Source organism: Odocoileus virginianus, chromosome 2, assembly GCF_023699985.2.
Source record: "Odocoileus virginianus isolate 20LAN1187 ecotype Illinois chromosome 2, Ovbor_1.2, whole genome shotgun sequence".
NCBI lineage: Eukaryota > Metazoa > Chordata > Mammalia > Artiodactyla > Cervidae > Odocoileus > Odocoileus virginianus.
In genome coordinates, this window is record NC_069675.1 from 2,347,836 (window position 1) to 2,405,355 (window position 57,520).

A 57,520-nucleotide genomic window follows, 5' to 3' on the forward strand; every position below is an offset into this window, starting at 1 on the left:
CCAAGGCCACAGGGGCAAGGCCTTGCACCAAGGCCACAGACGGGAGCTCAGAGTCAAGGTCATCTCTGAAATTGTCTGAGCCCCTTTGTAACCATCGCTAAAAGCCCCCCTGATTGTCACTAAAAGCTAGCTTCCTCACCCTGAATTAGGCAAAAATGCCCACCCCGGTACATCCTATAGTGTCCCAACCAATCGCTTAATACTAGCATTCCATAGGAATTTTCTTTCCCTTGAGGCTATAGAAATTGGCTACTAGCCCACGAAAAACATCTGCTCTCCCTTCAGCCTGCCCGCTGCTCTAACAGCGTCTCATCTGCTCTCCCGGGTCTGTCAGGAGGTCGGCACGCTGAGCTCGCAGCACCCACATTTTCTCTGCTCTTTGTTTTTAATAAACTCACTCCCTTCTGAAATGCTTTGGGTCTGGAAATTCTTTCCCAGCCCGCGCTCGGACTACCTCGTCAGCGTTGGCTCTCTCCGTAGCCCTTTGAACGGGTCACAGAGCTTGGCATGCTCAAAGGGGGGGCAGGGGGGACCCAGGTGTCCAGGAAGCTTCGGCACAGGGGCCTCCAAACTGCTCATCCCGGACCAGCCAGCCATCCCAAGACGGTAGCCAAGATGGGCGTGGGGGCAGCAGGCTTCACTGGGGGCCACCACTGCCCATCTCCATCATCCCAGCCATTCCCTTCCACCCCAAACTTGCACGCTCCACTCTGCCAAGCTAAAGCTGTGCAGTGGGGGGTGGGGGGGACTCACAGCCCACCCTCTGGGCTCCGCAAAGATGATTTGGCCAACAGCCCACATCTGCCTGCTATTCCTCCCTCCCTGGGAGGAGTTCAAATCACTGGGACTTTCTCCACCTCACCACATCCCCAGGGACACATTAGTGCCCTGGGGACTGGTGTTGGGGCAGCTGACTGCAATCCCTTATGTTTTCACTCTTTGCCAGGCACTGTCAGTCCTGGGACGCACAGGGAACAAGGCAGATGAATATCCCAGCCCTCTCGGAGCTGACAGTCCAGGAGAGAACAATGGTAAGGAGCAGATAGGTAGGTGGAATAGGTAGTGTGATAGCTGGAGACAAGTGGTGAGGAAAAAGCTTACAGCAGGGAAGGGAGGAGAGTGCTTGGTTGGGGAAGAGACGGGATAGGTGCAGTGAGTATTAATGCTCACGGATGGATGGGGACTGCTGGACTGGCCCCGTTGCTGTGGAGCACAGTACAAGTGAAGGGAAACGAAACTCACATTCCTCTCTTGAAGCACAGGGAGCCACAAGTCTGCTCAAACCGGGTGATCAAACTCACAAGCAGCATAACAGACCATTCAGCTGTGGGGACTGGGTGGCTCTTGAACCGGACAGTTGCCTCGCTTTGCACCCTCCTGAGAGAATAAGACCTCCAAGGCGCCCCAGCATCCCTTTCCCACTATTACTGCTCTGCTCCAGCCCAGGTCAAAGTGTGAAGCCCAGAGAATTCCCTGGAAGCCCAGTGCTTAGGACTCCAAGCTTTCATTGCTGAGGGCCCCAGTTCAATCCCTGGTCAGGGAACTACGATCCCACAAGCCACATGGTGCAGCAAAAAAGAAAGGTGTGAAAGCCCAGGAAAACCCCCATTCTCACCCAGTTCCCGCCATGATGTGTGGCCTCAATCCTGGAAATCTGCTTCCAGACCTCCCCTCTGCTGGAAACTGTGTTTCCATATGCAGTTTTCTCGGGATCTCTGGGGTCCTCCTGGGATCTGACATCTGATCTCTGGGTGCCCCGATTGCAGCAGTAGTGCCAGGATCCTAGACGTCTCCAAAGATGGCTCCCTTCTCATTCCAGTGGCTCCCCTCACATCAGCCCTTTCCCCATGCCTACAGAGGACAGGCTAGGACTCCCCTTAAACCTGAGACGCAAATAGGTTTCCTCTTGTACATTAGCTGCAATCGTTTGATTATGCCTTCCTGGCACCCCCTGTAGCCTCAGCTCATAGAGTGCTGGCCTCTGTTACTAATGTCTGTCACAGGCATTAGTAAGGCTGCAGGCACAGGTGTGGTGTGGTGTGTTTGATATTTGCCTGAGAACATTTCCCTCTCAGCTACACACTAGAGAAAGCCTGGCAGAAGCTCACCGAAGCATGGGGTGAGGGAAGGCGGGTAGAAGAGACTCCATGAGCAGGATAAGGCCATCTTCCAGGGCAGAGTCCACCCTCTTCTGTCCGGCCACTGAACAGTGGTCAGGGCACACTTGGGGTCAGCAGCTTCAGCAGGCTCACCTTGGAGAAGACCTGGGCTTCCAGAGGGGTCATTAAATGACTCTGCCCTTCTCGTGCCCACTCTGCACTCCTGCTGTCTACTAGGACATTTTATGTATCCTCTCTTGCTCTCAACACACCTTCCCAGTCTTAAGGAAGTTAACCTTATCCCATTTTTAAACATGAGGCAATTGACGCTCAGAGATTTTGCACTTTGTCTGAGGCCACATAGCCAGTAGATGATGGAGCCAGGTTTATCTGCAAATCCAAGTGCTGCTTTCATGCTGCCCTGGGGCCACCCGGGAGGCCCCCTCCCTTACTGCGCCCCCTCTGCCCTGCTCCGTCTGCTTGTCCCCACTCCAGGACAGGGCCCTGCCACCACCTCCCAGGATGACCCGGTGCTTCCCCAGCTCCACAGGACGATTCTCTGCCTGTAACTCAGCCAGGCCCAGGATGGAATCTTCCAAGAGAATTTCTCTAGGAAACTATGGGAAAAACATAACAAATCAAAGCAGAAAAATTAAACATCCAATCAGAGATGCATTCCCGGGGCGCAGGGTTCCCAGCCTTAGGTGACCAAGGCCAAGGCTGTCCCGAATTACTGGGAAAACAAATGTTGCTGTGCGCTGCCTCCGTGCTGCACTGTGCTGTTAGGCGAGGAATGGGCATCAAGGAAGATGAGTCCCTGCCCTCACCTGGGAGGCCTGCAGGCCTGTGCCCATGGCAGGGGTTCCTTAGGAACCACATCTGGTCCTGTATCATTCTAGGCCATGACCCCATGGGGGCCTGTTTTCCCCGGGAGACCCCTCCCTGGCCTACCCGTCCTGGAGGACCTGGGCTCACCTCCTCCTCCGTGACCCCCAACCCCCAACTCAAGTCCCCTTCCAGCCTTACTTCAGACACGATGTCAAGCGCAGGCTTGCTGCCGCCACCCCCAGGCACATGCCTACCCCCTCCCTCGTCCCACCAGCCCCCAGCCTGCCTTGGGGGAGCGTCTTTCAATATGGCCCTTCTGAGGTTCATGCCACCTAGATTCCCCTGGGACACAGGTGTCACAAGCAGGCCAAGGAAGTGATGAGGGTCATCACTTGAGCCTCAGCCAGGGAGGAGATGGTGGCCCTAAAAGCCGGCAGAGGAGGAAGCCTGGTGGGCAGGGAAGGGAGCTGCTTCCTGAACAATAGACAGGGGTGAGGTGGGGGCAGGAGACCACAGACTCAGTTCCCTCTGCTCTCCACGCCCCGTGCCCCAGGACATCATCTGAATCATGCTCTAGTCTGACTCCACCAGACAATGAGGCATCTGAAGCCCAGAGAGGTGAAGGGATTTGCCCAACATCACACAGCAATTTGGCAGCCTGGCTGGGGGCGTGACCCAAACCTCTGGACCCTGGTCAGTGTCTCTGAACCAGCTGAGGAAGTCCTTCCGAGGGCTGCCAGCGCTGTGCCCACCTTAACTCCAGCAAGGGGTGGAGAGGCCACAGTCGGGATTTGCGGCTCGGACAGCTATGTCCCAGGACACCTGACAACCAGGGAGCCTGCTGTCTGCGACCACCCGGCCCACCCTCCTCATACCCTGGGACAGGGAGGGCCAGGTTTAACCCTCCCAGTGGCAGGCTCAGCCAGCCTCCCACGCTCCCTCCCTCCCAGCTGCAGCTGGGCTGGGGTAGGAACAGGGACGACTCAGGGACAGCCGGGCTCCCCACTGCCTGTGTGGCCCAGCCCTTTTCCCTCTTGAAGCAGCCCAGGTCCCCTGCCGTTTGGAGGTGCTGGCATTCCATCTGAGCCCTGCTGCGCTAAGATCGGAGAGCTCCCCACCCCCCACTCCCCCACCCCGCCTGACTCCAAAAGGGGCATGCCCCCTCCCCAGGGAACTCAAGGGGTCAGGACCTTTGCACACTTGGTTGGGGCCCAGCACCTCCCCTGCCTGCGGGGGAGCCCAGGGGCCCCAGAGGGCTGCAGAAATAGCCAGAAATAGCTCCGACTCGGCAGGGAGGGAGACTCTGTTTTTGGTCCCCAGTGCATTCTGGCCCCCTTGCCATCATGATGGTCCACGGAGCCTGCCAGCCCCAGGAAGAGCCAGGCCCATCCGCAAAGGGAAGGCAGGAGTCAGAAGGTTGGCAGCAGACAGAGGGGAGGCTGAGAGAAGGTGGAGAAAACCCCTAAGCGCCCAGAAGTGGGGAGAGCCAGAGAAGGGAAAAGAGGGGAGAGAGAGGATGGAGCAGGGTAGATCCCCAGGGGTAGTGGGTGGGTATCACCAGGGGGGTGCCTCTCCCTTTGAGATCAGTTATCAATAAATGGTCACAAGGTCAAGACAAGAGCAAGAGCCTTTGGCCAAAGGCCAGGCAAGAGTGTGAGAAGATCAGAGGCAGTGAGCCCTGGGGAGGGTGCAAGCTGACAACCAAGACTCCTCAAGCCCTGGCTTTCTGACAACCACCATCCCCAAACGCCACTGCCGGACGGAAGAAGGAGCGGATGCGGATGCGGGAGCATGAAGAATCTAATTTTAGCTGAGTGCTCCCTGCGCCCTGCCAACAGCCAGCAGAGCCTGGAAGGGTGGGGGCCTCCCACTCCCTGCCCAGTGCCAACAGCAGGGAGGCTCCCCCCAAAGCCATGGGGGTCTCTGCAGGTGAGACCCCCCCAACTTACACAAGACAGGGGATTTGCTGGGCCCCAGGGGGCCCCAGGGTCTGCTCCCTGGTCTTGAGGAGGTGGACACTGAGGCCAGTGAGTGCCACAGTTGAGATGAGATTCAGTGGATTTGTGTCCACTTCCCTGGTGGCTCAGAGGTTAAAGTGCCTGCCTGCCATGCAGGAGACCTGGGTTCGATCCCTGGGTTGGGAAGATCCCCTGGAGAAGGAAATGGCAACCCACTCCAGTTTTCTTGCCTGGAGAATCCTATGGATGGAGGAGCCTGGTGGGCTACAGTCCATGGGGTCGCAAAGAGTCGGACACAACTGAGCGACTTAACTTTCTGGGTGATCTCAAAGAAGGTCTTCAACCTCCCTCGGCCTCAGTTTCCTCGGCTGTAAAATGGGTACATCAATCTCCAATCTCAGATGACATATGTCGGGCACTGGCCCTAATGACTCACAGCATCACTACTCCTCTTACCTGCCCAACTCAGAGGGCCCTAAACTGATTCCAGATCTGAGGTCCAAAGATGAGGAAAACAGTCCTAATCTGCCCATGATGTCGACTCTAAGAGCAACTGATTAACTCCAGGAATCTCTATATCTGGACTTTCCTGGGAGCTGGCATGGGAGTGGGGTAGAGGTGAATCCTCAAGCTGGGGGTGATCCCTCATAGGCCAAACAGGTTCATCAAGGCCCCGAGAGGGACCCAGCCCTGCCCAGGAACAGAAGGAGAGATGACCCCAGAAGCAGGGTGTGACCCTGGCCTCTGTCCCACCTCCTCCCTGTGATTTTCGCTGGCATGGAAATCCCACGCCAGTCCTGCCGCCCACAGCAACCAGGCCCTCTGTGAAGAACTCCCAGCCTGCGTAGGGGCCATGAAAGGGCCTGGTACCCCAGCTGGGCAGATGTCTCCTCCCGAGGCAGCAGAAACCTCATTAGCAGGTCGTGTGTCCCCTTCCCAGAAGACCCGCCCCCTCCACCAAAACACACAAGATGGAGATCAGATGGAGGATGGGGAGGCGCAAGGGCCTGATGAGCCCATGAGCCTCCCTCCACCTATATTCTTGCTGGCAAGGCCATGCCCTCCTGCCATGGGTACCTTCTAAGCTGGTGGATCGTAAGTGCCTCCTGCAACAATGCTCCAACGAGGAATTCCCAGCACCCTGACTTTCTCAGCAGCTGGCCTGAGGCAGGCAGGGGCTGTGTCTAAACTCTGTTTCAAGGTTATTCCTTGTGACCTAAGGACTCAGATTCCCACAGAGTGGATGCAGATGAGGGGAGAGGTCTTCCTAAGCCCTCCCCCCGCTGTGTCTTCTCTGTCTTCTCTATTGGTGCCTTCCTTTGGTCAGAGAAATTTTTTTTTAATTTATTTATTTGGCTGCACTAAGTCTTGGTTGCAGTGGGATCTTTGATCTTTGTCGAGGCATGCAGGGTCTTTGGTTGCAGCATGCAAACTCTTAGTTGCAGCATGTGGGTCCCTATCCAGGGCTGGAACCTGGACCCCTGCACTGGGAGTGAGGAGTCTTAGCCACTGCACCACCAAGGGAGGAGTCCCAGGGCATCTTAAGGAAAGGGGCTTCCAGAAGGTGGAAGTGCCTGGCCAAAATGGCTCACCCACTTGCCTCCTGTCCCCTCCCTCACCTCCACGGTGTTCACCAAGAGTACTCCTAGGAGAAGGGCTGCACCCCACGCCCATATCTCTGCTCGTCTGAGCTCAGCTCATTGAGCCACTCACCCTCAGATGAAATATGAGGGCTTGAAGGAGGAAACAGGAGAGCTGGGCCCCGTCTTCGCCCAGGCTGCGAACATTAGGCCACACACACACACACACACACACACACACACACACACACACACACGGTCGCCCTCACACACACACACACACACACACACACACACACACGGTCGCCCTCCCAGCGGACTCTGAACTCTGTGCCCGGTGTCTAAGGAAGTGGCACACCAATGGGAAACCAGACCCCCGGATCAAAGAGCCTCAGGACTTGGACTTGGACCCTCCGTTGCCTAAAAGAATATGCTAATTATCTCTGTAACAGAACAAACTGGTAAATTCCATTATGTTTATCGGGATATGGCCACAGGCCTATTGATAAATATCCACTGTTTACCTAGTCTTGTGACACATGAATCATGGGTTAACTTTGATCTTTTCTCTCTTTTACCCTGTCCAGACTAGTTTCAAGGAATCTGGGGAGGTGGGTTTGAGCAAGTACACTTAGGGTATATAAAGTTTTCACAAAAGCTGGTTGGGGTCCTTGGCTAAGAAGAGACTATGCCTTGGGCCCGCCGGTGTAATAAACTGCACTCCACTATCTGCTTTGTCCTTCTGTGTGAGTTTGTTTCCCAGAACACGTGGCTACAACATTTGGTGCGTTGGCCGGGAAACTCCTCACTTTGAGGAGACAAGTCCCATTTGGGGCTACTCAGAGGCCTTGCGGCTCAAATCTTCTAGTGGGGGAAAGCGCCTCGCCCTTCTGGAAGGATTCTGCTTCTCAACACCCAGACCTTTCACGTTAGCAGGTGGTAGACGGCAGCAGGGGAACTGAGTGCTCAGGTGAGGAGGAACCCCCACCCCCACCTGGCAGGGTGGAAGAGGGGGCCTGATCACCCCCCTGGAAGGGACTAGAAGGAGCGGGGACCCACAGGAGCCTGGAATAGGCAGGTGGCAATTGCTTGGTACACAGGTCGACAAGCATGCTAGGGCTTAGGAAGGGAATTTGTGAAGGGCATTTAGGAGGTGTATCCACGCAGTCTAGGGGAAAATTATTAGCAGCGATCACCAGGGGATTTTTAGGATAGGAAACTGGTCCTTGTATGCTCGTATTCTGCCCTCCCCAAGGAGGTGTCCCGTCTGCTGTGAAATTCTTGACCCCCTCGGAATTGTCAGGCTAGAAGGAGGGGGACACATAAGGGAGTATGAATTGGCTTTTCCGGAAATGGCCTGGGACATAGGATATTTAACCCATCTGTGTTTTCATCAGCACCTGATCAAGCCCACCAAGGCAGAACAGGGAGAAACAGTCTTGGACCACGTGGTGTTCTGGTTCGGCCATGCTGACCGGCAGGTGAAGACACGCCGATTCCCCTTCTCCCTCTGGGACCTGGCATGATTTGGACGAGGATGACCTGCCCCTCCCCCATGATGGATGATGACACGCCCACTGGCCCAGTGCTCCGCCAGGACCGGAGACCGCCTAAACGCCCAATCCAGGGCCAGGTGAAGTTCCTGCAGCAGCCGCTGCTCCTGGGCCAGCTCTCCCGGAGGTCATAGGGCCGCCACCTCGGCAGGCTCCGATCCCAGTGGCAGAAGCCTCTGGCCATCACTTCCAGGATCCAGCTCCAGCCGAACTGCCTAAGCTATAGCCGGCTCTCCCAGTGAGTGCTGACAGGAAGAGCAGGGAGACATTGGAATTAAGCAAAGACTTCACTTTGCCAGAGAGCCGGAGGGAACGAAAGAGAATAGACAAGAGATTTGCAGTGCAAGCTGCTGCTCTGGGAAAGTCTATCTCGGGCCCTCCAGAAAACCTCATCTGCCCCAGGGACAGGACAGCCCTTCAACCAGTCCCAACGGAGGCCCCGGGCCCCGTTGCAGCCAAACTAGTGTGCCCGGTGCGGAGGTTTTGGCCACTGGAAGGATGAATGCCCTGAGGCAAGGAAGGAAGAGGAAGCTCCCGCAGTTGTGGGGCTTGCTGACTTGGAAATTAACTAGGGCTGCGGAAATTAACTAGGACCTGAAACTAACTCAGGTCCCCGAGAGCCCATGGTAACTGTAAAAGTGGGGGACCAAAACATTGACTTCATGGTGGATACAGGAGCAGAACTGTCAGTAGTAACAAAACCTGTGGCACCACTGTCCAGAAAGACTACCGCTGTAACTGGGGTATCGGGAGAATAGATGATTAAATCGTTTTGCCAGCCCAGGAAGTGTCAGATGGGGGGAGGGGCACCAAGTGATTCATGAATTCCTCTACATTCCTGAGTGCCCAGTACCCCTGCTGGGAAGAGACTTGCCCTCCAAGCTAGGAGCACCAGTGACTTTCTTCCCTGAGGAGAGGCCCACCTTCTGGACAGACTCAAGACTTATTTGCCCTCTCTCTCAATACCATCCCGAGATGAGTGGAAGTTGCATGAGCCTCCGAAGGAAAAACCGGTGGGCCGGAAAAGTATAAGAGAGAGCTAACTCAATTATTCCCTGAGGTCTGGGCGGAAGACAACCCCCCTCCACCCAGGCCGGCTAAACATCAAGCCCCAGTGATAATAGAACTCAAACCAGGCACCATCCCGGTTAGAAAGTGCCAGTACCCACTACCAATAAACGCCTGGGCCAGCATACTGCCCCACATCAATAGATTGAAACAAGTGGGCATTCTAGTAGAGGGCCAGTCGGCTTGGAATACGCCAATCCCGCCAGTCAAAAAGGAAGGAGAAAAAGAAAAAAAAAAAGGAAGGAGGACAGGACTATAGGCCTGTACAAGACCTCAGGCTAGTCAACCAGGCTACTGTGACTTTACACCCCACTGTTGCAAACCCCTACACCTTACTTAGCCTCCTCCCGCTGAGGACTAAAGTTTACACTTGCCTAGATCTCAAGGATGCCTTCTTCTGCATACGCCTCGCCCCAGGGTCACAGCCCATCTTTGCCTTTGAATGGGAAGATCCAGTCGGGAGCACCAAACACAGCTTATCTGGACCCCCCCAACAAGGGTTTAAGAACTCCCCAGCCATCTTTGGGGAAGCCTTGGCTTCTGACCTGGACTCATTCCATCCAGAAGAGTATGGATGTTGGCTCCTACAATACGGGGAAGACCTGCTGCTGGCTGCCAAGACCAAGGAAAAATGTTGGGAAGGGACAAAAGCACTGCTGATGGAAGCAGGTTACTGGGTGTCGAAGAAGAAGGCACAGATCTACAAAGAGGAGGTAAGGTATCTGGGGTTTGTTTTAAAGAAAGACACAAGGTTCCAGACCCTAACTGGGTCCTATACACTGATGGCACTAGCCTGATAAAACAAGGGCAATGGCTGTCAGGTTAGCCAAAGCAGAAGGGGCCATCAAGACTGAAAAAGGATGGTGGGAACTGCCAAGTGGCAAATCACTGGTACCGGAGGAGCTGGCACACACTCTGGTAAGCCAAACACACAAAGCAACCCACCTAGGCCATGCTGCCTGCTCACAGGTTAATGCTGCCTCTCGGGTATTCAGACAAAAACCTCCGGGTATTCAGCTGAAAGGCACGCTACCCCTTGAACACCTGGGAGTGGACTTCACTAAAATGGAACCTCACTGACACTACCATTACCTGCTGGTCATGGTATGTACGTTCTCAGGATGGGTAGAAGCTTTTCCTACCTGGACTGAAAGAGCATCAGAAGTAGCCCGGTGCCTGCTTAGGGAAATAGTTTCCAGATTTGGATTTCCTACCAGCATTGGATCAAACAATGGCCTGGCTTTTGTAGCTGATTCAGTACAACAAGTAAGCAAAACTTTAAACATCAAATGGAAACTGCACACTGCCTATAGGCCCAGAGTTCTGAGATGGTGGAATGAACCAACCGGACACTTAAAGAGACTCTCCAAGTGAATCGTAGAGACTGACTGCTCCTAGGTGGACTTGCTTCCGACAGCTCTGCTCAGACTCAGGATGACCCCTCAGTCCCAAGGCTATTCTCCATATGAAATTGTGTATGGGAGGCCCCCTCCCATAATAAAACAGGTGTCAACAAATTTGCCTCAGATAAGGGGGGGATAGGATTTCGCAGCAGATGGAACTGGGTAAGGTAAATTGGGTAACTAAGTTTGTACAAGAAAGGGTGCCATTCCCCCTTGGGGAACAGATTCAAGAGTTTACGCTTGGTGACCAAGTATGGGTCAAAGATTGGAAACTTGATTTACTAGCCCCTTGGTGGAAGGGCCCTTATACTGTTATTCTAACTACCCCTACTGCAGTTAAAGCTGCAGGTATTGCCCCTTGGATCCATCATACGAGGGTGGAGAGAGCATACCATGCAGACCCAGAAAACGCTGAGTGGACTGCACAGAGGGACCCCATTGACCCTCAAGAGACTAAGACCATCCTTAAGAAGAAGGAAAAGAAGATCCCGGACGAGCCCCTTAAGGCTGAAGCCGCATAATCAACTCCTGCTTCTTGGTCTCATCAATGTGCACATTCCTACGCCAACTTCCACAATACCTCCACCTGTTGGGTATGTGGGGCTATGCCTTTGTTTGTGATGGATGGACTTCCCTGGTGGCTGTCACCGCTCGGCCAAGGAGATTTTAAACCACTCTGCTCTTTCCTGGGACACTACCATAATCCCTACCTGCTCTCTGGGTGTAAGCCAGACCTACATCAACAGACTCAGGTCATAGGGTTACATTTGATATAAATGCCAGTGTAACGAGAGCCTAACCTACAACAAGCCCCGGTAAATCTACCTTATTTACATGCTAGGTGGACAAGATCTGTGTTTCAAGGGTATGAATATATTGCTGCCTTATTCATACCCTCTATAGGGACAACAGATATTATGATTAAAGTAGAGGCCTTGACTAATTTCACAAAACAGGCCCTTCTAGATAGAACAAAAGCCATGCAAGCTTTAAATGAAGAACAAATCCAAATAAGAAAAGTGGTAATTCAAAATAGAATGGCTTTGGACATACAGTGGCTCAAGGAGGGACCTGTGGTATAATTAAGGTTGGATGTTGTGTATGCATTCCTGACTTATCTGGCAGTGTATCAAATGCTTTAGATGACTTGAAAAACCAGGTAAAAGCAATGTCAAAGGAAAACATTCCTTTCTGGACTTTGGTCCTATCTTAGGGTGAAGGGTGACTGGTGGAAAACTACATTTACCATTGTTATAGTCACCTTGATAGTTCTGCTTTGTGGACCCTGAATTTTACAATGTATTATGAACTTTGCATCCCAAAGGTTGATGTCATTCTCCCAAATTGGTGGTCGGAGAGCCAGGGTGCAATATATCCCTATGAATGATGCTCATAATACGAGTTAAGAGCATCACGAGGGGGGAATGAAGGAGGAAGCAGACAGAGCTGGACTCCGTCTTCGCCCAGGCTATGAACATTAGGCTACATGCATGGTCACCCTCCCCCTGGACTCTGAACTCCATGCCCCGTGTCTATGGAAGTGGCACACCAATGGGAAACCAGACCCCCAGATCAAAGAGCCTCAGGACTTGGTCTTGGACACTCCATTGCCTAAAAGAACATGCTAATTATCTCTGTAACAGAACAAACTGGTAAATTCCATTATGTTTATCGGGATATGGCCACAGGCCTATTGATAAATATCCACTGTTTACCTAGTCTTGTGACACATGAATCATGGGTTAACTTTGATTGTATCTCTCTTTTACCTCGTCCAGACTAGTTTCAAGGAATCTGGGGAGGTGGGTTTGAGCAAGTACACTTAGGGTATATAAGGTTTTCACAAAAACTGGTTGGGGTCCTTGGCTAAGAGGAAACTCTGGCTTGGGCCTGCCGGTGTAATAAACTACACTCCACTATCTGCATTGTCCTTCTGAGTGAGTTTGTTTCCTGGGATGCATGGCTACAACAGGCTCAGGGTGAAATCAAAAGCAGGTGCTGCTCACACAGAACAGAAGGAATGGTGTGAGAGGAGAAGAGGGCCAGGGTGGGAGCCGGGGGTCCTGGGATCCAGCTCCAGCTGCACCCCCTATTCCCCTGGGCAGGTCCCCAGGCCAATACCTCAGTTTCTTCATCTGAGAACTGAATATGGTAGCAAAATTGGGACAATTCTAGCACAGGACCTGTTGCACAGAGGACAGTCAGCAGATATGTCTGAATGTGGGGCTTTTTTCCCTTGTGTCTGGACGCAGTCCCTTCAGTATGAAGCTGTGGTGTGGTGGGCACAGAGCCAGACAGCCTGGGTTCAAAAGCTGGCTCTCCATGGTGTGACTGCGGTGCTGGGGGATGAGGGTGAAGGGCCCAACCCCTCATCTCTCGCTCTGGGCGTCTATCTCTTCTTTAACAAAATCCAGGGATTGGACTGAGCTGTCAGGAAGGGAAAACCTGTGACACACAACACACACTATCACTCATTCATTCCCTGGCCGTGACAGACATGAGCAGCTGATCACAGCACCACCACTAACTGAACTGAGCCAGATGCAGCTTCAGCATCCCCTGACGCCCAGCAGCAGCTGGGTGACCTTGAGTCCCAGTTTCCTCTTCTGTAAAATGGCCACACCCAGCTACCTTATGAGGATTAAACAAGATAATATATTCAAATTGGACTACCAACAGTCGGGCTCTAGCAGGGGCTTTTTCTGCTATCATCTCCAGAGACTAGGCTGGGAGATCATCTTCCAGATCAGCAAGGAACAGTGTGGTGCAGTAGAAAGAGCTTGGGCCTGGATGACCTCAGGCAACCCATCTTACCTTTCTAAGACTCAGTTTCCCCAGAATAAAATGGGCTGATACTTACCTTATAGGATGAGCATAAGGATGAAATGAGTTGATCAGAAAAAGACACCAGAAAAGCCATGAGCTCAGTAAATGGGAAGAGGTGAGCTACTTGTGGCACTAGTGGTAAAGAACCCGCCTTCCAATCCAGGAGACGTAAGAGACGCAGGTTTGATCCCTGGGTTGGGAAGATCCCCTGGAGGAGGGCCTGGCAACCCACTTCAGTATTCTTGCCTGGAGAACTCCATGGACAGAGGAGCCTGGTGGACTACAGTCCATAGCATCACACAGAGTCAGACACAATTAAAGCAACTTAGCATGCACACAAACGTGAGCTATCTCGATCTGCCCTCATCTGGCTGAGGCTTTTAGGGGTGGGTATACAGGCTGGTGTGAGGTGATGAAAGCTCCTCAAGGCAGGGTGTGGCTTCCTTGTAAATTCTCCCTTGAAGCCCTCTATTCCCAAACCCACCAATGATGATGAATGTATTAGTCTTGGGTTGTTGCCCCTCCTCCACTGGAAGAAGCCAAGGTCCCACTAAAGTGTGAAAGCTTGGCTGCGGTGGGCGTGGCCTCCCCCCCACCAGATCTGGGCCCTCCCCTCCCAGGCCTCATCCTTCCCTGGGGTCTGTCATTGGTATCAGTCTTACCCCTGCCCTCTGCCAACTGCTACTATGAATACAACCAGCCTGCTTCCTGGCCTCCCCTGCCAGCAGAACCTGGCCAACCTAGTTCGGACCCCAGAGATTGCCTTCTCTGAGGTGATAGGAAGCCTGTTGAACTCAACTCCTGACCCAACTCATGGAGTAACTTGGGGCCTCAGATGCTTCACCTGGAAAGTGGGGAGACTGACAGGAACCATCCACAGGCCTTCCAGCTCTGAATCCTCATGCTGGAGATCCTGACGTAAAGCAGATCCATCCCAATCTTCTGCCCCTCACTGAAGTCGTTGCTATTGTTCAGTGTCTATGTCCAACTCTCTGTGACCCCATGGACTGCAGCAGGCCATGCTTCCCTGTCTTTCACCGTCTCCCAGAGTTTGCTCAAATTCACGTCCACTGAGTCGGTGATGCCATCCAACCATCTCATCCTCTGCCACCCTCTTCTCCTTTTGCCTTCAGTCTTTCCTTAGGCATCAGGGCGAAGGCAGCAGCTTAAAACACTCCTCTGAGTGACCCGCTTCCCCTCCCTCCCTCCCGTCTTCCTCCCATTCTGTGTGGGTGATGTCTAACCACCTCTGTCGGCCCCCATGTGCTGGTCCCCTGCCCAAAACACCTTCCTGTCTTCCCTCTTGTGTACTCCTGCTCTTTACCCAAGGCCCTGCCCAAAGGCCACCTCCTCTGGGAAGCCTTCCCTCCCTTCCTTCCCAGGCAGCCAGTCTCAAACTCCCCTGGCCACTCTCACCCCCACTGACTTGTGCTGATGAACAAGGGAAGCTGAGTGGACAAACTCAGGCGGGCGGGTGGGGACTAGCCAGCCACACCCAGAGGTGGAAAAGGCAACTGGCCCTGGGAGGGCGCCTGTGTCGGAATCTGCTACACAAGTAGCTGAGAAATAACTACTACCGGTTGTCTTTGGGCAATGAGGACACAGCTTGCTTATTACAAAATATTCTTTATTGATAAAATAGCTCGGACTTTAAAAAAAAATAAAAACCTGCATATCACAAGGAGACACCAGCAACAACAGCAGGGGTCCCGTGGGGGCACACGTGAGACTAGTCAGCAGATGACACAAGTCAGCCCCGCCCCGGGCCCAGTCTCACACTGAGACCAGGGAATGAGCTGGATGGCCTCCTGCCCCAGGAGCGACGCTGGTCCCCTCCGTTCTCTCCAGCCCAGAAAACTCCCCCGGCATCCCTCCAGATCCAGCCAGGCCCATCGGCATGCCACCAGTGCCTGCGCTGCTCAGCCCAGCCCCCAAGATGAGATGCTCACCGGCCTAATGGCAAAGCCAGGCATACCCGTGGGGAAGGCTGCGAAACATCCTCCCAGAGCTCCCAGTTGTTCCGGGAGGGAAGGGAGAGGGGACCAAGAGGAAGAGGCCCCTGGAGTCCCCTCAGTGGGTCTGAGACGGGCAGACGGCGCCCACCAGGGGCAGCATCAGCTATGCATCACACGGGTCCACATGGGGCTTCAGTCCAGCCTGGGGACTCCAGTGGGAGGCCCCCCAGGAGTCCACGGGGCCCCTACCCACCTGCTCCAGCCCCAGCACTCCACCACACACTCTCGTCTCACACCATTCCCTCTCGCAGTGGGTATCTTTAGCGATCTTGGGGAAACAGTCGCCAGCTTGATGACAAAAGATTTCTCCCCCACTGTGGGGGAGGGGGGCCCAAGCCAATGAAAACCCTCTTGGTGTTGCAAGTGAAATGTTAAGACATTGTCATGCAGCATAATAACTCAAATCTTTGCAGGCTTAAAAACACATTCTCAAAGAGATCTTTGAGCTGAAACTGTGGTTCTGTCTGCCACTCCCCACTTCCAGTTTAGGGTAGGAATTCACACCCCAGGCATAGAACAAAAGTCTACAGGAAGACAGGCGGTGGTAAACACAGAAAAGGGGGTTTTTTACATTACTGAAAATCACATTTTCTGGTTCTCTAGTGTGTTACCCCATGGAGCACAACACTTTCAGCCATGCCTTTCATCTCCCGGCGGCAAGTAGGCAGCAAGCTATTGTCACCCCAGTTTTTGCAGGCGGTGAACGCTAGTGATCAGGGCTCTCCCGTCGAGGAGGAGGCCAGGCCTCCAGACCACCCCACTGAGGCATCCACACACCCACCTGCCTTCCAGAGGGGCGCCGAGTGAGGGAAATGATACAAGATTCTGGTTACAAACCCAAAAGCAGGACGAAGGCGAAGAAGGGCCCAAAGACAGTTCCAGCCCATAAACCCCCACCCAGTGCCTCATCAGGATCTGGGCACCCAACACAGATGCCTGTTGTCATTTCTGCCTCTTCCTCAGCAGCAGGCCCTCCTGGAAAAAGTGGCAGGCTGGCTTCCTGCTATTTTCCAGGGGAAGAAGAGAAAGGAATAAAACACCGAGAGCAAGTAGTCAACCAGAAGACATGAGGTTCTCAGGGAAGGGAAGCCCACCACTGGTTGGCAGGGGTCTGCAGTTCTGGGAGGGGAGCCCAGAACATTCAGCTACATTCAGGATGGGCCAAGCCTCGTCCATCTGCCCTTGCACAGGCAGTGGGTGGAGAGATGGCTCCCCACAGCCAAGCCAGCAAGTGTGTGTGTGTGTGTATGGGTTAGTCGCTCAGTCATGTCCGACTCCTCGCAACCCCATGGATTGTAGCCCCCAAGGGGAGCCTTCAAATAGACCTCCTGAACCTCCTAGGGGGTCCCCAGGATGAGGCTTCAGGAACAGGAAGGGACCAGAAAGCCCCAGGGAGGTGGCCACCTAAAACAGGCTGGCGGGCTCACCAGGCCGTCTGGGTCCACTGGCGGCACAGGATCCTCCGGAAGGCACGGCGAAAGTCCTGGTTGAAGATGGTGTAGATGACGGGGTTCAGCGAGCTATTGCAGTAGCCGATCCAGAAGAAGAACTGGAAGAGGCCGTGGGGCACCTTGCAGTGCTGCGGGCAGATGGCACCCAGGCTGTAGCTGAAGAAGAAAGGGAACCAGCAGAGCACGAAGACGCCGATGACCACAGCCAGCACGAAGGTGAACCTCTTCTCCCGGCTCAGCTGTGTCCGCCGCCGCCACCACTGCACCCCCGCAGGGCCTGTGCCCCTGCCCAGGAGCACCTGGCCACGCAGGGTTGCCAGCACCCGGGAACCCTGTGGCTTCTGCAGAGGCGGGCTGCAAGCTGAGGCAGGAGACGCTGGCAAGGCCTGGGGCTCACAACCCTCCTCTTCCTCCTCCTCGACCTCCTCCTCCAGAGATGAACCACAAACCCCTTCCTTCTGACCCTGGCCTGAGTTGGGGATGACAGGCCAGCTGGGTGGCAAGGCAGGAGTGCCAGGGTCTTCAGGGGTCTCCCCCTCACCCTTCTCCCCTGGGCGAGGTTGGGAGCATCCGCTGGCCTCTCCAGGAGTGGCCAGTTGAGAGGCCAAGGTTGGCAGTCTGGCTGAGTCTGAAACTTCCCCCGGGACAGGGTGTGGCTGCTTAGACGCCCTCTCCCCAGGCCCCCCTTTGGCCCTGGGGCTTCTGCAGTGGCTGCGCTTGGCGATCAGGTAGATGCGCAGGTAGACCAGAATCATGATAAGGCAGGGTGCAAAGAAGGACCCAACGCTGGAGGCCAGAATGTACCAGGCCTCTTGGTTGAGCTTGCACTGAGGGCGGGCTAGGGGCTGGGGGCCCTGGTCGCCCTTGTAGATGAGGGGCGGCAGCGAGATGGCAGCTGCGATGAGCCACACGATGAGGATGATGAACTTGATGCGGCGCGGGGTGCGCTTGGAGTTGTACTCCAGGGCCCGGCTCACGGCCCAGTAGCGGTCGAGGCTGATGGCACACAGGTGCACGATGGAGGAAGTGCAGAAGAGCACGTCGAGTGCCAGGTACACCTCGCACCAGGTGCGCCAGAAGTACCAGTAGCCCAGCAGCTCGTTGGCCAGCGAGAAAGGGATGATGAGGGTGGCTACCAGGATGTCGGCGGCGGCCAGCGACACTAGGAACAGGTTCTGCGGGGCGCGCAGCGAGCGGCTGGTCAGCACAGCCAAGATGACCAGCGCGTTGCCGAAGATGGTGAAGAGGATGAGGAAGGTGATGACCGCCGCGATGGCCGCAGTGGCCTGCACCGAGTAGGGTTCCTGGTGGTCCATGGCGGGGCCAGACGCCTCCAGGGCGGGCGCTGCTCGCCCCAGCGCGCGCACAGCCGGCGACGGCGCTGTCCCACCCAGGTCGGCTAGACGAGGGGGTCGCCCCCCTAGTGGTGCTAAAGGCGCTGAAGCCCCATGGCCAGGCCGAAAGGGGTCGGGGGACGCCCCGGGGCCGGTCACGGCCCTACTACATCCTGGTGTGCCGGCGCCCGGCGCCCCTGCCGTCCGCCCCAGAGAAGTTTACCAAGTTGTCCCTCTGAGGTCTCCGCCCCGCCGGGAATCAGGGGAAAGTTGCGCCCTGACGCGGGGAGGCTGCTGGACTCACGCTGGGGCGCGGGGCCCGGCCGGCCGGGCAGGGGGTGCGCAGCCGGTTCTCGGAGGAGGCGCGGAGGCCGACCCGCTCCCGGAGCTCCTGTATCCCGGAGCCGCGCCTGCAGGCAGCACGCCGCGGCCGGGGAGTGGGGAGGAGAGCAAGCGCGGCTGGAGGAGGGAGGAGACTGGAGGCGGGAGCGGGAGGAGGAAGGGAGGCGGGTCGGGCGGGGCGGGGGGGCACCCAGGGTGGGTGGAAGGTGCGCCTCGCTGGGGGGCGCGCGGGCCGCTGCCTGCCCGCGCCCCCGGCCTCCGCTCTGCCTCCCCTACCCTTTTCCTCCCGGCCTCCACCCTGCGGCAGGTCAGAGAGGCCCGGCGTCTGGGGTCTTCGGGACCGAGGGAAGGATGCTGGCAGAAGTGGAAGGGTCGGTGCACGAAAGGAGCCGGGACGCGGCGCTGGCAGGTCCGCGGGCACAGAGGCGGGATGTCTCTCCTGCGGATTGCGCGGCTCGGGCCGAGCCCTCGGGTCTAGAGGGGTGGGCGCAAGCAGATCTTCCCTCCCCGCCGCCCAAGAGCTCCAGGGAGAGGGTGGGTGGGTGTGTCGGGGCTCTGGCGCATCATAAACCACACGCGCTCCCCGGAGCCCGGGAGGCCAGAAGCCGAACGGAGTGCGTGAGGCGAGCGGGGAGACCCTTCCCCAAATGCTTTTCCGCCCCGACTGGACTCCGTCGGGCCTGCGGACCCCGAGGAGGCGCGCGTAGCAAGGTAGCGAGCGCCCCCTGCCGCCGCCCGCCTGCGAGCTCGTTCTCTGCCACCGGGGACCCGCATCCTCACTGCGTCCTGGGGTCGCTGAGAAGGCTCCCAAGCCCAGAGGGTCAAGCAAGTGGTCAAAGCCTGGGATTGCCGACTTCAGCTTTCCTGTGTCTCCTGCAGATGCCTCAATTTCCCTTATTAAGGGCAAAGAGGTAAGAAAAAATTGGCTTGGACTCAAGTCTCAGCAACACCTGAGACTCAGGCGGGGGAAGGGGGTTGGGGGCGGGGGCGATGTCGGGCAGGTGCAAACTCCCTACCTCGTGACCAGGAGGAAGAGGATGTCCTCTGGTGCAGAGCGAGGAGATCTAGTCAAAGGCGGGGTCTTTTGACACAGTTTCTCAGACAGTAGAGAATCTGCCTGCAATGCAGGAGACCCAGTGTTCCATCTCCGGGTCAGGAAGATGCCCTGGAGGAGGGCATGGCAACCCACTCCAGTGTTCTTGCCTGGAGAATTCCATGGACAGAGGAACTGTTGGGCTACAGTCCATGAGGTTGCAAAGAGTCAGACATAACTGAGCAAGTAACTTTCATTTCAGAGAAAATGTAGGTTTCGGGGGCAGCTTGCAAGGGAAGAGCTGTGCAGTGACCCCCTCCCTGCTCCAATCTTGCTGACTCCTTGCCCCATGCATGCTGCACACCCCTCTTGAAGTGGGAAAGTACAGCTGGGGTAAGAAGAAACTTCCGATTAAGCACATATTCAGTCCTGTCTGACTCTGCGACCCCATGGGCTGTAGCCTGCCAGGCACCTCTGCCCATGGGATTTCCCAGGCAAGACTGGAGTGGATTGCCATTCCCTTCCCCAGATGATCTTCCCCACCCAGGGATCAAACACAGGTCTCCTCAATTGCAGGCAGATTCTTTACCATCTGAGCTACTAGGGAAGCCCAATTAAGCGCATACCCCACCCTGCCTGCCTTCTGGCCTCAAAGTGCTTCAAAGGACAAGGGCTCCCCACGCACCCTCCTCCTACCCACGCTCCCTGTGGCCACTGCCAGCAGTGCCAGCCTGGAGAGCTTCAAGGGCATTTTTTCACTGTTTCCAGAGCCTTTAATGCTATAACCCCGGCCTAGACCCAGCCCTCATATTTCTAGCCCACAGCTGTACAAGGCATCCTCCCTATAAATAAGCATCAATCCACTTCTGAAAGTAGGGCTCCTCCGACGGACATGGCCTTGATCCAGCATGCCTGCTCCATCTTCATGGGAGCAGAGAGTGTGGCCTCAAGGTGCCCACGGTGTCTCACCCCAGCCAGGCTCAGGAAAGGTGGTATCCGCCCCCACCCCCAACACGGGGCAGGACTGAGGGGCATCTCCCTTGATCCTGGGCTCTCCCTGCCTCCTGCCAGCCGCTCTGTTAGACGCGAGTGCCCACAGGCTGGTGGGGAAGGTGCTGCCTAGGCTCGATTGGAGAGGCAGCCAGCCTCCCTGGTCCCCTCCAAAGACAGGTGTCATATACGCATCCTTCCACTTGCTGGGCTTCCACCCCAGGGTCACCAGGGATGGGGAGGAGTCATCAGACCCTTTGCTGAGGAAGGACCGATGGATGGCCATTAGCGCCTGGGAATCAGACACTTGAGCAAATTCCTGCCTATCCCTGTGGTTCCCTGCCCCATGTTCTCTGTCCCACGGCAGGGAATCTGAGCACTCTGGTGGCCCAAATAGGCTTTGAGAAGGACTACTTCTCATCCTCTCCAACCACTGTCAGGCTGGGGGGCCAGTGGGTATATCCCCGGACACTGCAACTCACAGCAGCTTTTTGTCTGCTGTCCTGTTTTCCTTGAAAGGCCAGGCCTCCAGGGCTCTGCAGAACTGCGGCCAGGGCTCCTCAATCCCACCCCGCCCCACTCTCCCCATGCTGATTCTCACCTGGGCCTTCCCCGTAGGGGTAGCTCCACATCCACCCACCCTGGGCCCTGCTGGGTACCACCCTTGGTTGAGGACAGCCAGAAAGAACCCACAGGAACCCACGAGGCTCAACCAACAGCCAGGCTCTGTGTCACCTGCTGCCATCCCCCAGCCCCACCCAGCCCCAAGACCAGCGGCTGGCTCTCCGGGCAGTGGGGGCTGTTACATAACTCAACTCCCCACTGCTGTCTGCCATCACCTTCTCCCACACACACACCCCTTCCCCAGCTGCCTGCTCCCCCGAGCCCTTTGTGAGTCAGAGCCTCAGGCTGCAGCAGGGCTTCCTCCAGCCCTTCCCAAACCAGCTCTGACCCACCAGTATCATCCTGCTCCACCAGGGCTGGCAGAGCTCAGCCCCAGTCCTGCAACCAGCCAGCAGCAGCTGCTACTGTTACTGCCAGCTGCGTGTGAGGGGGAGGGGGAGGCGGTGACAGGCTCTGGTCTACCTCCCGTCCCGTACCAGGCTACGTGCTGGTGCCTGGATGTGCCCTGAGCGCCCACATCTCCAGTCCTTTCCAGGGACTGTTTGCTCTGCCAGAAACACTCTCCTCACCCTTCTTTCTGTGCTTGGCGGAGCCCTATTTTCTTTTCAAGGACCGTTCACCCATCACCATGTCTCAAGCAGAGGGAGATACCCTGTCCTCCCTTGGTGCCACTTTCACGCCCAGAACACTATACCACAGTGGGGTCTGATGGCCTGTGGTACCACCTGTTTCATCAGAGCAGACGTCCCTTCTCTGTCCGCAGTTCCTGGCCAAAATTGTTGAAAAGTGAAGAGCAATGGCAGTAGACATCAGCAGATGAAATACACATAAGCTTTTTTCAGACAGGTGGTGCCCAGATGAAGGAACCCCCAGGGATGTCCTTGAAAAGAGGGCCATGGTGGAAAGGTGACCTAGTAGCATCTTTTCCAAAGAAAGGGGAGACAGTTGTCCCATCCTGGCCATGAGAGCACAGCAGGAGATGCACCATGTTAGCTGGAAGCCCAGGAGCTTCTTCAGGTCCAAAAGGCAAGACTGGCCCCACTGACTCCTGGGCCAGGACACCAGCAGCTCAAGCTGCTGCACTTCCTGCCCTGAGAGCCCATGGGGGCGATCCCCAACCAGGCTGCACCCACCCCCAGCCTTCCCCAGAAGCCCCAGCCTTCTGAATCCCCAGGGACCTTACCCCTAGACCACCCTGTACCACCCAGCCTCCCCACCTCCCCAGACCCCTGAGCCATGCCCTCTGTGATGTCAGTCGGTCATCCTCTCTCCCTGCACCATACCCCGCCCGACAAAACCCCAACCCTGCTCAAACCTAAAATCATCCATCCTGCCTTTGACCAAGCGGCTGCTTTTTCCAGAGCAAAACGCTCACTTCATCGACTGGCTTCACTTTAAATTCGTGACCACAGATCTCCAGACGTTGCTAGTGTGGTCACTTCCCCACGCCTCAGAATCGGCATTCGTCTCCTGCTCCTCTTCCTGCCTGCGCCCTCCTCGCAAGCTGTGGCTTTGCCTTCTATTTAAGAGAAAAGGGAAGCCAACCCACAGGCACACATTCCCTACACACCTCCCTCCGAGCCGTGTCTCGGCTCTTGGGGCAGGTCCTCTGCACACACCCTGGACCTCGAGTCCTCTTGTGTCCCCCAGGAGTCTGCTCTGTTGGTTATCCCTTCACCAGCTGTCACTCCCTCCAGTCTACGGGCCAGCCCCCTTTTTAGGAAGCCTCCACACCCTGTGTGTACATGTGTGTGTGTGCTAAGTCACTTTGGTTGTGTGCGACTCTTTTGCGACCCTATGGGCTGTAGCCCACCAGGCCCCTCTGTCCATGGGATGGATTCTCCAGGCAAGGATACTGGAGTGGGTTGCCACGCCCTCCTCCAGGGGATCTTCCTGACCCAGGGATCGAACCTGCATCTCTTACATCTCCTGCATTGGCGCTGGGTCACCTGGGAAGCCCCTGCAGCCTCCAGCGTCTTGTGTGCCTGGTCACTGCCTCTAGCCCCTCACATTCTCCCCTTCACCCTGTGCTCAGTCTGCTCCTGGGCGTCGCTCATGGCTCCACATCACCAAGTGCCAGGCTGGCTTGTGCGTCCTGCTCCTGCTCAGTTTCTCAGCCGCATTTTTACGATGGACCCTTCCCCAGGGGACACTCCACAGGCCCTGCTCCCTCCTAACAGGCCACTCCTCCGCAGCTACCTTTTCCTCTCCCAAGCCCCGAATCAGAGAGTCTCACTAAGACTGGTTCCCTTCCCAAGGACGCTGGGCGATGTCTGGAGACACTTTTGACTCTCACCACAGGAGGCAGGAGGTTGGTACTGGCATCTAGTGGGGAGAGGCCAAAGATGCTATCAGAGCACCTTACAAGGTCCAGCACAGCCCCTCTCCCCAGCGAAGACTCATCAGTCAGAAAATGCTGCTAGGGCCAAGACTGAGAAACTGCACCGGTTCTGTCCTGGGATCCTTTCCTTGTGCACCTGAACTCTTCTTGGGGAAGCTCATCCAGCCCCTGGTACCCACCTGGATGCTAATCAGTCTCCAAAGCACATCCCCTGCCCTGAACTGCAGACTCACTCAGCCCACACACTTCCTGACCCACCCATTTGACATCCAGTAGCCCCCGACTTACCTGGTGGCTCAGCTGGTAAAGAATCCACCTGCGATGCAGGAGACCCAGGTTCGATCCCTGGGTTGGGAAGATCCCCAGGAGGAGGGCACGGCAACCCACTCCAGTATTCTTGCCTGAAGAATTTCACGGACACAGGGGCCTGGCCGACTACAGTCCACAGGGTTGCAAAGACACGACTGAATGACTAAGCACAGCGCAGCCCCCGACTTAAAACACCTATTTCCCCTGAACTCTCTCCCTTCAGTTCTTAAGGCTGAGATGCCTTCATCCCCTGCTCATCCAAAACACACTCCCAGAGCACCCACTTTCGCCCTTTCCCATCATCCCGTCACACTCACTGGCAAAGCGCAGGGGCTGCCAGCTGTTCTTCCCAATTCCAACTCGCTTTTCAAGGCGCATCCGGAATCACTTTTTAATATGATTTCACTTTTGGCTGCCGAGTCTCTGCTGTGCTCGGGCTTCTCACTGCAGTGGCTTCTCTTTTGCAGAGCACGGGCTCAATTCTTGCGGCGCACACGCTTAGTTGCTCCACAGCTAGTGGGATCTTCCCAGACCAGGGATCGAACCTGTCTCTCCTGTGTTGGCAGGTGGATTCTTTACCACCGAGACACCAGAGAAGCCCCTGAATGAGTTAAAAATTTAGGTCGGATCTTGTCACCTCTCTCCTTAGAAACTTCCAGCAGGTACCCCCTGCTGCTCTTGGAACAAACCATCCCTCCACAGCTGACCAGGCCCTTGCCTGCCCCCTCCTTACCGCCCACACACACACCTCTCCACACACGCTGGCCTGACACAGCTTGCTCTTTCCTGCCTTGGGGCCTTTGTACTGGCTGTTCTTTTCCCAGATGGCCCTAGGATAGCAGCCTCCTGCCATTCAGGTGAAATGCCATCAACAAACGCTCCCCTCTTCCATCACTTATCAGTCCCAGATGCTGCATTTGCCTGTTTCCTGTCCATTCCTCTCCCCGTGAGCATAGAAAACCTGCCATGTCCCCTATGTTATTCCCAGTGCCTATAACGGAGCCTGCCCGGCCCCCAAATATAACAGATGTGTGTTGCACGAGTTAACAAACTGACGGATGAGCCCACAGAGCCGTGTGGTGGGGGACTGGCAAACAAGTCGCAGGCTGTGAGAGGACGTGGCTAGGCCCCCGGGGCTCTGGTTGACACCCCAGGGTCCCACACATATCACACCCTCCATGCTGGGGCTCCGGGGACCAGACCATGACTGGATCATCAGGACAGTGTGGGGCTCAGGGGACAGGCCTGGGCCCAGAGCTGGCCTGGGGCCTGGACTCTAGTGACAGGCATCTTCTTGGGGGGGACAGGACAAGGACAGCCTTGTCCCTGATCACTGCCAAAAGAGAGTAAGCAGTCTCCCCGTGCAGCGTCAGGATCAACCAGCCCCTCCACCCTGTGCAGAGAACCCAGCATCCAAGATCAAAGGCCACATGTTAACGGAGGCTCAAGACAGCAGCCTCTGCGAGCTGGGCGGGCCTCACATCACCTCCTCTGACCCAGAGTGGCCATCACCCCAGCCTGGTGTCAGCAGCCTGGCTCGGCACTCAGAGACCCACAGGTCGTGAGGCAGCCATGCTGATGAACAGGCACACATACCATCTCTAGCATAGGGTTGGCCCAAAGTCTTTTCTTGGGAACCTTCCAGGGGAGCTGTCACCCTGCTAGGAGCAGGGCCAGATCCTACTTCTCTACTGTAAACTGTGGCACCCCACCTCCCAGGCCTGGGAGCAAGTCAAAGGACGGCATCCCCACACCACAGTCCTTCCCTGACATGCACAGCTGAGCTCAGGCCCTTGCGCAAACTCAGAAAATCCTTGACTCAAGACTGAAAGCCCAGATAGACTGAGGGCAGAGGCCCCAGGCCCCCTGACACAGTGAGGAGGACGGCAGAGGGCGCATCTCAGCCCTGCTGCACAGCCCTGTTCCCTTGGGCACACCAGTTTGCTTCCCCGAGTCTGTTCCTGCCTCTAAATGTGGGTCTCAGTGCCTAGAGGGCCCCTCCCAGAGCAGTCAGGAGAGGTCAAGGCACCCGGGTATGAGGTAGTCAGCACAGCCCAGCACCAGACTCCTGGAGCAAGTTCCCAACTTTATTTCTACTTTTCCCGAGGCATCAGGGGGACCTGGCCCCACTGGGACGGGCAGGGGCTCCTGCTGCCCTCCCACCCAAAGCAGGTCCCAGACTGGCACGGGGTGGGGGTGCGGGGATCCAGCTCGCTCACTGCCGTCCCCAGAGACTTTCTTGACCCTGAACAGCCTTCACCAGCGAGGCCAGGAGCTGAAGGAGAGGAGTGGGGATTGGCTGAAGGAAGACAATCAGGGCGACCCCACAGCCCCTTCCCACCTCCCGGGGCCTCCTCTGGCCACGTCTGGGGAGGGGCGGGGTCTTGGTAGAGGCAAAGTTCCTGGAAAGAGCTATGTGGGTGACAGCAGCTTTGAGTCCTGACTCCAGGGTCCTCCTGTTCTTGCTGAGTTTCCCGCAGCAAATTTCCCTGCACTTAGGGCCCCCACCTCTTCATCTCCCCAGGAGGCAAGGGAGGAAGTGGGGCTCTGGAAGCCTCCTGGAGCGCAGGGCCACATTCCCAGGTTCCCAGCACTCAGACAACCAGGAGAGGGGCTGCTCCCAGGGTCCTGAGCCCAGGGCAGCCTGAGGGAGCGGTGAAGGTACTGTTAGTCCCTGCAGGGGGCTGCACCTCAACCCCAGGGGGCTCCCGGGGCCCTCAGGGAGGCCCATCCCTCCAAGTCCCTGTCCTTGGAGCCTCTGAGAAGTCACCTCCCATCCCAGATTCCCCGGGGCTGAGGCAGGAGATGAGAACCGGCAGAGTCAGGCACCTGCCCCACAGGCCTGCCTCCCCCTGACTGACCTAGAGGGTCTCTCTGTCCTAGGAGCCCCTGGAGAAACATGACCGGGAAGGAAGGAGCAGAGAGGGGCCCAAGCCGCAGACAGGGGAGCCAGAGAAGCTGGAAGGCAGGGGTGCAGTGCAGAGGGGCCACGGGGATGGAAGCCACAGGCTTGACCTCTGGGTGTCCTCATAAAGTGATTTCTGGGTGCACGGGCCCCTGGCAGAGCAGGATTCCCCAGAAGAGCCTAGATGGACGCGGATCGGTCTTCTAGAGAAGGGGCACTTGGTGCTGCCGGCTTGGTGCCAGGGAAATGTCAGAAAAGACCACCCCAGGCTTTGGCCTCAGGGAGGAAGCCGGGGGCTGACGGGGCGGGGTCGGCAGAGGCCTTCACATCAGAATTCCTCATGGCGGGGGGCTTCTGTGCACGAAGGCTCTCTTCAGACCCGGCGGCAGCAGCGCCATGCTGGTCTTCCGCCCCGAAGCCTCTGGGGTCAGATCTCCTGGATTCCTCCAACAATGCCTGCAGAAGCTGCTGCAGCTGTGACCTAGAGCCAGGAGTGGGGCTCCTACCACTCCCAGGGGTCTGGAGCCCTAGAGCAGGAAAGACGGGTTATGTCCGAGAGTCACAGAGGGCCGTGTGAGAGCCAGAGCGCCCTTCAGCCTTGTTCAGAGACCTCGAACCCACCATGTTCCTGCCATGCCACTGCCCAACACCTTTGAAACCCTGATTCCCAGCTCCCCAGAGACAAGAAGCTCGGAGCCATGCCGCTCCCTCCGCACTTGGCCCCAGAGGTCACTGTCAGAAGCCCAGGCCGCTGGGACCTTCAGTGACCTCCCACCACACCCTGGCTTTGCTGATGGCCAACCCCCTGACCGAGCACTGCAGCCTTCAGCACAAAGCCCCCGGGGCCTACACAGCAACACCTCATCCCTTACCTGTATCCGAAGCCTTTTCCAGAACTTTCCTTACACTTGCAGCTACGCCCAAACCCAGGGAGTCAGCAGGACACGTGTGACTGTCAGGCCCACGAGCTCAGTGGGGTGGGTCCTGTTGGCCCTTCACCGCCACTCCCAGACCACAGCTGGCAGCCACTGGCTACTTCATACGCTCTTCATTTTGGGCCCACGTTATCTGGCTGGCCAGCCACACCGGCTAAGCACCACCTGCATCCTTGCCCGCCCTCCAGCTGCTTCCTGATGAGGCCTTCCATCCGTGAACACCGGCCCGTGTGAGCTGACACGCTTCAACTAGTGACTTCGCAGGCCGCTCCTGCCGGACCTGCGGGAAGCACGCCCCCTGCAGTCCGGGCCCGGCAGCGCACCCGCTGACCTCTGCCTCGTCTGCTTACAGCCCGCGTGCCCCAGTACCATGACCCTCCAGCCCCGCTGAGCCCCCAGACCCCGTCTTCTTGCTCCATCGCCTCCTCACTTCCCGAACACCCTCCACATCTGGCATGGGTCCCATAAACCTTGCTGCAGTCACCCCCGAGACATCCTCTGGACCCCACTCTGGCAGAACTGCCCACAGCACCCCAGTTCTAGAGGAGGAGGTGACTACCCGAGGCCACCTCCGTCAGCTGCCCAGCAGCCCAGCACACCGCGACCCCACCAGCGTCTCTCAGAGGTTTCCTCTCCTGGGCCCCAGTCAGCCACTCCACACCTTTCCCTCCCCACACATCCTCCTCTCCCCAGCCTCTCACCTCACTCTTCTGCCATCAAAGCCTGGGACTGGAGCCCCTCATAGCGCATCAAGACCACACACCAACTGGAACCTGCTCGCATCTTCCTCCTTGCCACTAGGTCCAAGAAAGGGCCTCAGCTCCCAAGGAGAGCAGCTCCTTCTTGAATATTCTAGATATTCTTCTGCCCCAGGAATCTATTCCCCCTTATCCACGGGGTCATTATTTCCATACCCAAACTTGCTTGTATACCCACTATCTTGATGCACTTTCCGTTGACTCATGACCACTTCTAGCCACCTCTCAATTCTGTTCTTAAAGCGAGTCAAACCTCTCAAATAGTTACCCACAACACTCTTGCCATTGTCTCCTATTGTTTAATTTTTTTAATCTTTCTAATATTTGATATCATAGGAAATAAATCTGCAAAATGGTACTGGAGCTGCATAATCACATGCAAAATGACTGAACTATTAAGCACAGCACGTGTCCAACTCTTTGAGACCCCATGGACTGTAGCCCACCAGGCTCATCTGTTCATGGAATTTTCCAGCAAGAGTACTGGAGTGGGTTGCCGTGCCCTTCTCCAGGAGATCTTTCCAAACCAGGGGTTGAACCCAGGTCTCCCACATCACAGGCAGATTCTTTACCATCTGAGTCACCACGGAAGCCCTGGCATACATGCAAAATACATTGGAATAAATCTACATGACCTTGAGTTAGGCAAATCATTCTTAGCTATGACACCAAAAGCACAGTGATAAAGAAAATATAAGTTGGACTTTGCATCAAAATTTTAAATGTTTATAATCAAAGAACACCATCTAGAAAGTTAAACAACCCATAAAATCTGAGAAAATATTTCCAAATGATATATCCTATAAGGGACACGTATTCAGAATATATAAAGAACTCCCACATTTACCAGTAAAAGACAACCCAACCAAAAAACAGGCAAAAGATTTGAACATTTTTCCAAACATATACAAAACACCTATAAGCACATAAAGAGGTATTCACAGCCATTCAGGAAATGCAAATCAAAGCTACAACAAAATACCACTTCACACCCACTTGGGCATGGTTATAACCAGAAGTGGTAACAGGGGCTTCTACCAGCATGCTGGTAGAAATGAAAAATAGTGCAGCCCATTTGGAAAACAATTTAGCAGTGAAGTATGGAGTTACCAAAGAATCTAGAAATTTCACTCCTAAGTATATATCCAAAAGAAAAGAAAATATATGTCCACATAAAATCTTGTACACGAATGTTTATTGTCCCACTAGAACTAGAAATGGCCCAAAAATCCTTTGATAAATGGATAAACAAAATGTGGCATATCACTCAATAAAAATGAAGTATAGTTGACCCTTGAACCACACAGGTTTGAACTGCATGAGTGCACTTATACGTGGTTTTTCTCAGCAAACGTTCTACAGTACCACACAGTCAGTTGAATCCTTGGATGTGGAGGACTGACTGTGAAGCTGTAGGCAGTCAGAGGGTCTATTGCACAGGGGGTCAGCGCCACTAACCCTCAGACTGTTCAAGGGTCAGCTGTACTGATATGCTATACCATGGATGAACCTTGAAAACATAATACTATGTGAAAGAAGCCAATCACAAAAGATCATCTTGTATGATTCTGTTTATATGATGTGCCCGGAGTAGGCAAACCTATAGAGACAGAATGTAGAGTGGAGATTGCCTACAACTGGAGTTGGGAGTACACATGTGCAAAAACACTAAGGAGTAGATTCTGAGTCACGGGGTATACACACTTCAGCTTTACAAGCTGTCAAATTGTTTTCCAAAACGCTGCAGCAGTTTATACTCCTATCAGCAGAGTATGAGTGTCATCATTGCTTCATCATCTTATTTGTATTTGGCAGTATCTGACTCCTAAATTTCTGCCAATTTAAGGGATAAAAAAGGGTACTGTGGTCTTTATTTGCATTTCCCCAATTACTAATGAGGTATTGGTGATGAGGAAAGGTCACCAAGGCAACCAACTTCAGAAAACTGGTTCCTCACAAGACAAAATAACGGTTGCCAGCTGATGGCTATCTCAGAAGCTAGGAGGCAGTCTCCTGGTCATGCCTGAATGAAAGGGAAACTGACAAATGTAGGCTTTATCCCAGCCAGCCGTGTGCTCAGCTAAAAATCAGAGGGCCTGGTCTATAGCAGAGGGAGCTATAGTCAACTTGTTACAATAACCTGTAAAGGAAAAGAATACTCGAAGCCATCTAGGTTCTCTTTCCCGATCCTCATCACGCCTCCTGCTTCTCCCTTCCACAGCCACTGCCTGATTCTGCACTCTCATCCCTGCCTGGACCAGCTGCATCTTTTTAAAGGCTTAAAATGTATCTTAATAAACTGATACTGCATTACAATACAACTGACTTTTGTATATTGATTATATTCACCTTTGAAAATTCTTATTAGTTCTAGTAACTTTTTTGTAGATTCCTTTCAATGCAGATTGTCGTCTATGAATAGTGATATTTTTTCTTCCTTCCCAAACCTCAAGACTTCCTTTTTTGTTGTACCACAAGGGCTAAGACTTACTACACTGCTGAATAGATGAGAGAAGAGTGGAAAAACTTGTCTTAATGTTTTGACATTTAAAATGATTTTTGGTCTGGTTTTTCTGTAGGTATGTTAAGGTTAGGAAAGTGACCTCTATTCCTATTTAGTAACAGTTTTTAATCATAGCTGAGTGTTAATTTTTTTCAAGTGCTTTTTCTGCATCTGAATGGTGAGCCCCTGGTCTGCCCCTGCTCACTTCTACAGACTCACCTCCTAGCACTTGACCCTCACTAATGCCACCTCAACATAGGAGCCTTCTTCCAGCTCCTCAGATCGCTCTGCTCCCTGTCACTCACCTTTCCCACTTCCCACTTGGGCTGCAGTCATAAAACCTGAGGACCCGTGCGATGTCCGAGTTGCTGAGGTTCCAGCGCTGGCCAATGTGGACACTGGGGGCCCAGAGCGGGGTGATGGTGGGCAGCCCACGCCGGCTGAAGGCAAGCCTGAAACCCGGAGGAGGGCCTGAGTCCAGACGGCTGGGCTGGCAGGACCGCGCAGAGGGGAGGAAGCCAGAAGGGGTCCTCACCTCCCATAGTGCATCACTGAAGAGTAATCATAGGGCACCAGCATGTTGCTGCTCCGAGATTTGATGAAGTTCATTTCAAAACCTGAAAACATACTTGGCGATGGGGAAGAGGGCCAGGGGAGGAAGGGAAGGTGGTAGGGGGTTCCTGGAAGTGTCTAGACTACCTGTGGGGGTCCAAAACGACACCCAGAGTGCATCTCCTCACCCCACCCCCATTTCTGATCTCCGTCTCCTTGGTGCCCTGGGAGGGTTCCAGACCTGCGCCAGCTGATGGATTAGTACAGGCACAGGGACTGGTGGCTGGCCCGCCGTCACCTCCTAAGACTTCTCTCCCCCATCTTTCCTCCTCTCAGGCTCACCCTGTGTGAAATATCTTTATACTAATACAGTCTACAGCTTTCAAGAAGTCCCACACTGCTCAGAGCCTGGATGCCCACTACAGTGAGATCAAGCACCTACTCCTCACCCCGCTCCTACCCGCCGCCCCAGGCTTGGAGGCCTGTGAGTCCCCCATCTCCCATGGGCACACCCCCCCCAGCAGCAAAGCCTCCTGCCCTCCCTGCCTCCCCATCTCCCATAGGCACCCCCCCCCCCAGCAGCAAAGCCTCCTGCCCTCCCTGCCTCCCGCCAACAGCACCTGCCCCACCCCCAACCCCAGGTGTGAGTTCAGCCTTTTCCCATTGACCAGAGCACTTGCTTCTTCCTGTCCCTTGGCCCCTCCAGGCCTGGGAGCAACAAGCTTCCCTCCCTCAGCTCCTCTCCTGCGCTTCAGTGAGCCTCTGAAAGAACGGCTGGACCCCCCACCTTTGCTCCCCCAAAGACCCCGGGCCCAGCCAGCTGCCTTCACATTCACCCATGGTCACCAGCAGCCTCCCTACCACTAAAATGATAATCTAACACCCTTTTATATCCCATCCCTGCCTGGAAATATCTACCCAGTAGAGTACTTACTTTTTCCTTTGAAAAGCCTTTAAGTTATTAAACATAATTTTGATTAGGCAATATATTCATCTGAGTCAAAAATCAGAAAATATGAAGATACATAATGCTTCCCATTCCATCCCCCTCTGAGTTCCCATCTCCACAGTTAATTGATGTTACTAGTTTGTATATTTTAGCAGTTTGTTCTGTACATATTAACTAAGTACAAACATTCTCATTTTTCTTCATTCTTAAGCAATTTTTTCCATTAGGGTAGCTGATGTTTAATTTTATTGTTAAAAGAAAAAAACAGCTTTTTCATTTATTGGTGCTGTTTTGTTTTCTAACTCATTAATTTCTGCTTTTTCCTTCAATAATTCCCTCTTGCTTTTTTTTTTTTCCTTAACTTGAATTGAAATGCAGAATTTGTCCTCTGTTTTTCTTGATCTAAGTATTTCAGTCCACATATTTTCCCTGTGCGTTGCTTTAGTTATGAACCCTTGGTTCTAATTTTCATGCTCTAAGAATTCCCACAATTTCTTTAACTCCATAGCTTAAAAAAAGGTTTGTTGTTGTCTAAATTTTAATTTTCAACTGGATAACATTTTTCACTTTGATTTGTTACTAGCTTCTACTTTTTACATCATGATCAAAATGTTTGTATTAACTCTACTTTTTCAAATTTTAAGGCTTTGTGGCTCTCATAAGCCTTTACAAGGATTCCATGGGCACTTGAGCTTTTTTTTTGTTTTCATTGTGCAACGACATGCTCCCTAGAATGGAAGCATGAAATCCTAACCACTGGACCTCCTGGGAAGTCCCTCCATAAGCACTGAAAGGATTGTAGTCTATTTTTATAGCATGATGTCACTATGGCCTCCCCACTTCTAGACTAATCTCTGATCTCAATCTCTATCCCCCATCCCACTAAGAGGTGCTGCCCATTTTATCATCCCACTCTTGGCATGGGGAGCATCCATGTATGATGGCTGCTGTCTTGGGCCTCCTCCTCTAACTATAAAAACCCACAGCGGCAGCAAAGGCACTCATACCAGAAGCCCTCCTCTTACAGGAAGCCTTTCAAGCTTTCATTTGCTTCCATACCCCCAAACCCAAATCACTCACCTCCTCTGCTCTCCTCCCTCATGAATCAATTGTCATGACTCCTCTCACCTCCTGTATCAGGCTATCCCCCTCTGCCGAAGGACAGGGCCTCACCGTTGCTGGAGTCAGATCCTTGGCACCATGCCCAGCACACAGCTGCAGCTCCCTGGCATCCAGTGCAGTGACCCACTCCCCAGACCAGCCTCAGCTTTCCCACTGCCACTTTTCAGGACCTGGGCTCCCTATGCTTTATCCCAGAGGCCCATCAGCATCCATCTCACAGCCTATGCAGGGTTGACCTCTACCTCCTGCATTGGGCACTTGGCACACACACGCAGCCCACTACCTCTAAGATATGTCTTGGCTCAGCTCTTCAACCTGGACCACAGCCCCTGCCCTGAGCCTCAGAAGCACTGTCTAAGGCATGCAGGGCTGCTGGTTGAGTATAAGTGAGCAAGAGTCACAAGACCATCAACTCCATCCTTAGGTAACCGCCAGTGTCAGTGAAGAGAGACGAGAGAGGGGAAATTGATGCCCTAGTTCCGGGTAACTGTGGGTGGCACTGAAGCCTTGGGGCCCAGAGCAGCAGCATCTGGGTTATTCTCCATGTCTTGGAGGAAAGCAGGAATCCCACCTTCCCCATGGGAGACAGGCAGGTAGTGGGGAAGATGGACAATCTTTCCCAAATGGCCAGGCAAATTCCTTGGGCACAGGCCATGCCTGCCACCTTCCTCTGGCAGGACCACCTCTCCTCCACCTCCCCCACCATGCATGACCTGGCTTACCTGGGAGGATCTCATTCCAGTTCACACGGATGTAGCGGTCCCGGTCGGCCCGCGAGTGCTCATGCCAGAAGCCCAGCACGTGCATGAGTTCGTGCAGGATGATGCCCGGGCCCCTCTGGAGACAGCTGGGTCCTAGAGACACCACCTGCATCCCTCCACTGCGGCCAATGCTCGAGAAGCACCTGCATGGCCACGAAAGTGCTGGGTGGGCACCGGCCAGGAGAATCAGCAAACCCAGGCCCCTCGCCCCTCCTCCCACGACCTGGAATAAGGGAGCATCCAGAGCGAGTCCTGGTCCCGGGCTGTAGTCCCGAGCTTGCTGTTCCCAAGGGCCCCAACTGCCTGGCCCTCTGTGAACGGGGTGTGCTGGAGCCCTGTTTCCAGACTGCACTGTAAGGCGTTGGTGAGGACTGATGTTAACATGGATGATGGAAGCAGCTGATTATGTGACTGTCTCCACACGGGGAGCCCCGAGTCAAAGCTCTCATGCACATTCTCTTGGGGCCCTAGCAAGCTAGGAAAGCAGTATTACCATCACCGGCATTTCAGAGAGAAGACAGAAGGGGCTCGGAAGTTAAGGGACTTGCCAGCATCACCTGGCTCCTGCACCATGGAACCTGAGCCCAAGGCCAGGTCTGCCCCATGACACCTGCACTCACTCCCCAGGTCACGTAGTCTCTTGGGATATGCAGTGGAAGGCTCTTTAAAGGAGGACTGTGCACCTCCTTGCCCACCTCTCCTGAGTATTTGCTCTGAGTATTTGTAGGTCTAGCTCATGCTGAGCAGACCACTGAGATGGGCAGGGGGACTCTAGACCCGGGAGGACAGGCCCAGACACAGGTTTCAGACAACAGTTTTGTTCATTTCAGGCTGAACTCAAGACAGCTGAGGCTCTCACCTTGCACACACACCAAGAAGCACTTACCCAGACATGGGAATGATGGAAATGAAGTCCCTCTGGCCATTGTAGGCAACAAATCTGATGCATGTGGAGCGCTCAAACTCAGCGAATGCCTCCAGGATGACTTGGCGGCTAGGCTTATCTGGGGAGGAGACATGCAGGCTAAAGCCCCAGCCAGGCTCCCTCCACTGCTCTCCCCAGACGTCTGCACTCGGGGAAGGGACTGAACTTTAGATCATTCTCCAATGTGGAATGTCAAGAAATATCAGCGTGGGGCTTCCCTGGTGGCCCAGTGGAAAAGAATCCGCCTGCTAATGCAGGAGACGTGGTTCGATCCCTGTTCTGGAGAGATCCCACATGCCGCAGAGCAACAAAGCCCATGAGCCACAGCTACTGAGCCTGGGGTCTAGAGCCCGCAAGCTGCAGCTGCTGGAGCCGGCCCGCCCTAGAGCCCGAGCTCTGCAACGGGAGAAGGCCCCGCAATGAGAAGCCTGCGCACCCAGCTGAAGAGGAGCCCCTGCTCACTGCCGTCAGAAGAAAGCCCATGCGGCAGTGAAGACCCAGCAAATAAAAATGAAAAACAAAGTCTGCTGTGTGTCATTAAAAAAAAAAAAACAGAGTGAAGAGGAGCCGGGCTGCATAGGGAGGAGGGCCTGCGGCTGGGCCTGGGCCGACTCACCGTACTTGCCCGAGAGCAGGAAGGGGACCTCCACGACTCCGCCATTCTTGGGCCACTTGCTGCTGGCCGCCGAGAACAGCCGGAAGGGACTCTGAGGAGAGAGGGCAGCTCAGGGAGCGCCGGCCAAGCTTCCCGCCCCGGGGCTGCCACCGCTCAGACCCCAGGAGCCCTCAAGATGTGCGCAGTGAGGGTGGTGATCATCAGAGAGTGGACAGAAATGGAGGGGGGGGTGGCCAGTGGCCAGCTGTGCAATGCACAGCACAACCCTCTGTTCTAGAGAAAGAAGTTGCCACTTACCCTATCAGGGAGAGAAACCCATGAAATTCAGTCATGTTTATCTTTTTGCCAGTTTTTCTAGATGTCCTGTGGACATCTAACAACAACATATGAGATACGAAGTTTTAAATAACTTGTGTAGGATATGATTAATGAAATTGAATATAAATGTATTGTATTTAAATTATTAATGATATCATTCAAGATCCTAATTTTTTCTACACTTGATAAAATACTCTCAGAAATGTTAATATGTCTCACTATGATCATAGATTTTTCCTTTTCCCTCATATTTCTTCTGATTTTTGCTTTATTTATCTTTATTTCTTTGTTTGTTAAGGTATCCAATGGTTTATGAAGTCTATCTTTTTTGTGAATTGTACCTTTTATCATTAAAAATATTCATCTTTGTTTCATTTAAAAGTAAATTAATTTTTTTAAAAAAAGAGAAACCCAGACAAAATATTTCCTGCAGAGGCTACCAAAGGTTTCACTGGATCTTGCTTTCACCCTGTGCGTTCACTAGGTAACTGGGAACAGGGGCCCTGCCCCGGCCTGGGCTCTTCCACCGAGCTCAAGCTGAGCCATCAGTGGACAGCCTCGGACCAGCACCATGGTCTTGCTCTCGCCAGGTCACTGTCCTTTTCAAGAGGCTTCTGCCATCCCCAGCCTCCTAGAAGAAGGCCCCGATTCCCATCCAGCCTTCCCCCTTTCTGACCCCGCCCCTCAACCCTAGGCAGGACGGTGTGTGTTATTCCTCATTCTGTCTTCCTCAGACCATCACTGCCGCCCCCGATGTTCACCAGAGACCTCCCCACAACCCCACCAGCCACTCTGCCAACTGTGCTCGTCTCTTCCTTCGTCCCAGCGCTCCATGAGGACCTCCCTGGGGCAGGGTAGAAAGCTGGGGCTTGAAGTTCCAAAACCCCTCCTGCAGGAAGCCCTCCATTCCAGACATCACACCCTCCGCCAGGCTGGCTTATTCCTAACAACATTCACGCTGACTTTGGCAAGAAGAGCTATGAGTAGCAAAGACGGATGGCTCACAAGTCACACCCCCATGACACCTAGGGATGGGCTCACAGGTCTCTGACACTGCCCATGAGGTTATTTTACGTGTGTGTGTGTGTGTGCGCGCGCTCACACTCACCGGCCGGAGGATGTCCCCTTCCAGGAGGAAGCTGCTCTCTGGGGACTCCTCTGGAATCAGCCCTGAGAAGGAAGGGACACATGTGTGTGGGTCCATGCCCCCACCCCCACAACAGACTCTAGGACATGCCCAGCAGAGACCTCCAGCCAAGCAACTCCAGGGTTCACCCTCGCCTGGGCACTGAGTCCCCATCTACAAGCACGTGCAGCACTTCTCAGCCTGATCACACCCTTCCCAGTACGTTCCTCCTGGGACCCACACACGCACAGTATCCAGTCCCAGGGAATTTGGCGGTTTAGTGGTTGGACTCCACACCTCCACATCAGGGGACACAGGTTCAATCCCTGGTTAGGGAACTAAGACTCTGAATGCCATGCAGCACAGCCAAGAGAAAAAAAAACAAAACAAAACCCTGTCCCAGCCCCTGCCTCCTGCATCAGACACCCTTTGCTCCCAGGAAGTTGCCGTTTCTTCCAGCTATCTCCACCCTCCGCTCCAGCCCAAGCCACGCTTCCAGCACACCCTGGCCCTCCTGCTCCACTCAGCCCCGACCCATCCGTGTGGCACTCCGGACCCTCACGGTGGCAAGTCACAGAAACTCCAGCCCCTTGCCATCAGGGGAGGGGGGCTACGGCTGTGCCCTCCCGTCCCACCGCCCCCTCCCCGCACAGGGGGCAGCCCTTCTCCTGCACAGCCTCCCTTCTGGAACACCAGCCCCAACAGGAGTCTTAGAAGAGTGCCTGGTGTCCTAAAGGTTAGGTTGCCTTGGTCACTCAGTCATGTCCGACTGTGCAACCCCACGGACTGCAGCACGCCAGGTTTCCTTGTCCTTCACCGTCTCCCTGGGTTTGCTCACACTCCTGTGCACCCTAGAAGCAGAGCCTGAGCCAGGGAGCCATCTGCAGGTGACTGATAGCTGGAGCACCCCGGGGAAGGACTGAGTTCAGCAGGAGGGCGGCCCCAGGCTGACCTCACAAGAGCTTCGGACCCTAAGACTTATCCCGCCTTGAGGCAGGGGGCCAGACACAGGCCTGTGGGAGGGCCACCCCAGGCAAAGGAGGAAGCACTTTCCCCACCATCCCTGGACGAGGGCAGCAGCAGCATCCCCAGCAGCTGGGGAGGGGGTGTGCCTCCCGGCAAAGGGCCTCCGGACTATCACTAGGCTAGGCTCACACAGAGTCCTCGGGCCACCAGCAGCTGCTGAGAAACAGTGCCAGCGCAGCCTCAGGCTGATCTGGAGTTGGCCAGCTCCAATTAGTGACCCAAAGGCAGTGAGCCACCCTGCTCCAGCTTCTCACAGAGCAGGAGGCAGGCAAGCCACATCCAGCAGGCTCACATCTCCCAGGACAGGTTCTCCCGCCGGCCCCCTCCTGCCATGCTCTGAAATCCCCGTCTTTATTTCTGTGGGCTTTGCCCAGGTTTTCTGTGTTCTCATTCTTCACTGGAAATCCCCAGGCAGGGAGGCCCGAGACTCACTCTTCCTGAGACCCACGGCATCTCCCACCTGCAGGTCACCCCACACCAGGTGGAAGGCACGTTTCCTAACAGCTGTGAGTAATTCCACTCACACCGGTCTTGGCCTGATAAAAGTCAAGAGTGTGTGTAGTCCATTGCTCAGTCACACTCGACTGCAACTCCGTGGACTGCAGCCTGCCAGGCTCTTCTGTATTCAGGCAAGAATACTGGAGTGGGTTGCCCTTCTCCAGGGGATCTTCCTGACCCAGGGATCGAACCAGGGTCTCCTGCACAGCAGGCAGATTCTTTACCATCTGAGCCACCAGGGAAGGGGCTTGTCATATTTTAAAACCTCTACTTTTCCCCCCTTCTCATAAAAGTAACACCCCAGTAGAGAGGACACAGAAAAATAGACTTAAGAAGTTACCCATGAACTACTGCTCACCACGACCCACTTAGCAAGCTGGCACATCTCCTTGCAGCTTTTTCTGCTCGTCTGAGTGTTCAGCATGGTTTTCATAGGCTACATGGACAACTTCATACTCCTCACCCCACGAGAAGACACAGTGTCCTCACCTTGGTTTATTGCAGGGATGTCCTTGTCCCAGGATGTCTGGGTCTCCTCAGGGGTGAGGTCTTCTGAGAATCTGGTCCCACAGGCCCCAGCGCAGTGAGAGGCTGAGGGTGCTCCTAGGATGAAGCCTGGGCCAGACACAGGTACATATGCACAATGGTTACGCAGGATAACAGGACACGGGGTGAGGGGAGCGGGGTGTCAGACCTCAGGACCCAGGCCCTTCATAAAGGCAGGCCTCCAGAGGAGTCCTGGGAGCCCACCTGGCCCTGAGGCCTGGACAACCTTGTGGAAGGAGCTTCCTTAGGGGAACAAGTGTTAAATGCTCAGGTGTGTCCGACTCTTTGTGACCCCATGGACTGTATGTAGCCCACCAGGCTCCTCTGTCCATGGGATTCTCCAGGCAAGAATACTGGAGTGGGTTGCCATTCCCTTCTCCAAAGGATCTTCCTGGCCCAGGGATCAAACCTGGGTCTCCCACATTGTGGGCAGATTCTTTAGTGCCTGAGCCCACTAGAGAAGCCCAGACAGTAAAGAATCGGCCTGCAATGGGGGAGACTTGAGCTCCATCCCTGGGCCAAGAAGATCCCCTGGAGGAGAAAATGGCAACCCAGTAGGAGGACCAAGACTGGGCTTCAAAAGGCAGTCCTGGGCTCCCAGTGTCTGGGCAAGTATGGGCAGGGAAGGGAGGGAACAGGAGGGATGGGGGAGACCTCAGGCTTCAACACTGAGGGCATAGGTTGTGTTAGCTTCAGACCCTGCCCCCGGCCCCCTCCTCAGCCCAGGCCTCTGGAAATGGGCTGGGCAAGCCTGGCACAGAGGGCAGAGCACGAATGCCTGGAGGTGTCACTCCTGCTATCTCCTGCCAGGCAGGCCCTCTGCCCCCCAGCATCCTCGGGAGATCCCCCTGGGTTCCCTGGGAGCTGGCTTCTAGGAGCATCCCCGGAAGCCCATTCTCTGAGCCATGCTGGTCAACTTACATGCCTGAAAGCTGCAACTACGCACTCTGGTCACACAAGCTCCACAGGCTGGAGCCAAAGTGAACGGGGTAGGAGAGTGAGGCAACCCACTTACCAGGCAGACAGACCAGAATCAGGACCCATGGCCAGAGACCTTCCATACTCATGCTGCCTGCAGCAGACCCCCGTGGCCCCTCAGCTAGCAAGGGCACCGGTTCCTGGGAGATGAAGCAGCCTAATCGCAGACTTAGGACCACCGCCTCCCTTAAATAACATCTTCGCCAGCCCCCACCTGCAGGCCCTCCCCAGCCAGTTCCACCTGGAGCCCCGCCCAACAACTCCCAGCTGCGGCCCTGTCCTATCCTACTTGGACTCCCCCTCCCAGGCCAGGCCTGAGCCTTCTGGACCCTGGCCTGGCTACATGGGCTAGCAGGGGTCCCCAGCCTCTGGGCTCTGATGCCTGATGATCTGAGGAGGAGCTGATGGGGTAATAATAGAAATAAAGTGCACAAGAAATATAACGTGTTGAATCATCCCGAAACTGCTCCCCCACCCCCATCCACGGGAAAGTTGTCTTCCACAAAACGGGTCTCTGATGCCAGAAAGGTTGGGGACCACTGGAAGAAGCCGGGCACAGGCACCCTGCCGGTGTCCCACTGGGGGGTGTACCTCCTCTCAGGTCCCCTCCCACCACCAGGGGGCAGAGAAGCATTGCAGAAAGGTGAGAGGCAGCCAGCACAGGGTGGAGCTTCACCCCTTTCCTGCCCCTGCCCTGTGCTCAGATGGCGGGGCACTACCTGAGATCCTGAGGCACCCCCAGTCTGACTGTGGAAGGAGGAAAAATCACAGCATTTTTATAAGCTTTTATTATGGTATATGGGCTTTTCTGGTGACTCAGACTGTAAAGAATCTGCCTGCCAATTCAAGAGACCCAGGTTTGATCCCTGAGTTGGGAAGATCCCCTGCAGAAGGAAACAGCAACCCTCTCCAGTATTCTCACCTGGGAAATCCCATAGACGTGAAGAATGGTAAACAATCACAAAAGCAGGGAGAAATGAAGCTCATAAACTGAACACTGGGGTCAACAGCACCCCAGAATAGCCGAATTTGTGGAAAAGTATAACTTCTGGAAAGCTAGGCCCTCGCAAGGACACTGCCTCTGTCACCCTCACAATAGCCTTGCAAAATCAGCGTTTGTCCCCATTTCAGGGGTTCGAGAACTAAAGCCCCTTCCCCATATTCCCCTCCTCCATACCCCTCCTGGCCTCTCAGAAGGCCCATCCTCAGAGCTTGCTCACCAAGGGAAGACCTGGATTTAAATCCTGGAGGTGAAGGGTTTGGGGACATCATCCCCACCAATGCCCAGTAAACGGAACTGACAGGGCCAAGGTGGCTCGGCATCCTGCCCTGCCTGGAATCCAGTGCTTCTCAAAAGGTGGGAGTCAGAATTACGGGCAGAGGGACTTCTGTGGCAGTCCAGTGGTTAAGACTTCATCTTCCAATGCAGCGGTTATGGGTTCAAGCCCTGGTCAAGGAACTACGATCTCACATGTCCTCCCCCTAGTGTAACAGATGCAGTAAAGGCTTTAAAAATGGTCCACACCAAAAAGCTCTTTAACAAGCAATCATGGGGAGAACATGATGAAGACAGGCGCCCCAACTGCCCAGGCAGGGCGTTCACATTGTGTGTCCATGGTACGTCGCTTCAGTCATGTCTGACTCCGTGCGACCCTGTGGACTGCAGCGCACCAGGCTCCTCTGTCCCTGGTTAACAGTGTAGGGATGGAGCTGACCGCTTCGGATGCGTGCTCGGTAAAATAACCATAACCATAAGAGAAACAGATTCGTAGTTTAAGAAAATACAGCTTGCCTTGAGGGCATTGTGCTAAGTGAAATAAGCCAATCTCAACAGGACAAACGTGTGTGGTCCCACGTATAGGGTATTTCTGGAGGAGTCAGACTCAGAGGCAGATGGTAGGACGGTGGTCGCCAGGAGCTGAAGGAGCAGGGAATGGGGAATCGTTTAATGGGTACAGCGTTTCAGTTTTGCAAGACGAAAAAGTTCTGGAGATCTGTTTCATAATAATGTGAATGAACACTCTTAACACAATTAAAGTGCACACTTAAAAATAGTAAAGATGGTACATTTTGTTGCATATTTTTACCACAATTGAAATTTTTTCACAAATTAAAGGAAGGAAGGAAGGGAGGAAAGAAGGGAGAGGCTTCTCTGATGGCTCAGTGGTAAAGAATCCACCTGCCAATGCAGGAGACACAGGTTCGATCCCTGGTCCGGGAAGATCCCACTTGCTGCTGAGCAACTAAACCTGTGCTCGAGAGCCCCCGGCTCCGCGTGCTGCAGCTCCTGAAGCCGGCTCACCCTGGAGCCTGTGCCCCTCAGCAAGAGAAGCCTGCACACTGCAAGTGGGGAGGAGCCCCCGCTGGCTGCAGCTGAAGAGAAGCCTCACAGTGATGAAGACTTAGTCCCATCAAAAAAAAGAAAAGAAGGGAAAGAAATGTAGTTTGCTTGAAAGGCAGACTTAAGAACAGGGAGGGGAGGGTGGAGGGGGGTGGGATGGAGCTGGGTGATGGCAGGGTAAGCAGGGGCCTCAGCCCTCTGTCCCGCTGTGCGTGGGAAGGCCCAGATGACTCAGGGCCCCAGATGCCCCCCTTTCCACCCCGAGCTGGGTATGCGGGTTATGTAGACAGACCCAAACGACCCACTCGGGGCCTGCAAAATCCCTGAGAACAACCCCTAGCTCTGCTGAGTCCTCACTGGGGAGCACATCCCCCACCCCTAGAGCAGAGGGCACAGTGCGGGGCGCCCCCCACCCCCCGCCCCCGGCTCAGAGCATCAGCACGGGGCCATGTTCCTTCGGTCTGAGCTGAACACCTTCCCTTCTCGGGTCTTCAGAAGCTAACATTTCCTGATCACCTACTGTGTGTGGGTGCTGAGCTAAGCCTTTACTTGAATTGACTCACTAATTCTCAGCGCCACGCTACTCGGTGGGGGCCAATGACAAAACCCCATTTTACAGACTAGGAAACTAAACTACAGAGAGGTAAGCCCAATCGGGCCCCTAACTGTCAGACCACACTGCCCTCCTCAGGTGTATCCTGCCGGACAGTCAGGACGCCCGGAGAAAGACCCAGCGTGCTGCAGAGATGACCCTGTGCTGAGTTGGAAGGACAAAATAGAGCTAGCCAGATGACACTATGAAGCCTAGGAGGATCGGCGTGGAGGCTGACGCAGGACCGCTGCTCACTGCGCTGTCCCCAGGGCCCCAGTACCCCTGCTCTCCGGAAAATCACAGCACCTCCTTTCCAGCACCCGCTGCTGCTGGCTGGGCCCAGGTCTCACGTCTCCCCAGACATGCCGTCCACTCTGGGCACATAACTCATGCTCAGTGAAGACAGGCTAGTTGGCCGGGGTGAAGAGCAGCGAAGCCCACCCCGGGCCACCTGCCCTCCCCCCCAGACATCAGGCCACATGCTTTCCGGGGACAGGAATGAGCCCTGGTCACTACAGGCATCCTGAGGCCGGGGGCCCAGCCCAGGGCTGCAGAACAAGATCTGAGGGACTCCCCTGATGGCCCAGAGCCTAAGACCCCGCGATCCCAGTGCAGGAGGCCCGGGTTCCATCATGCCACAACTGTGAGTTCACATGCTACAACTAAAGATCTCACACGTCACAACCGGGGCTCCCCAGGTGGCACCAGCAGTAAAAGGAGCCACGTCCCAGTGCAGGAGAGGCGAGAGACATGGGTTCCATCCCTGGGTCAGGAAGACCCCCTGGAAGAGGAAACAGCAACCCACGCCAGTGTTCTTGCCTGAAGAATCCCACGGGCAGAGGAGCCTGGTGGGCTACAGTCCATGGGGTCAGACACAACTGAAGTGACTTACCACGCACGCACACACGCATGCCACAACTGGGGATCCCACATACCGCAGTGAGGATCCATGGTCCGAGTGCCACAGCTGGGACCCAGCACAAATAAATTTATAATTTTTGGAAGTATGCAATTTGATGAACTAAAAAAAAGAAAGAGGTGAGGGCAGCATTGCCCCAGTACGGGCACATGTTATACACAGCCCAGGGGAACCCCATGACAGGCACACACAGACACACGCCGGCAGGTGGGCAGGTCACCAACAGACAGCCATGCCCATAGGAAGACACACACATACACACACTTCACAAAGGAAGTGGGGTCTGACTAGGGCAGAGCTGGGTCCAGCTCTCAACAGTACACAGTCTTCTCCCAAGATCAACACTGATAACTGGAATAAGGCTGGAGCCAGCCCCCCAGAAATCCCCGCTTTCGGCTCTGCCTGGAAAAGAGCACCAACAGGGGGAGGACCAGGCTGGGAGGTGAGGTCATCCCTGCACCTTCCTCCTTTCATTTCCCAGACTCAGCCACACAACGGAAGGTGAGGTCTGACTAATAAACAGCTTTGAGCACTTCCCCAGCCGTTGACCTGAGACCAGACACTTGTTTCTTAAACAAAACAATATTTTATTGACACATCCTCAATGTTCCGTATAAATATAAAGTGCTAAGTTTCCAAACCCCCCACCCTCCCTGCTGCCCACAGGGCTGGGAGGAAGTGGAGGAGGGAGTGTTAAATGTCAGTTGAACACAAATAACTTTCCAGCGCCAACACAGGCGTGAAACGCTCCTGCGCACACACGCAAGCAAGAAGTTCAGACCCAGCAACGGCGTCACTTCCCGGAGCCCCGGCACAGGGTTCAGGCTCCAGGCCCCGGGGTGGACCACCCCCTAGAAAGGGGCCCTGGTTGTCACAGCTTGTTCCTCAAAGCCCTCAGGCTGCCAAGAGCTCCAACGGGGTGGTGGGACGAGTGGGAGTCGAGGGTGTAGAGTCCAGTTAGTTTCTGCCAGGGGGCAGGGGAGGAGGGAAGCAGGCACGCCTTCCAACCTCCTTCCGGGATGAGGATGAGGGCTGGCCCTCAACCCCCAGCAGAAGAGCACCAGGTGAGAAAGTCCAGCAGCCCCGCGTTTCCAGTGCCTCCCGGAGGCTTCTCAAACCCCAAAGGGGCCACTGTCCCTGAGGTGGGAGGGGCCGTGGGGACCTGGGGCCCCAGCTGTCCCCAGGAATCAGAGCTTTGTGAGCCCCCACCCTGGTGGGGTCAGCACGGTGGGGCCCAGCCTCAGTGACAGAGCACCTGAGTCTCAAACTGCAGCAGCTGCCCCATGAAACTGAAGTTGGGGGATATGACTCCCCGGCGTTGCTTCACAAAGTCAAAGGCCTCATCCAGCCGCACGCGGCGACTCTGTATCAGGTACGCCAGGCAGATGGTGGCGGAGCGCGAGATGCCCGCCTGGCAGTGCACCAGCACACGGCCCCCACTGTTCTTCACTGAGTCTGCAAGGGCAATGGGGCGGGGGGGAAGCGAGGTCAGACGACGGGAAGGTGGGCAGAGACAAGACAGGTGCCCCGCCTCCTCCCCTGGAATCCCAACAGGCCCCACCCTGTGGCCCACCCCTTACCAATGAAGCCAATGGCCTCCGGGAACCAGGCGCTGATCTCCACCATCTGATTGTCCTCCACAGGGATGCTCTTGTAGCGCAGAAGGCCCTCAAAGTGGTTGGGGCAGCTGGCCGAGACGTTGAGCACGGCGGTGATGCCGCAAGCCCGCAGCCCCTGCAGGTCTGACGAGTGGCTGCAGCTGCCCAGGTAGAGGTAGGGCAAGATCTCCACGGGGCCACCCTGGACAGGAAAGAGGGACGGTGGTGAGGTCTCCACCCTGGCCCACGGGTATTCAAGCCTTCCAGGGGGACAGAGGCAGGGCCAACTGGCCCGGGCCTGAGGAGCTCTTAGCTAGGAGTCGCTGGTCAGGGATCAGACTCAGAACACGGGGGAGGACACACAGAGATACACACCCACAGATACACTCTTTCCCCCCAAACCCCCCTAACTACGCTGCTCAGAGGACATACACAGGCTCACAGTGGCGCACACCAGCAACCCCCGCCCGGGCACACCAAAGGTCAGCACCACTGGAGAGCCGAGACACACACTCTCCCCACGGGGCTGCGGACGCGGGCGTCTGCGGCCAAAGATATACACACACATACATGCACACACACCCCACGGGGCTGCGGACGCGGGCGTCTGCGGCCAAAGACACAGGCAGGCATACATACATACATACACACACACACACCCCTATGGGGCTGTGGACATGGACATCTGTGGCCAAAGACACACACACACACACACACCCCACGGGGCTGCGGACGCGGGCGTCTGCGGCCAAAGACACAGGCAGGCATACACACACACACACACACACACACACACACACACACACACACAGACACACACCCCTATGGGGCTGTGGACATGGACATCTGTGGCCAAAGACACACACACACACACACACCCCACGGGGCTGCGGACGTGGGCATCTGCGGCCAAAGACATACACACAGGTGACTGTGGTCATGGGCACACTCTTGCGCCCACAACTGGCAGGCGGGACACTGGCAAGGAGCCCTTAACTCACCTGGTCATAAGAGGGAGCCCTGGAGTCGGAGCGGTTGATGTCGTTGTTGTCAGGCGTCATCGCGGGGACCGGGGACTCAGAGCACAGATCGGGGCAGCAGGCTTGAAAGCGATCGAAGCCTCCTGCAGAGAGGACCAAGATACGGTTAGCCGGGAAGGCCTGCCTGGGGTCGGACACCGGACGTCCGCGGGCAGGGGACGCGAGCTGGGGACGCGGGCCGGCCGGCCGGCGCTCACCTGACAGGAAGCACACGGCGGCGGGTCCCGCGCGGGTCTCGTGCAGGAGCGCGGCGAGCAGCGCGTGGGCTGGGCCGTCGGGCGGGAGGTCGGCCACCGAGGCGCTGCCCTCGTCCAGCACCACGGCCCGCGCCAGCTCCCCGCGGGCCAGGCGCGCCCGCAGCGCGCGGTCAGGCAGCAGGCAGGCGAGGGCGGCGGCGGGCGGGCCCCGCGCGCGGCGGCGCAGCAGCGCGTTCCAGGGGACAGGGCGCGCGGCGCGCACGTGGCGGCGGCAGAAGGCCAGGAACGGGCGGCAGTCGAGCACCAGCGTGCGCTCAGCCTCCCGAGGCTCCCGCAGCAGCGCGCCCAGCGCCGCGCAGTCCAGCTCTCGCGCCGCCTCCAGCCCCATGTTGGCCCCTGGAAGCCTCCTTCCCCCTCTTCCCGCTCCTCTTCCTCTCCTTCCCCTCTCCCTGCGCGCTCCCCGGGCTCTCGCGGCGGCCGCACTGCCCCAGCCGTCTGATTCTGGCACCCTCTCCAGCGCCCAGGTTTAAGTAGCCGTGGGCCGGCCTCCCGGGTCGCCAAACAAGGGCAAAGCAGGAAGGCGCCGGTGCCGCCCCCGCGGTCTCACGCGGTGCGCAGGCGGGGCGGGCCCGGGACTGGGGCTGGCTCGGGGGAGGGATGCGCTGGTAGAGGAAGCCGGGGATGGCTCTGCAGGGAAGGTGTTTGCCCAAATACCCGCCTCCCACCTTGCCGCCGCAGGGCTTTTTCTGAGCGCTCCCACCCTGGACCTCGGGGCCTTGATGCCCCTTGACTGGCTTCGTCTCCCATTTCCCTGTTCCCTTTCCTTCTCAGAGTCTCCCCACTCTTAGGAATCTGTTACTACAAAAATGACTTCTGTGATGGCTCAGCGGGTACAGAAGCCAGGTGCAATGCAGGAGACACAAGAGACACGGGTTCAGTCCCTGGGTCGGGAAGATCCCCTGGAGAAGGAAATGGCAACCTACTCTAGTATTCTTGCCTGGAAAACGGTATGGACAGAGGAGCTGGCTACAATCCATGGGGTCACCAAGAGTGAGGCACTGCTGAGCCATTAAGCACACTGTTACCGAGGATGATGTCCACATTGGAGGTTGGGGACCCATGCTTCGTCGGACCTTTTCTCTTCTGCACAGAGACCCTGGGCAGGAGGAGCTTTATACCCCCACCCCCACACCACCCGTTTCATGGCTGAGACCAGCATTACTGCTGCTCAGAGGCCAAGTGCGGCCGAAGATGGTCCCCTGAGCCCAAGAACCGGAGCGCTGGCCTGAGGAGGACCCCTGGGCTGTGGCGTGGGGCGGGCAGGGGACCTGTGATGACCTTCCCGTTATTAGTGGAGTGAGGCCTTCTCCCATGGAACTCAGGGGAACCCCAGGGCCCAGGGTGAAGCACTTCCCCAAGTCGCAGGCGGGCCCTGAAGGGGAACTCAGCTGACGCGGCTGGGCTGTCCCTAGGCCTTGTGGGAATTTCAGGAGCCTCTCCAAGGGGAAGAGGGAGAAGAGCTACCTGAATCTGCCTCCCTCACCCCATTGCTCCCCCTCAGAGCTCGCCAGAGGCGGGCAGCAGGGCCCCTGCACTGGACTTGAGCAGGGCCAGGAGCAGTAAGACTGGGGAGCCCTTAGTCCACATCCTGCCCACCCCCACCTCATCTGCCAGCCCTCGGGCGGATGTGGTGAGCCCCAGGTGTGCGTGGGGGTCTGGGCCCCTGGACTAGGGCCAGCAGTGTTGGCAGCTGAACTCTGCAGAAGCAGAGATATCCAAGTGTGTGGGGACACACACCCACCCCTACCCCAGCTGCATGGGATTTCAGAACCCACTCACCAGGCTCCCACTCAGGGTCTGTGTCACCACTCTATGCCCTTTGTAAGAGCCTTCCAGTTCTGCTGGAGACCCCTAGGTCTAAACTGTCTCGGAGGACTACCGCCAGGCCCCGTTGTGGCCCCCCAAGCCCTCCACTTGGCTGGTTAACTCTGAACTCTTCCCAGTGATGTGTGGATGCGTCTGTGCGTTCATCACATCTGTTCTGCGATGCTGGAGACAGAACTGGTAGCTTGTGTGCTGCGAGGCAGGGGGATGCAGGGGAGAGGAGCCTCAAGGACTCCAAAGATTCCTGGGGCAGGTCACCTTCTCAGGCCTCAGTGTTCCCACCTGTAAGATGGGAGCTTATAATAGACCAACTGCTCACCCACACTGGTCCGAAGGCTCCGAGGCTGTGCCACTGCCCGGACACGCTCAGTGCTCCGTCCCTCCCTCCCAGGCCAGTCCGGAGGCTGAGGCGGCAAAACCCACAACAGAGCCAAGGAGTCTGGGCCACAGATCCCAGCGGCTGATATGGGCGCTTATCCTTGGCATCAGCCTGGTGAATGACTTAATGGCTGACTCCGGGGGCAAATTACAGAGCACATAGGATAGTCAGGTCCCATCTTGCTGACCTGTGGGCTGGCGTCACCTGCTCTGCTGGGAGCCACAGACTTCCAGCTCCAGGGGAAGAAGCAGACAGGACTGGCCAGCTGGGGTTCTGGCTCAGAAGTGAAATTCAGCCCAGCCACATAGGGGCTCTGGGACTCCTGTGCCGGGCTGAGCATCCTCCCCTCCTGGGGTGAAGGGAGTGAGCCATGCCGGGAGGCCCCACACGGGCTCGGGAGTGGGAGCCTGTTGGTGACGTTTTGCGGGGCCCTGCCCAGCCCTCTGGTCAGAACCAGTGACTTCTGCCTGAGGTGACTACATGCATGTCCCCCCCCTCCATGCCTCTGTCTTTGGGGCCGTCCCCTTTTCAGCTCTGGAACACAGATTCAAGTAGGCCTGACTTAGCCATGAAGGAAGGGCTCGCCTTGACCCCTTTATTCTATTCCCAAACTAGGGAAACCCCCACCCCCATAGGGGGTGACAGCCCGAGCTCAGGGTGAGCAGAGATTGGGAAGAGGATGGAACCCACGTCCCACCCCCACTTCTGCTCTGACTAAAGATCCCCCCACCCTGGGTGAGTCATGGCCCCGGGATAGCTCTCCCCCGTCTGCCACCCCCTCCAGGACCACCGTGCCTGGCAGAGAGGAGGCGGGGCCCTGGACGCGTGGGTGGAGGACAGTGTGAAGGGGGGTCTCGGTCACACTGGCCCCCCGCAGACTACGGGTCCTGGAGGGAAGGCCCCGGCCCTCTCCACTTGGTGGTAAGGGGACAGCAGGGGCCAGGATGGGGGTACGGTGGGTGCCATACTCAGAGGTTTTGGGGGGTTTTGTTTTCCTGGCCTGGCTGCTACAAAGCAGACACTATCAAGGAGGTTTGGGACTCAGCTTTTCTTTGATTAAAATCCCCCACTGGAACAAGTGATGATCCCGTGTCATTCTCGTTTGTAACCATCTGTTTTGCCGGCTCTTTATGTGTCACTAGCCTCCTGCCTTTGGGGTTCCCGTCTTCCCCTGCCCAGGCCAGCACGTCGACCTAGCTCCCGCCGCCCCCACCCCTCCTATGCAGGTTTCCCTTCCAGGGGCGCACGAAGCCCTGCGATTGCATCGTGTTGCTGTGTCTCGTGGTGGTGGTGTTTTCCTTCTCCTTCCAAACCCACACCCCCAGTAGATGCCCCTGGGAGAGAGGAGGAAATGAGTGGTGTGGCTGCAACCCTTAGGCCAGGGCAGGTATGAAGGTGAGAGTGACAAGTGACGGCCACCCCCAGCACGCCAGAGCGAGCCTGTGAGTCACGGTGACGTCAGGCTTCCGGGGCCAGGCCCCTGCCTGAGCGGCGTGGGGGCCGCCCCCACAGGCTCCTGCCAGGCGAAGACAGGGCCTCCACGCTCTGCGAAGATGGCCCTGTCTAGCACAGTGGGGAGGGCAGGGAGGGGCCAGTGAGGAAAAGGTCCCCGCGGGCAGCCAGCCCTCAGCACGGCAGGCTCAGAGGTGGCCCGCAGGTGGCGGAGGGGCTGGCGTCTGTCCCCACGCCTGTGTCCTGTCACTGGACGCTATGGATGCATCAAGAAGAAAGTCTCCTAGAGAACAGGCTTGTGGTTGCCAAAAGGGACGGGAAAGGAGGAAGGATGGATTGGGAGTTTGGGGTTAGCAGATGCAAACTGGTATATATAGGATAGATAAACCACAAGGTCCTATGTACAGCAGAGTCAGTCAGTTCAGTCGCTCAGTCGTGTCCAACTCTTTGTGACCCCATGGACTGCAGCACGCCAGGCCTCCCTGTCCATCACCAACTCCCGGAGCTTGCTCAAACTCATGTCCATCAAGTTGGTGATGCCATCCAACCATCTCATCCTCTGTCGTCCCTTCTCCTCCCGCCTTCAGTCTTTCCCAGCATCAGGGTTTTTCCAGTGGGTCAGTTTTTCACATCAGGTGGCCAAAGTATTGGAGCTTCAGCTTCAGCATCAGTCCTTCTGATGAATATTCAGGACTGATCTCCTTTAGGATGGACTGGCTGGATCTCCTTGCAGCCCAGGAACTCTCGAGTCTTCTCCAGCACCACAGTTTGAAAGCATCAACTGTACAGCACAAGGAACTATATGTAATATATATATTTCTATTATATAATATATATATTTATATTATATATGTCATATATATGTAATAACTATATGTAATGGAAGGACTTCCCTGCTGGTCCAGTGGATAAGATGCTGCACTCCCAGTGCAGGGGACCCATGTTCAATCCCTGGTCAGGGAACTAGGTCCCACACGCCCCCCCCAAAGAGCCTGCATGCCGAAATTAAGACCCGTGCTAAGTGCTAAGTCTATTCAATCGTGTCCGACTCTTTGCGACCCCAAGGACTGTAGTCCACCAGGCTCCTCCGTCCATGGGATTCTCCAGGCAAGAGTACTGGAGTGGGTTGCCATTCCCTATTCCAGGGGATCTTCCCGCCCCAGGGATTAAACCTGAGTCTCCTGCATTAGCAAGTGGATTCTTTACCACTGAGTCACCTGGGAAAGCCACTATACTTCAATAAAATAAATTTTTTTAGAAAAGAAGAAAGTTGCCATTTGGGGCTGGTGTGACTTTCATGCCTTTCAAATATTTGCTTTTCCTCATTTTAACAAAGGCTCCGGACCTTCTCTAAGCATCCACATCCAGGTCACGCATTCTTTTCCATATTTATTCATTTACCAGTTCCTCACACAGAAAATATATGTTGTGTGTACCTGTTATGTGTCAGGTACTGTTTTGGGTGCTGGGGATATAGCAATAAATCACAAACCACTGCCCTCAGGGAGCTGACCTCATTGTCTGAATAACATTAATTTTTGTGACTACATTGTATTCATGGTTATACACCATGAATAATGATGATAGAGTAATGATATGGTTTCCTTTAAAAATAAATTTTAGGTTTGTAAAAACCAAGTTGAATGGTACAAATGGTACCCATGCGTGCTAGGTTGCTTCAGTTGTGCCCAACTCAATTTTGACCCCATGAACTGTAGCCCGCCAGGCTCCTCTGTCCACAGAATTCTCAAGGCAAGAATACTAGAGTGGGTTGCCATGCCCTCCTCCCGGGATCGTCCTGATCCAGGGATCAAAACTGCATCTCTTATGTCTCCCGCATTGGCAGGTGGCTTCTTTGCCACTAGCACTACCTGGGAAGCACACAGATGGTACCCAGGGATGTTAGAAAGTGTGATGCAGGGGAGAGATGCCAGAGTCTTTGCCAAAGAAAGCATCTGTGTGGCCGCTTCCAGCTCGGGCATGGTGCACTTCTGTGAGGGCTGCTTCTCCCCACTGCCAGGGTCTCCCACCCAGAGAGGAGCCTGAGGCACGAAGGGAAGAGGTGGCCACGGCCCTAAAGAGGAGAATCTGGAAAAGCCAAAACCATTGCCCAGATCAGAGCTGGCCCTGCCGCTTAGGGTCCCTTCTTGCTCCTTGGGCATGTTCATCAAGGGGACCTGGGTTTAGCTGCACCCCGGAATGTGCCTGGGCTTGGAGTCAGAGGAGACCCTCCTCCCCTGTCTTTTCCCCTGGCACTCACCCACTCCCAGCACACCCTTGGCCCCCAACCCATGGCCACCAGTGACTAAATGGGTCCTGTTCCCACCACTGGCCAGAGATGCCCTTGGCTTGGGCCCAGGTCGCCAAGCGGGGGAAGGGAGGTAGCTGAGGAAGAGCTCTGTCACCAGTAGTAACTAGCGGGCCAGTGGTGAGGGACTCTCAGAAATGTGACCACACTGCGGTCACAGGGTCTGTGACAGGAGAACTCCGGGGCTCCCCCGAAGCCAGGGGTGGGCGCGGGCTGAGGGGTGGCAAAGGATCCAGAGACGACTCCTTTTTCCTTTCCCCCGACACCTCGAGCACCGTCGAACACCAGGCTGGACCTCTCCCTTGAAGACCAGCAGTACCAGGGACAGGAGCCCGGGGCCTCTGATGCCACCTCGCCTTGGCTCAAGCACAGCTGGGCTGCTTGCTTGCTGCGTGGCCTCGAGCAAGCGACTTAACCTCTCTGTGCACATGGTGAACAGTAGCGATGCCTAGCACCCTGCTAGGCATCTGCCAGGCATTACTGCATCGGTGCTTAAAGCTTGTGCTTCTCTGGTGACGCAGATGGTAACGAATCTGCCTGCCATGAGGGAGACCCAGGTTCGATCCGTGGCTCGGGAAGATCCCCTGGAGAAGGAAATGGTAATTCACTCCGGTCTTCTTGCCTGGAGAATTCCATGGACAGAGCAGCCTGGTGGGCTACAGTCCATGGGATCTCAAAGAGTCAGACACAACTGAGCAACTAACCCTTCCACTCTTCAAGCTTAGGGCTTGGGTGCAGCATCATTTCCCTCACTTTGCAGACAGGAAAACTGAGGCCTAAAGGGGTTATGTGGCTTGAACCGTGGCCACACAAACTGTCAACAGGAGCACTGGGATAGGAACCTGGGCTTCAGCCACTAGACTGCGCTGCCTCCAGGCTCTGTTGTCTGCCCCCTGCTTCCCACCTGCCTGTGTCTGCCTCCACCCTCCCAGCAGGGCAGGGCACACCTCCTGCCCTTCTCATCTCCCTGTATCATGACAACCACACAGCTAACTCTGATCAGCACTTGCCCTGTGCCTGGCCTTATGCTAAGACCTTGACAAGTTATTGCATTTAAACTGCGAATACCCCAAGGGATGGGAATGACTGATACCCCCAAAACAAATGGGGACACCAAGGCAGGCAGAGGCTAACTGACTGGCCCAGACTGTCACAGTCAGTAGATGGTGGCGCCAGGGTCTGAACTCGCAGTTATGTGTCCCTCCTTCCTCTGGGTTCCACGTCCTCCCCAACCTGCCCAGACTCTTCCCATCCACCTCCCACCCTCACCCAAAGTCCTCCTATCTCTGTGCCCTCTGGCGAGACCTGGCTATTTTCAGGGCCATGGGTGCTGTCTCCTCAGCTCGGCTCCTTGGGGACGCATGACGCACAGGCCGGGGAAGCACAGGGCACAGCTCACGCTGGGAGCCCCATGATGCATCTCCATAGATGTGGTGACTTGTCCCTGTGACCCCCCGCCAGCCCTCAAACAGGAAGCTGATTGCAGAGGAAGGTGAAAGCCCTCATCATTGGACAGAGGTCAGCGTCAGCATGGAGCCCTGATGCAACCCTCACCCGCCCCCTTGCCCTGCTCCAGGGCAGAGGAGATGACCTGAGGTCCCCAGAGCAGAGGATGGGTCTAGTGTAAACACGCCAGCATGGGGGTGGGGGCCCCCTGTAGCCCGTGAGGGGAGCTAGATGTCCTGGGTTCAAGGGCGAGCCTGTCCTGTGAGAAGGAAGCGGGGTTGAGAGAGGACTGCCTTGGGAGTTGGGGACTTGCGGATGCATCCTGGTATACAGGGTGGATAAACAGCACGGTCCTGGTGTATAGGGCAGGGGCTAGAGTCAACATCTGTGACAAACCACACTGGGAAGGAATATAAAGAACGTACATACATATGTATGACTGAGTCGCTTTGCAGCATAGCAGTCATTAAAACGACATTCTACTTCAGCGACTTCCCTGGTGGGCCAGTGGTTAAGACTCCACACTTCCACTGTAGGGGCATGGGTTCGATCCCTGGTTGGGGAACTAAGATTCCACATACCAAACAGCACAGCCAAAAAGAAAATCAACTAAACTTCAATAAAAAATAAATAAATAATAAATATAAATATAAATAAATAAATAAAACATTCTTCACTTAGGAAAAAAAAAAGCGAGCTCTGCCCTGGGAGAGCCTGGGCTCACAGCAGGCCCCACAGCTTCCCTCAGGTGCTAGCGTCCACACACTCACTGGGGATCGAGAGGCAGGCTGTGTTCTGGATGCTGGGGCCAGACCACAAACAGGACAGATAAGTCTCCTGCCCTCATAAGGCTGAACTTCCAGCGTGGAAACAAAACCTGGATGAGTAAATTTTACAATGAGATAACAGGGATGGGATGGGGATGAGAAATACAGGTGAGGGAGGTGAAGAGGCACAGATTTTCAGTTGCAAAATAAATGAGTCATAGGGGTGAAATGTGCAGTGTGGGGAACATGGTCAATATTTATGTAATATCTTTGTCGGGTGATATAGTGTAACCAGACTTTCTGTGGTGATCATTTTGAAACGCCTAGAAATACGGAAGCACTATGTTGTGTAACAGGAACCAACACAGTGTTGTAGGTCAATTATATTTCCAAAACAAACACATAAACAAACTCATAGAAAACAGCAGATTTGGGGTTAACCAAAAGTGGGGAGTTGGAGGGGGACTGAATGAAGGCAGTCAAAAAGTATAAACTTCCCAGGAATTCTCTGGTGGTCCAGTGGTTAAAACTCTGTGCTTCCACTGCAGGGGGCATGGTTCAATTCCTGGTAGGGAACTGAGATCCACATGCTGTGTGCCTTTAAAAAAAATTTTTTTTTAAGTACAAACTTGCAGTTATAAGACAGATAAATAAGTACTAAGGTTATAAGGTCCAGCATGATAAATATAATTCTATATGAAAAGTTGTTAAGAGAGTAAATCCCAAGTTCTTATCACAAAGAAAAAAATTTTTTTCTATTTCTTTAATTTTGTATCTATATGAGATGATGGATGGCCCCTTAATTTGTTGTGATCATCATTTCATGAAGAACGTAAGTTAAATCATGATGCTGTATACGGTAAATGGATACAGTGCTGCATGTCTGTCATTGTAAAACTGGAAGAAAAAAAATGAGATGATGTCATACAAGGGTAGGCGCTATGGATGACAGCCCAGAGGGGAAACAGATAGAGCTGGGGCAGGCCTCTGGGAAGAGTGGCCTTGCAGCTGTAACTTCAGGGATGAGAAAGGGCTGGCCAGGGCAGGGGTCAAAGAAGATCAGTCCAAGTCAGCAAATGGGAGTAGGGAGAGAGGGAAGGGACAGTGGCCCTAGGGTGGAACAAGCTAGCAGCCTCCAGAGTTGCTGTTGTTTTTGATGTACAGCATTATGACTTGACTTAACGTATATCATGAAATGATGACCACAATAAGGTTGGTACTATCCATCATCTCATATTAATGCAAAGTTAAAGAAAAAGAAAAAAGTGGCGGGTCTTCCTTGGTGGTGGAGAATCTGCCTACAATGAGGGAGACCTGAGTTTAATCTCTGGGAAGATTCCCTGGAGAAGGAAATGGCAACCCACTCTAGTATTCTTGCCTGGGAAATCCCATAGACAGAGGAGCCTGGCGGGCTACAGACCATGGGGTTGCAAAGAGTCGGACAGACTGAATGACCAACACTTTCATACTTTCCCTGGTGGTGGGCAGAAGGCAGGAAAGACAGAGTCCGGCAGCCCTTTGGGTCTCAGCCTGTGTGGATCTGATTCGGTTAAAAGGACAGTTAGAATTCTTGGAGGGTCTTGATTAAGGGGACTAACCCATCTGATTGGCACCAGAACAAAGCGCCTCCAGCTGTGGGTGGAGAATGGCTTGTAGCTACAGGGAGGTCAGGGGACAGGGATTGGACCCTGGACCCAGGGTGGCAGGGAAAGTGGAGGCGGGATGCAGGGTCAGGTGTGGGGAGAGTGGACAGGAACTGTGCAGCGAGCAGAGGAGGAGGCTTCTCGGGTTCAGGCTGAGCAGGAGGTGACGGCTGACTAAGAGAATGAGGAGGAGGCCGAACCATTCTGTCCCTTCTTCCTGGCCCCACCCTGCCTGGACACCTGCTCTTCAGACGGGACTCAGGAGCCAGCGAGGGAGGCCGGCTGCTGTGTGCACGCCCCCTGTCCCCGCCTACCCCAGGTCTCGGCGTGACAACTGGAAGAGGGACTTTCTGAGAGCTAGGGACAGGAGCGAAGCTGCCCACAGCACCCCAGCCGGACAGGAGCTGGGGCCGGGGAGTAGCCTAGGGTGGAGGCTGGGGTCGGAGCAGCACAGATGGCTGGAGATGGAGGCCAGAGAGGGAGGACTGGGATGGGATAGGGAGATTTAAGGTCCGTGATCAGATTATGCTGCCCTTGAAGATGACAGCTCCTGAAAAAACTGAAGCCATTGAGACTCAGCGACTTGCCCTGGACATCCACAGGTGCACACCCATGCACAGAGACACACACTCACACCCTGTCCTCACACACATGGTGTCACACACCATCACACATGTTCAAA

At 55.3% G+C, this 57,520-nt stretch overlaps 3 protein-coding genes and 1 non-coding gene across 4 annotated transcripts; 1 reads left to right on the top strand and 3 right to left on the bottom strand.

Moving 5' to 3' along the window:
- The first annotated feature begins 4,999 nt into the window (after nt 1-4,999).
- On the top strand, nt 5,000-5,071 carry TRNAG-GCC (transfer RNA glycine (anticodon GCC)). Its single transcript has one exon. It is a non-coding gene; the product is annotated as a tRNA-Gly (tRNA).
- A 9,850-nt stretch (nt 5,072-14,921) lies between these two features.
- On the bottom strand, nt 14,922-18,098 carry ADRA2B (adrenoceptor alpha 2B). The gene has a single exon (XM_020890431.2). The coding sequence runs from the start codon at nt 18,095-18,097 to the stop codon at nt 16,754-16,756; it is 1,344 nt and encodes a 447-aa protein (XP_020746090.2). The 5' UTR covers nt 18,098; the 3' UTR covers nt 14,922-16,753.
- A 7,724-nt stretch (nt 18,099-25,822) lies between these two features.
- Nucleotides 25,823-40,355, bottom strand: ASTL (astacin like metalloendopeptidase). The gene is made up of 10 exons (XM_070456927.1): nt 40,310-40,355; nt 39,238-39,363; nt 37,207-37,268; nt 35,781-35,871; nt 35,126-35,243; nt 34,201-34,382; nt 31,391-31,472; nt 31,161-31,307; nt 27,532-27,573; nt 25,823-27,188 (listed from the first exon to the last, which is right to left on the bottom strand). The coding sequence occupies exons 1-10, from the start codon at nt 40,353-40,355 to the stop codon at nt 26,909-26,911; spliced, it is 1,176 nt and encodes a 391-aa protein (XP_070313028.1). The 3' UTR covers nt 25,823-26,908.
- A 4,332-nt stretch (nt 40,356-44,687) lies between these two features.
- Nucleotides 44,688-47,458, bottom strand: DUSP2 (dual specificity phosphatase 2). Its single transcript, XM_070474251.1, has 4 exons — nt 46,960-47,458; nt 46,724-46,845; nt 45,705-45,924; nt 44,688-45,579 (listed from the first exon to the last, which is right to left on the bottom strand). Exons 1-4 carry the CDS (start codon nt 47,345-47,347, stop codon nt 45,365-45,367), a joined length of 945 nt encoding a protein of 314 aa, XP_070330352.1. The 5' UTR covers nt 47,348-47,458; the 3' UTR covers nt 44,688-45,364.
- Nucleotides 47,459-57,520: the final 10,062 nt, after the last annotated feature.

What these genes read in the sequence shown, in the direction of transcription:
- ASTL (XM_070456927.1), bottom strand. Translation starts at nt 40,355, where the DNA reads ATGGAAGGTCTCTGGCCATGGGTCCTGATTCTGGTCTGTCTGCCTG. An exon ending in GATTCTGGTCTGTCTGCCTG is followed by an intron (nt 39,364 to 40,309) that starts GTAAGTGGGTTG and finishes TGTCTGGCCCAG; the next exon opens with GCTTCATCCTAGGAGCACCC. An exon ending in CTGGAATGAGATCCTCCCAG is followed by an intron (nt 31,473 to 34,200) that starts GTAAGCCAGGTC and finishes GTATGTTTTCAG; the next exon opens with GTTTTGAAATGAACTTCATC.
- DUSP2 (XM_070474251.1), bottom strand. Translation starts at nt 47,347, where the DNA reads ATGGGGCTGGAGGCGGCGCGAGAGCTGGACTGCGCGGCGCTGGGCGCG. An exon ending in CGCCGTGTGCTTCCTGTCAG is followed by an intron (nt 46,846 to 46,959) that starts GTGAGCGCCGGC and finishes TCCTCTCTGCAG; the next exon opens with GAGGCTTCGATCGCTTTCAA. An exon ending in GGGCTCCCTCTTATGACCAG is followed by an intron (nt 45,925 to 46,723) that starts GTGAGTTAAGGG and finishes TTTCCTGTCCAG; the next exon opens with GGTGGCCCCGTGGAGATCTT.
- ADRA2B (XM_020890431.2), bottom strand. Translation starts at nt 18,097, where the DNA reads ATGGACCACCAGGAACCCTACTCGGTGCAGGCCACTGCGGCCATCGCG.